This window comes from Barbatula barbatula (assembly GCF_947034865.1).
Source record: "Barbatula barbatula genome assembly, chromosome: 25".
Lineage (NCBI taxonomy): Eukaryota > Metazoa > Chordata > Actinopteri > Cypriniformes > Nemacheilidae > Barbatula > Barbatula barbatula.
In genome coordinates this window covers 16,574,373-16,646,461 of record NC_136788.1, presented here as the reverse complement: position 1 = coordinate 16,646,461, position 72,089 = coordinate 16,574,373, and the positions used below count along the sequence as shown (strand labels likewise).

The 72,089-nt window shown below is 39.0% G+C and overlaps 4 protein-coding genes across 7 annotated transcripts; 2 read left to right on the top strand and 2 right to left on the bottom strand.

Annotated features, from left to right (window-relative positions):
• Positions 1-8,752: 8,752 nt before the first annotated feature.
• LOC306890932 (sperm axonemal maintenance protein CFAP97D1) lies at positions 8,753-10,794 on the top strand (the record flags this gene model as incomplete). Its single annotated transcript, XM_079450952.1, has 5 exons — positions 8,753-8,845; positions 9,106-9,186; positions 9,563-9,681; positions 10,315-10,498; positions 10,696-10,794. 5 exons carry the CDS (start codon positions 8,753-8,755, stop codon positions 10,792-10,794), a joined length of 576 nt encoding a protein of 191 aa, XP_079307078.1.
• A 1,685-nt stretch (positions 10,795-12,479) lies between these two features.
• Positions 12,480-24,878, bottom strand: LOC306890193 (neuronal acetylcholine receptor subunit alpha-7; the record flags this gene model as incomplete). Its single annotated transcript, XM_079449748.1, has 10 exons — positions 12,480-13,037; positions 13,644-13,753; positions 14,821-14,907; positions 17,649-17,843; positions 18,137-18,304; positions 19,735-19,814; positions 20,990-21,099; positions 23,366-23,410; positions 23,561-23,700; positions 24,824-24,878. The coding sequence occupies 10 exons, from the start codon at positions 24,876-24,878 to the stop codon at positions 12,480-12,482; spliced, it is 1,548 nt and encodes a 515-aa protein (XP_079305874.1).
• A 421-nt stretch (positions 24,879-25,299) lies between these two features.
• Positions 25,300-43,663, bottom strand: spg11 (SPG11 vesicle trafficking associated, spatacsin). Its single transcript, XM_079450463.1, has 41 exons — positions 43,230-43,663; positions 42,484-42,659; positions 42,177-42,404; positions 41,862-42,057; positions 41,457-41,594; positions 41,011-41,378; positions 40,789-40,934; positions 40,581-40,713; positions 40,102-40,257; positions 39,851-40,029; positions 39,135-39,311; positions 38,990-39,061; positions 38,478-38,605; positions 38,217-38,392; positions 37,889-38,099; positions 37,591-37,800; positions 37,393-37,499; positions 37,123-37,268; positions 36,868-37,032; positions 36,232-36,298; positions 35,932-36,097; positions 35,650-35,858; positions 35,432-35,540; positions 34,237-34,396; positions 33,908-34,165; positions 33,637-33,837; positions 33,456-33,563; positions 31,734-31,902; positions 31,441-31,655; positions 31,140-31,289; positions 30,458-31,004; positions 29,843-29,988; positions 29,306-29,510; positions 29,089-29,226; positions 28,875-29,008; positions 28,285-28,392; positions 28,035-28,203; positions 27,849-27,925; positions 27,448-27,603; positions 26,644-26,795; positions 25,300-26,514 (listed from the first exon to the last, which is right to left on the bottom strand). The coding sequence occupies exons 1-41, from the start codon at positions 43,436-43,438 to the stop codon at positions 26,334-26,336; spliced, it is 7,146 nt and encodes a 2,381-aa protein (XP_079306589.1). The 5' UTR covers positions 43,439-43,663; the 3' UTR covers positions 25,300-26,333.
• Positions 43,649-49,987, top strand: ciao2a (cytosolic iron-sulfur assembly component 2A). 4 transcript variants are annotated; one of them, XR_013786287.1, is made up of 6 exons: positions 43,649-44,012; positions 47,213-47,377; positions 48,520-48,569; positions 48,843-48,888; positions 49,326-49,694; positions 49,735-49,987. XR_013786287.1 is itself a non-coding variant. In XM_079450464.1 (5 exons), exons 1-5 carry the CDS (start codon positions 43,919-43,921, stop codon positions 49,424-49,426), a joined length of 456 nt encoding a protein of 151 aa, XP_079306590.1. In that variant the 5' UTR covers positions 43,716-43,918; the 3' UTR covers positions 49,427-49,987. The 4 variants fall into 4 exon arrangements, 2 of the variants coding, with proteins under 2 accessions (XP_079306590.1, XP_079306591.1); XR_013786288.1 differs by having other exon boundaries at positions 43,871-44,012; positions 49,304-49,694; XM_079450464.1 differs by having other exon boundaries at positions 43,716-44,012; positions 49,326-49,987.
• The last annotated feature ends 22,102 nt before the right edge of the window (positions 49,988-72,089 follow it).

Here is a 72,089-nt window from a genome sequence, read left to right as displayed (position 1 = left end):
CCAGTATAAAACCAGTGAAGAACCAGTGATCTATAAAACCAATATAAAACCAGTGAAGAACCAGTGAAGAACCAGTGATCTATAAAACCAGTATAAAACCAGTGAAGAACCAGTGATCTATAAAACCAGTGAAGAACCAGTGATCTATAAAACCAGTGAAGAACCAGTGATTCATAAAACCTTCCAAATACAGTGATCTACAAAACCAGTATAAAAACAGTGAAAAACCAGTGATCTATAAAACCAGTATAAAACCAGTGAAGAACCAGTGATTCATAAAACCTTCCAAATACAGTGATCTACAAAACCAGTATAAAAACAGTGAAGAACCAGTGATCTATAAAACCAGTATAAAACCAGTGAAGAACCAGTGATCTATAAAACCAGTGAAGAACCAGTGATCTATAAAACCAGTGAAGAACCAGTGATTCATTAAACCTTCCAAATACAGTGATCTAGAAAACCAGTATAAAACCAGTGAAGAACCAGTGATTCATAAAACCTTTCAAATTCAGTGATTTACAAAACCAGTATAAAAACAGTGAAGAACCAGTGATCTATAAAACCAGCGAAGAACCAGTGATCTATAAAACCAGTGAAGAACCAGTGATCTATAAAACCAGTGAAGAACCAGTGATTCATAAAACCTTCCAAATACAGTGATCTACAAAACCAGTATAAAAACAGTGAAAAACCAGTGATCTATAAAACCAGAGAAGAATATCAGTGATCTATAAAACCAGTTATATACAAAACCAGTGAAGAATACCAGTGATCTATAAAACCAGTTATATACAAAACCAGTGAAGAATACCAGTGATCTATAAAACCAGTTATATACAAAACCAGTGAAGAATACCAGTGATCTATAAAACCAGTGAAGAATATCAGTGATCTATAAAACCAGTTATATACAAAACCAGTGAAGAATACCAGTGATCTATAAAACCAGTGAAGAATACCAGTGATCTATAAAACCAGTTATATACAAAACCAGTGAAGAATACCAGTGATCTATAAAACCAGTTATATACAAAACCAGTGAAGAATACCAGTGATCTATAAAACCAGTTATATACAAAACCAGTGAAGAATACCAGTGATCTATAAAACTAGTGAAGAATATCAGTGATCTATAAAACCAGTTATATACAAAACCAGTGAAGAATACCAGTGATCTATAAAACCAGTGAAGAATATCAGTGATCTATAAAACCAGTTATATACAAAACCAGTGAAGAATACCAGTGATCTATAAAACCAGTTATATACAAAACCAGTGAAGAATACCAGTGATCTATAAAACCAGTTATATACAAAACCAGTGAAGAATACCAGTGATCTATAAAACCAGTTATATACAAAACCAGTGAAGAATACCAGTGATCTATAAAACCAGTGAAGAATATCAGTGATCTATAAAACCAGTTATATACAAAACCAGTGAAGAATACCAGTGATCTATAAAACCAGTGAAGAATATCAGTGATCTATAAAACCAGTGAAGAATATCAGTGATCTATAAAACCAGTTATATACAAAAACAGTGAAGAATACCAGTGATCTATAAAACCAGTTATATACAAAACCAGTGAAGAATACCAGTGATCTATAAAACCAGTGAAGAATATCAGTGATCTATAAAACCAGTTATATACAAAACCAGTGAAGAATACCAGTGATCTATAAAACCAGTTATATACAAAACCAGTGAAGAATACCAGTGATCTATAAAACCAGTGAAGAATATCAGTGATCTATAAAACCAGTTATATACAAAACCAGTGAAGAATACCAGTGATCTATAAAACCAGTGAAGAATATCAGTGATCTATAAAACCAGTGAAGAATATCAGTGATCTATAAAACCAGTTATATACAAAACCAGTGAAGAATACCAGTGATCTATAAAACCAGTGAAGAATATCAGTGATCTATAAAACCAGTTATATACAAAACCAGTGAAGAATACCAGTGATCTATAAAACCAGTTATATACAAAACCAGTGAAGAATACCAGTGATCTATAAAACCAGTTATATACAAAACCAGTGAAGAATACCAGTGATCTATAAAACCAGTTATATACAAAACCAGTGAAGAATACCAGTGATCTATAAAACCAGTGAAGAATATCAGTGATCTATAAAACCAGTTATATACAAAAACAGTGAAGAATACCAGTGATCTATAAAACCAGTTATATACAAAACCAGTGAAGAATACCAGTGATCTATAAAACCAGTTATATACAAAACCAGTGAAGAATATCAGTGATCTATAAAACCAGTGAAGAATATCAGTGATCTATAAAACCAGTTATATACAAAAACAGTGAAGAATACCAGTGATCTATAAAACCAGTTATATACAAAACCAGTGAAGAATACCAGTGATCTATAAAACCAGTGAAGAATATCAGTGATCTATAAAACCAGTTATATACAAAACCAGTGAAGAATACCAGTGATCTATAAAACCAGTTATATACAAAACCAGTGAAGAATACCAGTGATCTATAAAACCAGTGAAGAATATCAGTGATCTATAAAACCAGTTATATACAAAACCAGTGAAGAATACCAGTGATCTATAAAACCAGTGAAGAATATCAGTGATCTATAAAACCAGTGAAGAATATCAGTGATCTATAAAACCAGTTATATACAAAACCAGTGAAGAATACCAGTGATCTATAAAACCAGTGAAGAATATCAGTGATCTATAAAACCAGTTATATACAAAACCAGTGAAGAATACCAGTGATCTATAAAACCAGTTATATACAAAACCAGTGAAGAATACCAGTGATCTATAAAACCAGTGAAGAATATCAGTGATCTATAAAACCAGTGAAGAATATCAGTGATCTATAAAACCAGTTATATACAAAACCAGTGAAGAATACCAGTGATCTATAAAACCAGTGAAGAATATCAGTGATCTATAAAACCAGTTATATACAAAACCAGTGAAGAATACCAGTGATCTATAAAACCAGTTATATACAAAACCAGTGAAGAATACCAGTGATCTATAAAACCAGTTATATACAAAACCAGTGAAGAATACCAGTGATCTATAAAACCAGTTATATACAAAACCAGTGAAGAATACCAGTGATCTATAAAACCAGTGAAGAATATCAGTGATCTATAAAACCAGTTATATACAAAACCAGTGAAGAATACCAGTGATCTATAAAACCAGTGAAGAATATCAGTGATCTATAAAACCAGTTATATACAAAACCAGTGAAGAATACCAGTGATCTATAAAACCAGTTATATACAAAACCAGTGAAGAATACCAGTGATCTATAAAACCAGTTATATACAAAACCAGTGAAGAATACCAGTGATCTATAAAACCAGTGAAGAATATCAGTGATCTATAAAACCAGTTATATACAAAACCAGTGAAGAATACCAGTGATCTATAAAACCAGTTATATACAAAACCAGTGAAGAATACCAGTGATCTATAAAACCAGTGAAGAATATCAGTGATCTATAAAACCAGTTATATACAAAACCAGTGAAGAATACCAGTGATCTATAAAACCAGTGAAGAATATCAGTGATCTATAAAACCAGTGAAGAATATCAGTGATCTATAAAACCAGTTATATACAAAACCAGTGAAGAATACCAGTGATCTATAAAACCAGTGAAGAATATCAGTGATCTATAAAACCAGTTATATATAAAACCAGTGAAGAATATCAGTGATCTATAAAACCAGTTATATACAAAACCAGTGAAGAATAGCAGAAGTACCAGACAGAAAAATAAAACCTATCAAACCAGTTATCTATAAAACCAGTGATCTACACATATCTTCCATAATTTCTATCTCAACAAGAGAAAAGTATAAAGGAACACAAACAGAAGTTTGTTCACTGTATGACAACATGTGAAGATCTGAGTCACTGCAGAAAACAAACTTCATTCCCCTCGAGAGCTTTCAGGCGATTAAACACGAGACAAATCCCTGTTAATATGATTAGCTGTGATTGAGTCATTGGCCGGGACAGATAAAGCTCTCTGAACCTCCAGTCCTGTTACCATCAGACACAAGTGACCTGCTGTCAGGAGCACAAAAAGTAAAGCTGAGATGCACGGAGATGACGGGCTAACGATCTACATAACATACAAAGAAAAATCAATCGATACAATACCAACATTGGGAAAGAGAGAGAGAGAGAGAGAAAGACAACAAAGTAAAATGCAAAGTTATTTGTCCTAAAGAGAGAACACAGTATGGCAGACTATCTGTATACAGTGACAGATCCAAAACCAAGAGCCACGTTGACAAGATACAGACTCACAGACTCAGAGACGGGCAGACACAGACAAACATGGCTGCCACTAGGTTTTGTCCACATTGTGATGTCAACAAAATTGAGACAGAACTCCACTTCCAAACAAAATGCATTAAATACACAGATATACGGACAGTGTTCTATGGAAAAATCAAGTACCAGACGCCTGAAAGTCTGTCAAGCGATGAGAAACTGCCGCGTCTGTTAGGAGAACACAAGGACTGATGTGTGTTAGTCTGCCCATCACAACAATAGAGAAAACAATCAATCTGCCCTGGGACCCGTTTCAGAAAGCAGGGTAAGTGCAAACTCAGTGTAAGTTAACCCCAGAAAACGGGATACTCTGGGTTTTCAGTTTCAGAACGCGAGGTATATCAAACCCGTGACCGCGGGGTAAGTCAAGCCCGTTTCAGAAATCAAGGTATCTTATACTTAGAGTGAGTAACCATAGTAACCTACTCTGTGAACCTAACCTGGTCGGGAGCAGGTTTTATTCCACTAACCCGAGGTTTGTTTCAATCTCCGCCCCTTTTAGAAGCGCGAGTGGTGTTGAAATTGCCTTCGCCGTTTGTTTTTTCATTCGTTTTCCTTAATCGCGCACAAGTTCGTAACACAGACATTAAATGTCCGTTTATTCAGGAACCCGTAGACGAGGAAGCTGCATTCATTCAGAGAGAGTTACATTTACGTCGGGAGAGAATATATGGTGAAGCCACGTTTGGATGTTTTATCATATCCGGAGGATTCTTTATTTGAGCGGCACAGTTTTTCTTTACAGTCCATTAAATATATTCATAATCTGCTTCATCCTTACATCACAAACCTCACTCGTCGTGGCTGCACTCTTACATCTGAGCAGATTCTCTGTATGGCTTTACGTTTCTTTACTAATGGAAGCTTTCTATATAACACCGGGGATGCAGAACACGTTAGCAAGGCAACTGTATGCAGAGTAAGAAAAGTGTGCATCACTCTCAAGCACTTTATATACATTTGTGTTAAGTTTCCTGTGAGAACCATCAAAGAGGAGTTTCATAAGATTGCAGGTGAATGGTGAACGTCTTTCTGAATAAGCTGATCAAATAAATGTGCTCTTGCTGCCAACTCTAATAATTCAAATACCCTTTAGGATTTCCCAATGTGATTGGGTGCACATTTAAAAGGTCTCACTCGCCCCGTTCTGTTCTGTTCTGGCTTCGAACTGCCGTCGGTCAGAACGAGAGACGGGCGCTCTAACCACGAGCCTAACGACCGCAGTCCCTATTGCATCTGTCGCTAGAGCATCTCTAGCTGGCCTCCATTAGACATAGCTGGAGCAGGGGCAAGCATGGCCAGTTTTTTGTCTTCTACAGCCACAGTGCTCGGTTCTCATATACTCAAAACTTTCAAGGCCAGTTTATTAAATATATCAAACATTTCCCAGTCAGGCATCCTACTACCAAGAGCATTTAAACTCATCGGACTGAATGATGTTTTTATATTTTATTCTCAGCTGCTGCCATGTTCTTTTAATTGCAGAAGGATTGCACCTACATGACAAAAAATCGTAGGTATATATGTTTATATATACATATATATATATATAGTGCCTCCAATTCGACTGGCGAGAAATAAACGGAGCGCTTTTTGTCACGTGGCGTTGCCATGGTGAATCATGTTATCTTCGCTCAATTGATGATGGCTTTTTAAAGCCGCGGTGAACACGAGTAACCTTGAGTGAACTTACTCAGAGTGGATTGAACTGATTGAAACCAGCTGTTCTGAAACAGAAAACTCAGAGTAGCGGTTATCTGAGTAAATCAACTCAGAGTTCATATTTTAACTCGGTGTTGCTTGAACCTCCTTATTGAAACGGGTCCCTGACGTGATGTTTACAATATATCTAAATAACATTAGATTATGACATCCATTTATTCTGCTACTTAAATGTGTCTAAACTATACTCTACTTCTGTTTTCATATATTTACATATATCATATTATAAACCACTTTAAGTGCACTACATCACACTTTTGTTTTTTATTTTATAACTATATAATATTTCTTTTCGTTTGTTTACATATTGCACTATTTGTAAGCTGCCCAGCTGCAAATGCTTTGGCAATGCCTATAAAGCACACTTATATTGAAAATGAATTGAGAGAGAGAGAGAGACAGAGGTGATCATTTTCAACATAAACCACAAGAGACATTTAGCAGACGGGCTTCATGTTCCTGAAGCTGAATCAGTGTCAAACTTTCTCTATCAACACCAGTGGACATTTTTCTGAAATGCATCATTTGAGTTTTGCTGGAGGAACAATGCGAGTCTATTTATACACATAGAAACCTACTAATGTTTTTTCCTCCAGTACAGATTTCTAGTATCAGATCACTATTAAACTTTAATTTCCCAATCATTTCAGAAACCATTCGCTTCAAAAACCCTCCTGCGCCGACTCATTTACCATCAATTATGTGAAGTGTTTCTGAATGACAAGGACGAAGAGTGTCTACATGGCAGGATCCTGGAAGGGGCGGGGCTAAAAAAGGATTGATGACATCAGGCAAGAAGCAAATTCTTTTAAACGCTATTTAACAATAAACATTTCTTTCTGTGTATAATATGTACAAATTTAGAAATAAAATGAAGACAAAGAGTGGCGTCTGAGTGCTGTATATAAATAATGCTTTACAGTATTGCAGGTGCGTGCAGAGATATCTGACCTCAGATCAGAGCCGAGGATGAAGAAAGCCTGGTGTCTCTCCAGAGATCTCCTCCGGGCAGATGGTGAATTAATGTTTTGTGTCTCTTACCGTCCACATCCCTCTGACCCGGACAAATTGCCCCGAGGACGGCTGCGATTGTTTTTCAATATCTCTGCTAACCTCTGACCTCCGGCTCAAGGGGCGGGGCAACGGTGTTAGGGGTCAGCCATAGGACATTGATTAAACACGAGGAATCAGCTGTCAGTCATTAGCTTTAACCAATCGATGCAGACCTGCTTTCAGACTCATTGTGTGATGGGCTGGAGATCAACGCAATAATATCAGCATCTGGAAAATCCTCATTGTGGGCTGGAAAAAAACAAAAAAATACGAACTCCAATACAACAGATACAAATGGATTCCATTACAAACCATCAGCTGTTCACACTTAAACCAGGAAAAAAGTTCAATTCCAGTACGATTTAATGCTTTAATCGGTTCCCATCAACCAGATAACAATCCCACCAATAAAACCCAACACAAGACCCACAGAGACCATTATAGCTGCCATCAAAACCAGTACAACTCCCATTCTAACCCTTGAATCCATAAGCATTTCTCTCTGGCTTCTGTTTTATTTCACTTTAGGAAAACGAAAGATTCTTGTACTACGAGATTACAGGAGGTCTAGTGAGTATTAAGCTTTATCGGTTTCATAGAAACAACGTGGCAGAAATCGCCTCGATTGTGTTTGTTAGACGCTGTGGTGTAATGCTGTCTGTCGAGCAGATGTTTATCCTGTTGCTAAATGGCACATTTCTATGGAAAGAGCTTCAGTAATGAAGAAAGCCTGCTGCTTTTGGTCTGGTGTGGAATTTCTGCTTTATGGAATTGAAATAAAACATGGCTGCCTCATTATTATCCTCAGAGATAAGGAACAAGCGTCACCTGGTGGACTTGAGAGGAACAGCACGGCAATAATAACATCACCTGTAGTGTTTATTTAAGCAGGTGTCTGATCTGCCTGTGAAGTTTCAGGCTTTTCAAATCAGATTTACTCAGACCTGCTCCACTGCTTTCTCGAGCATTTAAACAGGATAAAAGCAGATCACCCCGATCAATGTCTTAGATCTTATGGTATGTGTGCACGCACAAGGGTGACGGGGCTAGTTGTCACACCTGGTGCTTCAGAGAATATTTCTTGAAGTATGTTTAAATATGAAACATGAACTGAATTAACACCTACAACAATGACCATGCTTTCACTATTGTTGGCCGAATCCTTTTTTGTAGAAAAAATCATAGTTACCATAATATTTACCCTTTGTCACTATAGAAATGTACGTTTTTTAAACAGGATGTTTGGAGAAAAACTATGAAAATACAACTGGTTCAATCTGCCAAAAAATCATGTAATTTAAAATGGTTTTAGTGTATTTTATTTTTTAGTTGTTTAAAAACAACAAACAGTCTGATGATTTGTCTTGTGCAATAATGTAGAGAACATAGAATAGTTCATAAAGAATTCATAATTCATGTTTGACAACTTGCCCCGCTAGTATGACAGTCATCATGGACACCTGATCTCTTCTGCTGAAACACTGTGGGCAGGTACAGGTGACATGGGGTACCATGGTAACAACCCCCCTGTGCCGTCTGCTGTGACATCGGACCAACATTCCCTTCTGCACACTATAAAAAACATCAGAAACATAATAAAGACCGACTACAGAGTTAAACATGCATAAATCCTTCCAGCCATTAAAACCAACAACTAACAAATACCTGCAGAAGAAATGGGACCAGACGCGCTACGAGGATCATCGGAATAAGGTTTGAGTGTGTGTGTGTGTGTGAATGCATTTGAACACTGAAAACTGACGTGAGCAGCTTAGAGAACACATAACTCATAATACTACGGTCATACCACGGTATTCTGAAATATGATTGTGATATCCTTTAGTGCCGTGATATTTCCTTCTGATACAATGGTACCAACACAGTGTTTTGGGGACATCGGTGTATTTTGATCTGAAGTCTCTTCTATGTGAATGTTATGTGAAACATGTGGGTTTTTTCTCTGTGAATTTAAGGTGCGAGCCGCCAAACCTGTGGTGAACACCAGAGGAATCCAAACACCAGCTCATGTTCAACTCAAACTAAAGAAACTCCAGGTGAGTCATCAATGTCATTTTCATATGAATATATTTATATTCCAAATTATTTATATAACGAAGCCACGTTGTAGATATGCATTTCTGCGACTACCGGTACAACGTTTTCATTTATAAATGTATAAAGAGATTTTATCACTCAAACATAGGTAAACATTCTAAACACAAATAACTGTATTGTGTAATTCTTATTGTATTGTATTAGTCTTTTTTATCATGATTTTGTTGAAATAAAAATGACTGTGATGTTTCCATCCTTTGAAGGACCCTTCAGATCAAATATACAGGATTATGTTACATGTTGTGATCCATTCAACAGCTTTATGCATTTATAACAGTCGTGTAATGTAGAATAATAATGTTGTGATGTTTTCAGGTTCAGGAAGAGAGATCGGCCGTGATAGAGAGAGATAACCAGCTGCTGGCCAGCAGACTGACCGCTATCGACCGCTCTAAAGGACTGGTGGACCACTGGAACCATTACCCGGGATACAGGTCATGATCTAATATTCTATTAAAGGCCTGATGTCATGGAAACTGCTGCTGCGATACAATGTCATTTTCAGAGCAATAATCCACCTCCAAATAAATAAACGTTAAATAACTCAAGTATACATATAGAAGCCGTAAAAGGTAATATTGTCATGAATCCATTATTTATAAACCTTATTTAAATGGTTATGTCGTAGAGGTGTCCAAACATGGTGATGAGGTTTATCTGATGTTTATGTGTGATGGGTTTCAGTCTCTTTATCAACCGACGTGTCTAATGTCGTTTATGGATCTGCTCTGTGACTCAAACTGACTGAATGTGAATCATTAATGCACGCTCAGCCGTTGACAAAGCCTTTATCAATTATTTAGAGACATATAACCCACCCGTCCATCAAACCCTGAGTTATTCTAGTCGTGTACCTGAGCTGATGGGTTGCCAGGTTGTGGCTTAAATTTTGACATGCGCCGGGTCATAGCGGCAGGGTTGTCGGGTCCATTGGGTTGCCCAAAAGGGGACTTACTCTTTTTTATTGATACCATAGCAACCACATTGCATCACTTGAAGAGTCCACAATGTATAGATTTAGCTTGAGAAAATAAAGTCAGTGTGATCAACGATCACATCTTGTTCAGTCTGAACGCTGAGAGACGGAGGGCGGAGCTACTGCAGGTGACACAAGAAAACCAGGCGATCTACCAGCGAATCACAGGGCGGAAATCTGAATACAGAAAAGAACTCTGGGAAGAGAACTGGGAGAAAGTAGAGAGAAGGAGAGATGACATCGCACGCTATCCGCGAGGAGTGACCAATACACAGGTATGAGACTGTGGAGTAAAGGCCTAGAGAATCATTTATGACTTGTTTACATGATTATATAACCAAACAGAAAGCCGACACTTGTTCTGCAAAGACAAACAATCTGTTATTCATACATACAGAAACAGTGACTAGATGTCGAGATGGACCAGAAAGGCTTTTGCTTATCATGTCCTTCCTTGTTTTCTCCGTCACAGAAACCAAACAAGTGTGTGAAGTTCTCAGCGGGACAGACAGGACAGAGTCAGAGGTCCTCCAGCGGTGTTGAAGATGACAGAGATGTCACTGAAGATTAAACACAACAGCAGAACACAGATCATCAGCGGTTGCTGTTTGTCAAGACATCAAAATGTGTGCGAACCAAACAATCCCAGGTATTCAGATTAATTCTGCAAAAGAACATTTATAGTAGTAAACCCAACAATTTATTTTGTTTCATTCTTCCGAACTGACTTTAAGAAACATTAACAAATTGAATTGAGGAATTTGATACATAAAAGTGATAGTTACATCATTTGATCCAAGATTATATTAATTGGCTTTGTGTGCTCTCCAAAATTCCCGGAAATAATTTATGCTCTTTTAATGTTATGATACTTGTTATGTTTTAATTCAACTAAATCATTAATGTTTTAATGTGTTGAAGTGGGATTTATAGAAATTCCGAGAGCAGGTGAAGGCGGCATTGGTGCAGAATATCCTCCAGCCACTAGAGGGCAGCACAGTATGAGTGTTAAAGGACAGTGAAGACTTAAATAGAGCTAAAAGACATCAAGTCAAAGGATAAATTGTGTTATTTGTCCACAATGGAGACATAAGAATGAAAGCACGGAGGTGTAAATGATCTGGATTTGAGTCAATGTGATGAGAATGTTTGAGTTCATATTGAGATCTTCAATAAAATTGACTTTTGATCGCAGACGAGTCAAATCTGAGCTCAGTTGTGAGGAACATGAACTAAACTAAACCAGGTTAAATAAACTAACCGATACGTTCTATAAAAGAAGGAAATTCATACAGGTTTAGGATGAAATGCAGGTGAATTTGACCTTTCTGGAACAGACACACAGACTTATTTGACACATCGCAAACACAAACATAGCTCACGATTAAAGCGTTTGAAACCCTTCTCCTTCTCCAAAAAATGCTTTGAGATGAGAAAACTGAATCTTTTAATAGAAAAATACATCTGGACATGATTCACGAAGCACAGAGGACCAGCACGAAGAACCAGACGAACACCAGATATTTCATATTTGAGATTAAAGCATATACATCAGCACATTTGTGAGTTTCCTACAAATCAAAATCTCATTTTTACTCTGAATAAATGTAAATAACCCAACATCTGAATGATCTGAAACACAAGATTCTCAGACAACACTAACAGACAGATCTTTTTGTATCACTGAAACCTGGAAACAAGAAGAAATTTGTCTGAATTATTAAAAACAATAAAACAAATTCTTCATACAATTAGAAAGAATTCTAAGCTATTTAAACTTTTTAAGCTATTTCAAAAGGATGAATATATGAGACACCACACACACACACAGACACACACACTCCATGATTTTTTGTTAACACTCGACAATGATCAAAAAGCAGAGAACAAAGGGTACACAGATTTGACAATTTATGAATACTGTATATTGCTCTTAATAATTCATCTCTGTGCTGTACTGTGAACTGAAACATGACTTCGGTCGTTTTCAGGTCATCGAGACATCTGTGAACTTGAGATGTGATGACATGATGGCCGTTTCAACTGATTCATGAAAATAATGTGAACTTCTTTACTCTGACACTGTTTAGAAAACCAAATGAATGCTTAAGGTAACTTAATAGCCACATAAAGTGTAAGAATTACAAAGCATTACAATAAGCGTGAACCAATTATGAATATTCAACATATTTTCTTACATAAGCACCCATAACAGGTGCATTCTGTTCTTTGCATTTAAAAAAATCTTAAGTCACTTCAGGTGAAGAAATCTTTGGAGATGGCTTCCACAAAGTTAGGTGCTGACATCAGTATCCCTATAGTGCAGAGGATTGTAAAAACGGAGAAGGCCATCAGACACAATCTATCGATCACTGCCGCCGCGAACTTCCATTCGTTACACAAACTCTCGTTTTCATCCTGACTGCGAAACCTGCTGGCGATGTACCGCACTTCTTCTAAAATCTTTGCCAGCTCAGGTTCCAAAGCACCGCCCACCACCCTGCCCCCAGACCCGCCCCCTAGCGATGATACCGTCGCCCCCGGTAACAACACATCCTCGCTGGAACCCATGAGATGGCTGCAGAGCACACCCGAGTTGTGTGAGGAGGCGTAGTGGACGCCCTCCATACCTCTGAAGCCGATGTAAAACATGTTACCGCTGGTGGGCTGCAGCGCCCCTTGGCTGACGGAGAGCTCCAAGCTGGACACGCTCCCATGCCGAGGCCTGTTGTGACAGGCGAGACGGATCCGTTCCTCACCGGGACGCCTCATGCGGAGAAACCACGCGCACCAGTTTAGAAGAAGAACTCGGGTCTGTGGAACACAAAAGTACAACAATGTGAGCTAAAGCAAATTCAGCTTCCCAAGCAGTTCATGATTTTTTGCGTAATGCCTTGAAATATTCAGTTCATTGATTCTGAAAATATTTGTCTTATTAATGTCGGTGTCTCATTAGGTGACTTTATTTCCATATTACTTTGGGGTTTTCTGTAAGGATTGCAAAAAATATATATAGTATGTGTGAAGGTCTTCACTGGTGCACTTGGAAATGAAAACCCGAGGTCCAACTCTAGAGAAGAGCATGGTTTAACACATTGGGTTTGAAAAGAAATGTGCATTTACAGAATAGACCCAAAACCAACTTCAAGAACTACAAACTTCAATTTTAGGGGGGCAATCAAAAAATAGCAGTCGGGTTGGACTCGGGTGTAATTTTATCGAGTCTGTCATGATGAATCTGTTTTTTCGTATTCATTGCTGCACATTGCGATGGGTAAGTAGTTTGTTTTGATTCTGGGCGGGTTAACATTTTCAGATCATGAAAATGTATCCATGATCACTTTACCATTGCTTTGTCAATGCAACTCGACTTGATGAGACAAAATAAGGATTAAAGGCGAATGAAGATGTTTTTCTTACCCATCTTGGCATCTTTCGTCCATCCGGGTCATGATGATGGTACTGTAACACCAGAACCGTGGCGATAACTGACAGTCCCACGATCACCATAGTGGTCGCGAAATATTGTGCTGAAACACACACACACTTTCAATTTAAAGTCCCTGTGAACCGGAAGTTGTGATCGTTTCTACTTCTGTATTTTGACGCATTTAAGAGTGAAATTGAATTTCTAAAGAGAAAAATGGTGGGCGTGGCTTTCATCTTTCTCTACGATTTGATTGGATGTATTAAAACAGCCATTGCAGTTTGACTTGGAACTAGCAGGAGGAGTTAACAGATGCTCCGCCCAAGCCGTCTAACATACGTCATCTAAGACGGATAGTCACTACTGGGAGGAAGCGATTTTTAACTGATGAGGGCACACAAAGTTTAAAAAGAGAATGACCCACATTGATAAAAAATATTTACAAAAAATGCTGAAATATTTCATGATAAAATAGGCACTGTAATTTTTCCTTTCACAGGGACTTTAAATGGTGGAGATAAAGCATTCATGAGATCTTCGGCCATGTGTGTCCCATCAGTGAGAAGATGGAATGAACCGATAACGCTACCAACCAATCTCCAGGCTTCAGTGAATCTAATCAGTCTGAATCAAACACGTTGGATACAGAACTCTCAGAATCACTTAACCACAAAAACATCGAAATAAACATTTTAACGTCTTGTTGCGTTAATTCAATGTTTGATTATGCTTATCTACAGATATATAGTTTCGGCTTGTATCTAAATGATATTACATTTATACAAGGAGATTTACACTAATGCCTTTTTATCAAAACAAGTGTTCCTCAGCTATAAAATCTTCACGACCATGAAATCAAACCAAGGTCGTTCTCTGTTTGACGTTTCTCCATGGTGAGCTGTGAAACAGATGAAGGCACCGGGGGAGCACTTTAGCAGAAGGGATAAGGCTTTACCGCGGTGTTTCACAGTGAATGATTGACTTCAGTCATTTGCGCACTATACATAACCACGAATGTGACAAATGAACTTTGCGGCGTCTTGACTTCCAGGGTCCGTGAAGAATCGCTCTTCATTTCTCACCGTTTGTGTAACTGGAATCCATCAACCTGATCTGACAAACCAGCATAATGCATGCGGACGAATCACAGTGATGGACAGCCTCACTTACCAATCAGCGGTACAGAATCAGATGTGGCGGGCATGATCTCTGCCACCAGCAGCATGAAAACAGTGAGCGACAGCAACACAGTGATTCCTGTAAGAAAAACAGAACTTTTCAGTGTGAAATCCTCTATAGATCAACACAGAACTCTGATCATCAGGTCAAAGATCTGTGTCTGATGGAGCGTCGGTCTGTGGACTGTAACTGAATAAAAACATCCACAGTATGTGTCTTCAAGGCTCTTTATATTGTTTCTGGATTCAATGAGTCAGACTACTGTGGTTTGTGTTTTTGCCTGGTAAGTTTGACTTTAGTTTGAGCATACTCCGAGTTTTCAGGCTCAAGAAGGTTGATTGGTTTTGAGCGGGTCTCGTTGCCATTGTAACGCAAACTATTTCCTTTGACTGCTAATTCATTTTCTATTTATTTTTATTGATTTCAAAGATTTTAATGTACAAAGTACAAATATAAATATATCACATAGAGGTTAATAAACAAGTACAACAGCCAAGGGAGACAATGAAGGGAATAAAAACTAAGATCAAATAAACAGAGGGATATAAAGGTAATTTTTTTTTAAAGATAACAAAAGAAAACTGCAAGTAAACTATATTTGTAAAATAAAATGCAAATAAAAACAGGACTAAAGCTAATGGACACAGCGAGATAAAGTTTGGCCCTGGTGAATGAAATAAAGCATATGCAGTTTACTCACTACTGTATTGCCAAATCAGCTTCATCCGTTTATCATAAAACACATATTCAGGTGTTTCACAAGGTGACAGACACACACACGCATGCACCCGCACGCACGTGCACACGCACGCACACGCACACACACACACACCCCCACAAACACTCAGACACACACGCATGCACCCGCACGCACGTGCACACACACACACACACACGCACACACACACACACACGCACACCCACATGCACGCACGCACGCACACACCCACACGTACATCCACACCCACACCCACACCCACACGCACACCCACACCCACACCCACACCCACACGCACGCACACAACCACACGCACGCACACACCCACGGACACACACACAAACATGCACGCTCACGCATGCACACACACACACACACACACACGAGAGAGAGAAACATCAATCTGACTATGGAGCGATTTTAGTCTCATTAATTATTCATGCGTAAAACAAGATACACACATGCGTAAACAGTTTCGCATGCATAAAACCTAATTTACGTGCACATAGTATATATTTACATTTACGAAAAGCAATTCACGTGCGTAAAACAAAACTATATTCTCACAAATTACGTTTCGCAAACATACAGCTGCGCAGATAACTTTCGAAAAATGTTAAAATGTACGGGTTTGTCTTGTTTTACGAATGTGCAAATCGTTACACACACGTGTGAATCGCCTTGGACGTGTGTGTGTTTTTTGAGACTCTCCTGGCGACGCAACCCCTTCCACTTGGGTTGTCGTACTCTTTAGCCAATCAGATTCAAGCTTACCATTCAACCAATTACACGACTCAAGGAAAACGGCTCTGCGCAGCTTTGGTGCAGGCGGCACATATTTTGTTTTGTAGGCTTGTCTGTTTTTATGTTTTTAAATGTTGGTTGCCAATCCAAAATAATAGAGTTGTTACATGAACATAGATGATTTAGGTTACATGTGGAATAAAGTTTTTTAATCCACTGCAAATCTTCAGTTTCCTCCCATTTTGCGATTCATTGCTGTATGGCATGTCTATTTACCTTACCGTGTTTCTATCTGCGGTCAGTAGTATTGTCAAAGACGGTTTGTGTCGTTTTTTAAAATTAAAATCTGATAATACTAGTTAACTTTAAATGTAGTCATTTATTAGTATGGGTCTATACAGGCTAATATATCTATCCATTAGTAAAATAATCCCTTCAATGGCGTTTACAGAAGCCAATAAGGAACATAACACGTATGTCTAACTAGACTATATTAATTTACATGAAGAAATAACTACAAAGTCAGGGGAAACATTACAGTATTTCAAACTGACTTGACAGAACGCATAGTGAAATGAGACCAGGTGGACAGCAGCGAAGTAAATTGAGTATTGTATTGTATTTAACAGTAAAAAATATAATAAATTGTACCCACAAAGCTGCGCAAGCGTGGAAAAGATCGTAATGTGATTAACGTGCGGTGAGGGTGATGCATCATTTCCGTTCTATTTGAGCCAAACTGCACTAAAGTTGCGCAGAGCCGTTTTCCTTGAGTCCGGCGCCCTCAGCGGGTTGTGATTGGTTGAATGGTAAGCTTGAATCTGATTGGCTAACGAGTACGACAACCCAAGTGGAAGGGGTTGCGTCGCCAGGAGAGTCTCAAAAAACACACACACGTCCAAGGCGATTCACATGTGTGTGACGATTTGCACATTCGTAAAACAAGACAAACACGTACATTTTAACTTTTCCGAAAGTTATGTGCGCAGCTGTATGTTTGCGAAACGTAATTTGTGAGAAAATAGTTTTGTTTAACGCACGTGAATTGCTTTTCGTAAATGTAAATATATACTATGTGCACGTAAATTAGGTTTTATGCATGCGAAACTGTTTACGCATGTGTGTATCTTGTTTTACGCATGAATAATTAATGAGACTAAAATCGCTCCATATCTGACGTCTAAACATTGTGTGTGTGTGTGTTTTGTTTGTGATGTATGTGTCTAAATGTGTCATCTGCTTGATGTGTGTGTCTGGGACGCATGTGTTTGTGTGATGTACATGGGTGTGTGTTTGTGTATGTTTGATGTGTGTGCGTTTGAATGCGTTCTGTTTGTATGTGGTATGTGTGTCTCACCCAGCGAGATCTTCTCTCCAGAGTCAGCAGGCAGCAGGAACACGAGCAGGGCGAGAGTCGAGATGAGAACACATGGAATGAGAAGATTGAGGCCGTAATACAGCGTTCTCCTCCTCATGACCAGAGTGAAGGTGACATCAGGGTACGGCTCTTTACAGCAGTCATAGAACCTCTCGTTCCTTCTGCCCGGAACCTCTACAACACACACACACACACTTATCCATCGGGTAGAAGGCTAAATGTATTACTTTCAATTACATGGACAGCACAGACCATCAGTCAGCGCACCATCCAATCAGAATCCTCCAACAGATCATCCCTGATCTTCACTGCATGACCTCATCTCCATACAACACCCATGCATTATTAAATACACAAGCCAGTCTATGAACAGTTTTAGCATTTAGTTGTTGTTGTTTTGTTCATTTGTACTTTGTTTGTGTGCTGACTTTAGGAGAAACACTGAAGTGAGGTTTGGGGAGACTCACCAACCAGATCCCATTCTCCATTAGCGATATATCCAGTGATATCTGCCTCCATCATCTGCAGGTCCAGGGACCATCCACCATACGTCCACGAGCCAAACTTCAGATCACACCGCTGAACGTCAAACGGGAACCAGCGTACGTCGATGTAACATGTGCTCTTGAAGATTCCTTAACGACAGATGCATTGTGGGAAATGTGCTGTCAGTTTGTCTTTACTGTGGATATTTATTATAATGAGATGCAGATTAATATTCAAACTAATCCCTTAGAATAATCATGGTTTTATCGTAGGAAATGTGTAGTAAGCATGTTTTTTGGCGGATTGATTATCAGATGTTTTGCAGATATCCCGGTTAAATATGGTTACTTTAGTGAGACGACGGTAAATTTGTAGTTAGTCAGACTTTAGTTTTATTGGTCACATATACAACCATACACAGCAAGATATGTTATAAAACACATAAGAATCATACCTATAAAAGATATATAATAATATTTACCATTATACAAGACGTAAACAACACCGATCTAGAAGCACTCACAGCTTTAGTCTTTTCTATTTCACATTAAAATATATTTTTAAACATTTTGTTTACATTTTTTTATATTAAGTCCTAAATTTTCTATTGGTTTTATTTTGTTCAAACATTTGTGCAGTGTTTCAAAAAACAAACAGAACATGTTTCTATTTTGTATTATTTTATTTTAACTTTAAGATTTATTTATGGTTACCTTATTTAACCCATGGTTCATTTTTTCATAAGGGTACCCCGACGTTGTCATGCATATTTAAACCAGCGATTCCTTCTCAAGTGATCTCTTCTTTTATGTCTTGTTTTACCCGATTAATATTCATCATTATTTTACTCCAAATAAAAAGTGAACTAAAGTTAAACTGTGGTATTAGTAGAAAAACTGTGTTATAATCTATATGCCAAAAAACATGGTTACTAAATTTTTACTATAATAAAACCGTGGTTAATATTTGTCAGGGTCAAGAAATAATGAGAAAAGAAGGAGATGATAGAAATCACAGCTGACTTCATTCATCACCCTGGAGATACAGCTGAAGGTCAAGTTATGTGTGCATTGTGTTGTGGGATACAGTAGTGTTCTGGTTGTATAACACATGGTAGCAGGTCAGTTTTAAAGCACGATTTTCCAGGTGTTGGAGAAGAGAACGGTGCCCTTTCAGCGCAAACGTCTTTGAATCTCATTTATTTCTCATCATCATGTCAATCTGAAATCCTTCCACCCACTTTCCTCCTGTTACATCCTATTACTGTCTCTCCAAATGACCCCCCGGGAACACAGTGACCGCTCGCTGTCTTTACCGATTTACATATCCCATCATGCCTCTCTTTCAGAGAATGTTCCCTAAATGCAGGTGATTTCTGCTCGTACGGTTGTATTGATTTCTGTCAGTGCACAAATGCTTGTGTCGTCACTGTAATTGAAATACAAAACAAGAATTTACTTTGAACGGTGTGTGTTTTCTACTGGCGACAGGTGAGCTCAGGTCACCCTGAGAATAAACGCCCCGAGAAAAATGCACATTTCCCGGGAAGCATAACAAAAACAATATTTGTGTATTTTACCTGGCGGCAGGTACTGGCAGTACCCGGATGAGTTCACCAGCACGTTGGTGTGGAAGGTGGCATCAAACCTCTCATCGGCGCTGTCGAAGAACCAAAACACTTGCAGTTAGAGGTCTTGAAGTGCACGACCTTGCAACTTCCAACTCCTCGGAACAAACAAGACCATAAAGCATGCGAAGGTGCAACTGTGCAGTCAGTCAAGTAAATCACAGTTATTTAAGACGCCACAAAACTGCCAAAGATGACAAAGTCACTGATGCGGTTACGTAAGAACTGGAGACTGGAACGAGCCATAGAGTCGCTCTCTCATCTCCACTCGTGTTTGCAGACACACACAGATGGCAAGAACGCGTTTCAGAGAAGACGAGCGTCTCACTGCGGTCACAGCTGTTCGAGAGGCATGCTGGGAAATCCCTTGAGAATCATCTTATGAACCCAAATATCATACTGAGCAGAAGAGAGACGTGGACACGCACAGCTTCATCCCGGCAGAGGAAAGAATTACCTGGGAATCAATTTATATGCTTAAAACTAAAGCTGATTGAAAATGTTCGTAGCCGTGCCGTAGAAGAACCATTTACCAAAAAGAGATTACAAACTCTAATATCGAACGCTTCTGTCGATGTTAAAGGGTCTTGATGGAGCCATACATCCCCGACCAAGACCCTTTAAGGAACCTTTATTTGAAGAATGCACTGTCAAATCAAACTGTACAAAATAAATAGAAGACCGTGGAACAATCTTCCTTTATGTGTGAGATCTGCATCCTCTGTCCGTGAATTATTAAAGTCTCATTTGTTTATCCGTGCTTTTAATTCATTATAACTTTAGATTGCTGTCATTTATTCACTATTTTGTCATTATTTTTAGGTATGTGTTTAGGTAAAATTATCATTTTTGTTGGATTCTGTGAACAACTAACAACAATTCTCTCATATTTGAAATAAAAATGTATTTGGAGAAAATGAAAACTGAAGAGACGGGTGAAAACCACAGAAAAGATGCTCAGACCTCCCATTCTGCACACTAAACAAGTTCAGATTCACTTTTAAGCAATACAACAGTCACATTTCTACATGTGTTTAGGAAAAGTTAAAATCATGCTGACAGTCTTTCACATCTGTGTCGGATGACTTTATGTCACTGAGGTTTGATTTTGTTGAACACAACAGACACGGGACTGGAATGACCACAATGCATCTAGAAATGATGATTAAATGAATCATCGTGTAAGTTACACAATATAAACACTTGCCTGTTGTACAGAAGGATGTCTGGCCTCCAGATGAGAGAGTCTGGGAATCTCACCGTGGTGACTCCTGGGTAATCGCTCGTGTTCCACTGCAGATAATAATCTTTCCAATACTACAAAAGGACACGAGACAAATTACATTTATATTTAATCAATTACATTCATATCTCATTTTGGGATTGTGTAAGCAAGGTAAAAGTCATGGGTTTGATTCCCAAGGGACACACACACACTGATATAAAAATGCATTTCTACATTCGTTTTGGATAAAAGCGTCTGCCAAATGTATAAATATAACTAAACAAAGCCCTTAGGATATAATAAACATAACATAACCTAATAACCCGAACACACAAAAACGTCATCCTGATGTCATCATCTGTGTGTCTGGGTTTAGCCATCTCACAGGCCTCTTCTCTCTCCGATAATAAATGTGATTTCTTCGGAAGCAGCGCAGCTTGTATCTGTATTATATCAGATTTCATGACGTCATCACACTCTAAGCACGTTTGCTGTTTATCTCATTGGTCTAATGGTTTTGTCTTTTGCATGCTGGGAAGACACGTTTACGTTAGGGTAGATGAAAGAAAGCAAACAGCAGGTTTGATCTCTCTGGAGCTGAAGGGGCGTTTAATCCTGTTTACTTTTAAGTTCACGGTTACGCTAAGCTCAAGACCGTATCCATCCTCCTACACGACACAGCAGTAAGAGAAACGCTGCAAAACCTCTCATAAAAAGATATAAAATATGTTTGAAAGATACAAGAGGTGTGAAGAAACACTGAGAAGTCAGTCCACTTACATCCCGTACTATTCGCCTAATGAGATTTATAAATGATGTGAGTTTGGACAGCGGGGAAGAGCAAATGATGAGAAAAGAGTATTTCTGAAATTTAAAAGCGTGAGGTATCCCTCAGGGTGTGAAATAACCTTCATGGCATGAATGGAAAGTGAGAAGGTGGCAGAGACTCTGCTGTGTTAGCTTCTTTATAATCTTTATGGAAACGAGAGGCTTTCTGTTGGTTTCATTGAGCTCTGATAACTCACTCGTGTGTGTGTGTGTGTGTGTGTTAAGAGGAAAACAGCTGACACCTCAGGTACCCTGTAAACATCTTTTCAAGGTCCTCTGCTGAATGTCAACAGTTTATAAAAGCAGAGCCATCATAAATGATATTACTCAAAAATCATTAAAATGATTTTAAAAAGCTCTCAAAATATCTAAATAAACAAATTAGATTAAAATAATTTCATAAAAATTAAATTTTATTCAAATGTTAAATTGGTTTACATTTACATTTATTTATTTAGCCTGAGAGAGCGTAGTGAAATTAATAAATGCGTTTAAGTAAAATTGTTCAGTAGTAAAACAGTTATTTAATAAAACACATTCAATTGAAGTTAAACATGAATATAAGTCATTGTTTAAAAAAAACATAACTAATACATTTAATAATACATCACAAAAATTGTAACAATTAAAAACATTTTTTTTTATATATTCATGCAATTAATTGTTCATTTTTCACATATAACAGATTTTCACGCGAGGATGATACTTTCCATGGCAAAACTGAAAACCCCTGAGACGAACATTTTCCGTGGTCACCGTTTCCATCATGTTCAACCCTTCGGCTTTAATCTCATCCGTAATGACCTCAAATAGTGGACTTTAATTTTCCTAATGCAGCCACTTAAAGCAGAACAGAGCCAAAGAGATGCACCATAGACGGGCTGATCTGGGATCTGTGTCTACTGTAATCTTATATTGTGTCCTGTAATGATGAAAAAAGTATAAAATGGCGTACGGCCAGCTAATTAATGTCAGCTGACAGCGGCACGTACAGCCCGTCTGAGATGTGACCCAGCACAGTTAGTGTTTTATGACTGTAATGGGTCAGATCTGGAATCAATGATAACACAATCATCTCGGCAGACAAACGGACGCCGCATTAATAATACTGTATTCACTTTTGTAAAATACTACAGTTACCAAATTTTTTAAACCCACTTTTACTTCAGTAAATATCAAAGTATACTACAGTATTTACTACAGTTCATAAGCTTATAATTAATAACTAATATTTTCATTAGCAAAGTGTAGTAACTGCTATAATATACTACACAATAGCACTCTTGCTCCATCCGCCTGGAGTTGAAACTTAGAGAGCTGGTCTCATCATCAAGATGTTAGAATAGATGCTGAAACATGTTTGTAGATGCTTTGGTTTTGTGTGCATGTATGGATGAATGTTACTTGTAAGCCCACGTGACTTATGTTGTAGAATCTTGGCCAGGAGGCTCTCGTAAAAGAGATTTTCACAGATTTTTTATTAAACAAAATCCCAGAATGACCCGCTGGGAAAACTGCAGTGAATCTTACCAGCTGAAGCCAGATGTTAGTGGTCAGAACCTGATTCTTCTCATCCTGAAAATAAAACACAACAGTCAGGATCACATAAGCTCAATTGCGTTTCATAGCTCACAGCCTCACTTTTCTCATACAAAAAAGAATTAAATTTATAGCAAAATGTACCTTTTGTGAAGTAGAAAGATAGTCTTACGGAGATGTACTCACCACATCCATGATCTGCATCAGACTGAAGCTGAAGCGAACGGTCAGCGAGTGAGAGTCATTATAAACCGGACGCTCCAGAGGATTGTAGTTTCTCATCAGATCTTTGTAAAGTCTTCTCTGATGTTCTCCCTGTAGAGAGACTAACAAACACACACACGTCCATTCAATGGACAGCATTGATGAGAAAAGTCAAATCGGCTCTATGTGTTAAAGGTCAATGTGGTTCATTGTGTGTGATGATGTTTGGTCTTCAGGGTCACCGGTTGCTCACTGGCATCATTGCCAAAGCTGAGAATTGACCCCACACCTAAAACTGAGACTGAAAAAAAGCACATTATTAAAAAGAATCATGAATCAACCCCAAACAACCGAATCATCACCAAATTTCCAGTTTCAAGTTTTCACATGCTTGTGAACAATTCGACTCAAGACTGTGTATATCCCACAATCCCTCGTTCTCCGGGTTAATCGTGTTTACAAATGCTGAGCGTTTGAAACTCTTTTGCGAAATGTTCTGTGAATTGATCCGTGCCGGGCGGCCTCGTGTTAAACGCAGAAGCTTTAATTGACTTGGAGTTCAGGAGAAGGTTTAATTACGCTCAAAGCCCCCCGAGGACTCCATCTGCCCTCTCACTAACATATGAGGAGCTCAACCAAGATTCATCATGCGAGATCAATCATTTCATCCACACTGAATGTGCAGCAATATCCCATCAGCCAAGAGTTCTCCAATGAATGTCATCAGAAACAGTGCGATCCAGGACAAGTTTAGAAACAACACCAAACATAAAAACATCATCACATTATTAAAAACATGAAGCTCCGTGCTGGAGTATACACTTTATATTCATCAAGTGCGAGAAATGAAATATCAAAGGATAATAATATCAAAGAGCAAAGACAACATTTATACTGAACCATGTTACACACGTACATTACTACACGGAATAATACCATCTACACAAATAAATACACAAAATTACTTTCTCAATGTAAACATTTATGCAACTGTTGTTGTTAAATCACAACAAACTCTACAATGCTTTGTCAGAATACAACAGATCAGAAAAGAGAAAAGAAACAGAAAACAGAACACAATACAATAAAACAGAAGAGACACAACAAAATACAAGAGATGAAGTGAACATAAAATAAAACAATATCAAATATAAACACATTTAACAGAATATTCCCGACGTAATATACACAAACAATAGCGGATTTTTCCTTCATATAAATGATATGAAATGTTTATCGTCGTACCGTGAATGAAGAGAGCCGTGCCGAACAGAGACAGAGTCCAGAACCGAGACCTCATGACTGATACACCGGACGAGAGGAGCCGAATGAACCCGAATCCCATCACTCAACGGGACGCGCTTTTACGCGCAGACTGTGACGCGCTCCGGAGCCTCGTGGACACGCGAGCGCGTTATTATCCCGAGAACAAAACACCGATCCGGACACATCACATCCTATGAGCCTGAAGCCGATCCACGATCAGCCCTGACGCACGGCACACACCCACTTTATACTGCAATGAAACCAATGACACATGCATCCGTCGGATTGATTTCAAACAAACTTGCCACATAGTTGTTGAACGTTTGCATGTGTGTTTGTGTGCTATCTCTGTTTCTTTTATCCACTTTTATTTGTTTTATTAAGCTCAAGCATCCTCTAACCAAGAACAATGACTTGTGTATGTAAACACACCTGACAATACAACCACATTCTTTCAATCATTCATTTATTCATAAAGCATTTACAAAGGCTAAAATTACAATTGTCAAATATCAAATCAAGTGGCTTGTGTTTAAGCAAGATCTACAATGAACACTCTCAACAAGTTATATTATATCCACACAACCGTTCTGTTACACAAAAGACTCTACGATGTTTTCTATACATCATACATAACTATGATTTGATATGTTACAGCACTCATTTGTACGAATAAAATGGCATTCAGACTTTTAAGAGTAAATGGCTGTGTGTAAACATACATCCACCCGACCTGAGACGAATGCAAGATGAGAAAAAACACTGCACCACAGGCACTATCAAAGACCATTAAACATAATACATCTAAGATTTCTCCTGCTTTACTGTAGATCTTTGGGAATAATTGAATTGCTTACTATACTGGAGTTTTATAGTGCCTCCAACATCTGTTAAGAGTCCATTAGGAGAGCACATTAGTTTTATTAGACCAAACAGCCATTGTGTCCAGAGGTTAAATGATCAGATCATTAGTCTTCAGAGTCGATTCAATTCTTGCCTTATATTCTAACTAAATGTCTCATATATTACAGAACTAGCAAAAGCAAACATTTATAAAACAGCATCAGCTGCTTTCACGCAGGATTTACCGGACTGCCAAGAGAACTGGAAAAAATCTTTTCAACAGAAGCTCTAGTGACAGAAATAGTCAAATTTGGGGATGATTTCAGCATCATTGTGAGGCGTGTGGAGCATCTAGAGGTGATGTTCAGTCATTGCATCCTATCCACAAGCAAAAATGATCTCAATCAAACACACCAAGGTCACACGGCCCACAAACAACGGCTGTAAATCCGTCATGATGACCTCAGAAACCACTCATTGTTTTATGACAGAATGCATCTCCTCTGAACGTTTGATACACGTTTACAGTCACTATGAGATCAATCTGAGTGCAAAATATAGTTTTTACATCCATTTTTTAGGTTTAGTAAAGGCTTAACTAAATCAGATTCAGTCATGGGTTTAGTAAAGTTGAGAAACTCTTGTTTTAAGTGCCGAGTCTGTCGTTCAGGAAGCCGTTGGTTTTGGAGTCTTGAAGCAGCATGTTTGCCACATCGAGAAACTTGTGCTCGTACGCAAGTTTATAATGCGTGTAAACGTCCTCACAGTGAGACAAAAGCCTCTTCAGATTTTGGCTGGAACTCGCCGGCGGCTTGTGATGCAACATTCTGCAAAACAAAAAGCCAAAAATATCAGCGGTGCACGCGTTCACATTCTACACGCAAAGAGTACATTTACAAATCTGTTACACAAATATGAAATGTGCACATCTGACCGCATTTGTAAACTCGGCTTACTTTTTCGAGATCTCCTCGAACAGGCTGGTGGGCAGTGATCTGTGCCGTTTAAACTCCTCCAGGTAGCTGAATTCACCGTTCAGAATGATCTTTTGAAACAAAACCTCCGACCAGTCCGGGCTGTTGTCGTACGCTTCGGCCAACACGAACGCCTGCCGAAAGAAAAACAGCCAACAAACTTCACAGGTCACTGAATGAGGTGATAATGTTGCTGTGGGCCTTTATAACCACGTTTTTATTCTTAAATGTCAACATCCATTTTAATAAGATAGAGGCTGAGGGCATAAAAATGAGTATTAAAACACCCCCATGTTATTTTAAATCTGTATTTGGTGCTCCTGTAGCACAACTGGTAGAACTGGTGGGTTAATAGTAAATTGTGGGTTTGAGACGACACACACACACACACATACACACACTGATAACATGTATACCTTGAATGCGCTGCAAGTCATTCTGGATAAAAGTGTAAATCAATCAAATTTGAGGGATTATATACAGAGATTTATAATAAATTATACTATTAAATGATGTACCGTGAATTAAAACTTCATATGCATATATATACATTTACATTTATGCATTTGGCAGACGCTTTTATCTTAGTGACTTACATTGCATTATCCTATACATTTATACACAGGTATCTGCAATCCATTGGGATCCAACACACAACCATGAGTTGTTAACACAATGCTCTTACCACTGAGATACAGGAAAGCTTATATCAATGCTATTTAATATTTTAATATACTACATTACAATTGTAAGACACAGAGAGAGCGTGTGTTCTTGAGGTAATACCTGGTAACAGCGCGGTAGAGAAACAATGGCGCTCTGGAGTTCAGACGGTCTCAGATTGATGACACGCAGCTCCTGTCCGTGATTCAAGAAATGCAACTGAAGAGTGACCAGTTTGGCCATTTTAACACATTTAACAGCCTGACGCACACACGAGTCCTGTGACACACAAATTTACACACTTCAGAGATCAAAGAGATATATTAAAATAAAATATTAAATAAAATAAAAATAAAGTAAAGTGAAATATATAATAGTGTTGCTAAAAAAGTTGGAGTAAAATAAAATGTAACCGTTGAATAACCTAGAAAGACAACAAACTACACATAATCTTGAGAATTTCTCTGATTAACACCCGTGTTGAATAATTGGGTATATAAAGAGAGTTTAATATAAAGAAAAACCTTTGAGTAGCTCTCAGCCGCATCTTTCAGTAAAGTCAGAACCTTCACTAAAGCGTTCTTCAGATCTCCAGTGATCGCTGCTCTCCACAAAACACGAGACATCAAATTCAATTAGAAAAAACACAACCAAAACATTTAAATGGTGAATTACTGTTTTTCTTCATGTCCTAAATGAAGTTCTCTCACCCCACGGCTGGGATTCGATGATCTTCAGCTGTGTTCTCGCAGCGGCCTCGTGGTTTTCTCCGATCTCACGGCACATGCTGAAACACAGAGCGACCATGTTGTGCTTCTCGCTGTCACCCGGCAGACAACGCTTGATGTAATCCAACAGAGCCGTCTTCAGTCTGACGTTCTGCACGCACACACAATGTTACTCAGGATGTGACATCACACGTCATTTACTTTCTCATTATCACAGTTATTTAAATCTCACCGATTCGACTTTCTTCCTCAGCAGCATCTCAAACCGATGGTTCTGATGCAGCAGGTCAAAGATATACGTCATGTCATTGTACCTGCCGATACCTGTGAGCAGACGCACCTGTGGAGACAGATGAAACATCCACATAAACCCTAAAGATAAGCAAGGTTATTTAAACTATTAAAACATTTCTGGTTATTGAAATCAAATCAACTATAAGCCTAAATAGTATTGAGTTAAATTAACAAATATGACAAAAGCACAAAACAAAATTGCTTAAATTTAAATACAATGAACATGACGACTAAAAAAGTAAATAAAACTAAAGTAAACCTGAAACAAAGAATTTTTGCAAATAAACAAATAAATGAAATGACACAATACAATCTCTGAAGCACATTACAAATTTCTCAAAATAAATAAATAAAATGAACATGAAAACTAAAATAAAGCCAATTTAAGATATCAATTAATCTAAACTATATTAACTAACTATGAAAATAAGGCACACTATTTCTCAAGAAAGCCAGCTTTACCCTATGTGCGAGGTTATTAGTTTGCCGTAAGTATGATGTAATGATTTGAGATGTGATCTTACTGACCAGCAGTCCGTATCCTTCGCCGTGAGCCAGGTGTGTGTGACTCAGGTGTCTGGCCGCCTGCAGGACCCTCACGATACCCTCCATGTTACAGGTGAGACTGAAGCAATCGTGAGCTAAAATCAAGATCTCCACAGCTGCAGAGACGCATGATAACGTTAAGGGACGGTCAACGAACACACTAGAGGATTATGGGTAACCGTGTGTGTGCACTCACTGCAGCTGAGCTCCGACAGAGGAACGGTGGAGATGATCTCCAGCAGTTTGGTTCCCACCAGGTTTGGATCTCCACACAGTTTGGCGAGTTGAACGAACTCCTCTCTGCTGTCCACCGGCCCGTACATGAGACGCTCTCCTAAAGACCTTTTCATTTTAATAACACCTCATGATACATTACATAATGGTGATACACCTTCAGGTAATAAACTGATCACCTGTTTGTCCCTCTTGAGATGAGCTGAGCAGACCGTCCACCACAGCTGAAGATATGAGCTGAGCCACGGCGTCGGACCGCAGACCCTGAACACTGATGAACGCTTGAGCTTTCTTACAGCGATCCGACTGCTGAGACAGAAGAACCTTCCGCAGAACCGCCTCGGGTTCTTCAGACGACATCTCTGCGTATGTGCACTGCAGCTCCTGACCGAAAGAGACGTTTTGTTACTTGCTTCTCAAAAGTGGGATATTATCGCTCTTTCATGGATCAGGGGATTTGAGTTTTTTATTTTTATGTTTCTCCAAAAAATGGTTCGCATGTTCACATTGAGATCGTCAATAATATTGAGTTTTGATTGCAGATGAGACAAATCCGAGCTCAGTTTGACACACTGTTGACGTCTCTTCTCAAACTCACAGAGACATTTGGGACCTTTCTGACTCGTTTTTTCAGGAGAACGCAAATACATTTCCATTCGCTCTCATCGATAAAACAATTGAGATATAATGGAGATGTCAGCTGTGATGACGTGTACCTTTGAAAGCTCATAGAGGCTGAGAACCTGTTTGCAGTAACTCTTGCCGTGACAGCACTGATCCACCAGCTGTTTGAGTTGAACCAAGACCGAATCTTCAGGAGATGAAACCACCACAAATGACGACAGACTGCTCATACTGGGAGCTTAAAACAGAAAATAGACTTCAGAAAATAAGCAAAAATAGTTCGAGCTTAAATGGCAGAAGATATAAAAAACCTACATTAATAATATAACAAATCCCAACATCAAATTCTGGAAATACGTTTTGTATTAAGAGATACATTAAGATTAACAGATGTGACGATTCACTCGCAATGCGATTCAAGACACGATTTATTTTTCTTGTATAATACAAAAGTCTCTTAACTGTGAACAGCACATACAAAGTCTTGGTTGGTTCATATTAAAGAAATATAAGCGTATCCACGTTTGCAGTAAACACAGCGCCCCTGCTGTTCAAAACATGTATTGCGATTCGAATAACATAACCGGCTTGAATCGTCACATATAAAACTTATTTTCAGCCGGCTCGCAGTAAATCGTTACATCCCGAATTAAGACACCACTTTTTATTTAAAAAATTAAGACAGAAAGCAGACTCTGGTCTCTCACATGATGGCAAACTGTGTCTCGATTCTCCATCCGGACTGCGAAGCTCCGGCAGTCCCGGCTGCAGCTCTCCACACGCCAACCCACGACACCTCAGAACCAGACACACGTCTCTGTGAAACAAGCCGAAGTATCGACACACCCGACTCGCTTCGTTCACGCTCCCTTCGTTCAGCAGCTGGCCAATGAGAGCGCTCAGAGCTTTACGGTCCTGTTCGGACAGCGCGCAGTCGTCTTCGCTCGCCGGAAGACCCTCCAGACACAGATGCGTCTGGTCGTTTACGACGGCCATTTTGGAAAAAGAAAACTCTTTAAGAAGGTTTTCGAAGGAATCGTCCGAGAGCGCGGAGGGAGCAAACAAACTCTCTTGTTCCAGAGCCGTGCGGCGAACCAGCCATCGGATGCGATATTCCCACTGTCGTTTTTCCAGCTGTGCCAGACGCAGGACGGGCAGAGGAGACTCACAGCAGGACAGCCAATGCCCTGCCAGACCCAACAGAAGACAGCGTTCTTGAAGCTGAATGACCTCTGAATCCGACTGCAAGGGCTCCTAATGAGAAATTACGAGGTTAGATTACAAAAATTGGTTTGGTGACACTATTTATGAGTAAAAGAATGTTAATCTTTCGGTGACCCATCCCTTTTATCATTTACCAAAAGAAGACATTATAACATGAATCTTCACCTCAGCCTGAGACAGAAAGAACTGGCAGGCCGTCTCAGGATGGACAGAATCCGTCTTCAGCTGATGATGACACTTCCTCCAGAACCCCAGACGGGTTTCCTGTCTGTCCCACTGACGCTTGGCTTTGAGAGCGGACAGATCTCGCAAGAGCTTTGACACAGAGACACAAAACATCTCAATTGGGCTTCGTTTTCTCTTGGTTCCCTAGAATTAAACTGCTGGATCTTTTCAACTTTCGGCTGATTTTGAAACTTTACCTTTAAGACTTTCATATGATCTATGTTATGATTAACTGACAAACCTCATTAATGATCAGGCAGTCGACGGGCAGCTCCGCCAACTGCGCAACTTTCCTGGCCTGTGTGAAGAGTCCCATCTCCTGCAGCTGTTCCAGCATCTTCCTGCACTCGCCCTGCAGAGCGGAGGTGGAATAATCCTCCAGGAGACACGGAGACAGCGGGACGGGCGTATCCGAGAGCACCTGACTCAACTGACTGAGCTTCTTAAAGTCTGGACCTGAACAAACAAGACCAGAGGAAATGAAGTAAAACAGTTCATGAAGGGAAAGTGTTTTTATCGGGACGTGTCGGTCACCGTTAGATTTGAGAAGACGCTCCATGTCCACCAGCAGCTGAAGGAGACGTCGGAGCTCATATTGAGTTCTGCTCTGCTTCAGGAGAACCAACAGAAGAACCGACGCCTGAGACTCCACCCACTGGACCGGCAGAACGTCACAGCTCAACACGACACTGCTGCTCCGCAACTGAGAGACACAATTTGATCTTACAACATATATAGAGAAAATTATATTCATCTTTATTATCTTATTTCTGTGCTTATATATTTACATATATTAATAATCCACTTTAAATTTGCAGTACATACATCAGAAAAATAATTATATTACTATATTAAATATATTTTACTTTTAGTTTGATTTGCTTTATTTGATATTCAATTCAATTCAATTCATCAATCTACTGTATTTTATTTTATATTTATTTTAACAAATATAAATTATTATTACATTTGAATGACATATTATCTTAATTATATTACTATCTTCAATTTAATTATTAACTTTTGATTTGATTTGCTTTAAATTATTCAATTCATCAATCTACTGTATTTTATTTATATTTATTTTAACAAATATACATTTGTATTACATTTTAATGACATATTATCTTAATTATATTACTATCTTCAATTTAATTATTAACTTTTGATTTGATTTGCTTTAAATTATTCAATTCATCAATCTACTGTATTTTATTTATATTTATTTTAACAAATATATATTTGTATTACATTTTAATGACATATTATCTTAATTATATTACTATCTTCAATTTAATTATTAACTTTTGATTTGATTTGCTTTAAATTATTCAATTCATCAATCTACTGTATTTTATTTATATTTATTTTAACAAATATACATTTGTATTACATTTTAATGACATATTATCTTAATTATATTACTATCTTCAATTTAATTATTAACTTTTGATTTGATTTGCTTTAAATTATTCAATTCATCAATCTACTGTATTTTATTTATATTTATTTTAACAAATATACATTTGTATTACATTTTAATGACATATTATCTTAATTATATTACTATCTTCAATTTAATTATTAACTTTTGATTTGATTTGCTTTAAATTATTCAATTCATCAATCTACTGTATTTTATTTATATTTATTTTAACAAATATACATTTGTATTACATTTTAATGACATATTATCTTAATTATATTACTATCTTCAATTTAATTATTAACTTTTGATTTGATTTGCTTTAAATTATTCAATTCATCAATCTACTGTATTTTATTTATATTTATTTTAACAAATATACATTTGTATTACATTTTAATGACATATTATCTTAATTATATTACTATCTTCAATTTAATTATTAACTTTTGATTTGATTTGCTTTAAATTATTCAATTCATCAATCTACTGTATTTTATTTATATTTATTTGAACAAATATTCATTTTTTATTACATTTTAATGACATATTATCTTAATAATGATATTACAATCTTCAATTTAATTAGCATATTTTAGTGAAAATGTAAATATGTATATATATATATATTTGTACATATTTGCTTCTATTTGTATGCAGCCTGGCTGTAAATGCTTTGGGAATACGAATGTGATTATTTTGTGATTTAATTAGAAAATTCACCTCAAAGCTTTTCAGTCTCTACAGTTAATGAACAGGGTCACGGTTCTCATTTTTCAGCTTGTATTGCAATCATTTATTTTGTAAGAGTAAGAAAATGTCAATCTTACGTTCAGCAGACATTTCTGGAAATGCAGGAGTTTGTCTTTGGCTCTCTGATAATCTTTGTAGTCGTAACAGAGTTCATACATGTTTAACATGTAAATCAGTGGAGACTCCTGTCACAATAAAAACATTTCATATACAGAATATCAAACAGGGACAATTATCATTGATACGGTCTCGTCCTACCCTCTGAAACAGCTGGAATCCACGAATCAGAGGCCTGATCTTGCTCCTGTGGAGGAGGGTCTTCCATAAGATGGAGAGGTCGTGGAGGTTCCACACGTGATGACTGGGGTTCTCGTCGATGTGAGCGGTGGCCTCATCTGAGATCTCGTCCTCTACGGACGTCAGTATCCAAACGCAGAGACACTGAAGCAGTTCTGCGCCCTGTCCAAATACACAAAACTTAATAAACCGGCCCGATATTTGAATTTCTTCTTCCGCGAACGCCACAAACCTGATGGCAGGCGGCCAGCACGGAGAGCGCAGGACTGTGATGACGGACAGATTCAGACAACAGATATCTCCAGGGACTGGCTTTCTCTTGACTCTTCAGCAGAACCTGAAATAATTCTCCAGAAGCATCCGAGTTGTCGTCTCCGACCGTCCCCTGCTCCTCCAAACCGGTATTAGAGTTTATGGCCGGAAGGTCTTGAAACGCCAAAGAGATGTGAGCCTGAAGAGCCGGACTGAAACCGGCAGCCAAAGATCTCACCTGCGCAAAACAAGGAGTTTAATGCAATGCATAAACAACCCATCGGAAGAATAATCTGTAAGTGCACGCACCTGTTGCGGAGGATAACTGTGTAACTGTACAAACAACAGAAAGTTGGTCCAGTGTCCATCACAGGCGCAGTCCTGCGGGTAGACGGAGCTCAGAGGCAGGGCGTGGAGATGACAGAACTTCACAGGAAGAGCCCAATCCTGTGCCGCCTCGTATGATGACCTGACATGCACAAACAAATAAAAAAAAAATAACCTTGTATGTAGAGCTGGACGATATATCGCATATTAGAAATGTAAAATAACATTATATAATATTGTGAATATCAAATATTGTTGAAAATGAAAATTAATGTGGCAAAGATGACACAAATGGGCGATTTCGCTGTGTTTTTGTCTCACAAGTAACACAAAGGTAACGCAACATTATCAAATTGAAGAAAAAGAGGTGTGGGTATAAAAAAGGGTGTCTAAATCTGAAAAATCTACAAAATAGTGAATGAGACCCACTGTTTTTCATCATTCTACATTTACATTTAGTCATTTAGCAGATGCTTTTATCCAAAGTGACTTACAAAGAGTTCGGGGAGCGATAAGCGATATGTCACAAAAGAGCAATAGTACGATAGGTGCTAATACAAAGTTACTAGTTTCAACAAAAGCCAGAACAATACCTGTTGAGAGAAGAGGGTTATAGTGTGCTTTTTTTTTCATTTGTCTACATCAAACTTAAAAAGAAGCAGATATAGCGTATTATCAAAATCTCCCTGTAAACGTCAAGTTGCGTTTGTTTGTACTTCCGTATTTTAACGCATTTCCGAGTGAAATGGAAGTTCGAATGAGAAAAATAGTGGCGTGGCTTTTGTCTTTCTCTCCGATATGATTGGATGTCTAAAAAGACCCATTGCGTATTAAATGGAACTGGCAGTAGACTGACAGCTAAAGGGGAGGAGTTTACGGATGTCTAACATACGTCATCTAGGATGGACAGTCATTACAGGACGGAAGTGCATTTTCAATTTTTAGCTGAAGATGTTGAGGGCACGCGAATTTGAAAAGAGAATGACCCAGACTGATAAACTTTTTACAATAAACACTGCAATATTTCATGAAAAGATAAGCATTGACATTTTTTATTTCACTGGGACTTTAAGCACAGTATATCACTCAGCCCTACTTGTATATTCAACAACAACCTCTAAAAGTTTTTCAAATAGTTTATACACAACAGATTTCAAATTAAAGGTCAAACACTGACCGACTGACGCCTTTCTTCTCCAGAGCATCTCTGACTGCCTCCTCCAGGTGGACCAAGAGCTCCTGAGCCGTGTGTTTCTCATCGGAAACCAGCTTACCTGCCTTTTCAACTAAAGAGGAAAAAACAGACCGATGAAATGGATGACAAGAACTGTTCCTGTGAAATGAATCCTATTATAAAACGGTCAGTTCTGGTCCTTGTAAGATGTTATCTCTTACCGAGCGTCCGTCTGAACGTGGCTCCGGCTCTATCCTCACAGTTCCGGCTCCAGAGTTTGAGGATGAGGTTGAGCGCTTTCAAATCCACCCTCAGTTTGAGACTACACACACCCAGCAGCTCGCAGAAACACACACACGCCGCGGTCACGGAGGCGGAGCTGAAGTTTGACAGAGCTAAAGAGAAGACCTGCTCCACGGCCTGAGACAACCTGAGGAGATCAGATTAGATTTTAAAACTGGATTTATAATGTTTATGTCTGTGCGTGTGAGAGTTTTACTCACTGTGACTTAACATCACTGCAGTTCACCAGATGCTGTGTGAGAAAAACCCCGTAGGCGAATGCCGGGCGCCTGTGGCTCAAGTAATACAGATAGTCCAGGTTCTCAATGAGGGCGTATCTACTGACCAGATGAGGGCTGGAGAAATGAGGCGGCTCCGAGGATGTCTCTGGAAAATAATAGCCCAACCACAAATGGGTCCACAATCGATGTCAACTGATGATAAACTAGCACGACTCAAGGTCGATTCGACACAATTCAAGGTCGATTCGCCACAAAATGTCGTGATGTGCAAATGCTCACCTGTGCCGCCCGCGACGTTCCCCGCCTGCCAACTGAAGAGTCTGGAAGGGTCCAATGGCTGCAAAGACTGAACACAAACACACAGAGCTCAAATTAAATTCTGTATCTCAGATGGTGGGTGGTCAGTCGTTTTCTATTTCCCAGAAAACCCCACACAGTCCAGCAATTTCTTTGGACTTTCTTTAGGTAAACATTTCTTTCTCGTGGGATTGTGATTGTGAGGTTCTGCTACGGTTGGGTTTTATCAAAATGAACCGCTCTTCACTCCTATTCAACGAACATTCAAAACTCTGACATCATTCAACTTCTGTTTAACTAATAACATTTTTATTACAAACTAATAAAAGTAGTTTTAATTTAATTGAATAAAAAAACAATAATATTTTGATATTACTATAAACATCAAATTTACTTTTATATTATAAGCAAACACAGACACGTGATGAATCTAGCTATAACTGGTAATGAACGCTCAGTGTTTCTGTAGGAGTCTCATTTTTTAAACAGGAAAGTTTGGGGATTCGCTGAGTTCACCCAATGTGTTTTTATTAAATTGAGCGTCCAGGATTAAAAGAATTAAAATATAATTTCAGTGCGCAACACATGATGAAATAAAAGTTAGAGAAAGAGAAATACCTGCATGAGGTGATAGAGGGATATATCACAGTAGGAGGCCCCGCGGGGACCAATCTGAGGGAAAAGAGCCGTTTTGAGTTTGGGATATGCACTCAGAGCCATTCTCAACAGCTGAGGGTCCACACGACTCAAAGGGTCCTGACCTCTCTCTCCCTCTCGCATCGCCTGCAGGCCACATAATCTTATTTTTAATTTCAAACAAAATGCACCAAAAAATCAATGTTTGAAACTGAAATCGAAGGTTTGGATTCTGACCTGGTCAATGCCGCCCGGTCTGAACATGATCGTAGAGAGGGCGAGCAGACTGTGACCCTCCAGAAACATGCTGCTAATGCTCGCCTGGCTGCCGGGTAACAGAACCTGTGCTCCCGTCAGACTCGCCCGGAACACCCGCTCCGGATCTGAACACAAACATCATTGAAGCCATCAAACTGACCCCGAAACCTTCAAATGTACAGACCCACGGATCCGTCGTAATATATTGTTAAAAAAAACAACTTTGGTGATTTTGGCGATGTTTCTCACCTTCGAGGTCTCTGGGTATTCCCTGTAGCTTCAGCATCATTTCGAACCAGGGGAAACTTTCAAACAAGTTCCTGTCGTCCAAAACCGGACAATCCCCGGGAGACAACCTGACGAGAAGAGAGAGACTCACTCGTGAATGTCCGAGGACGATATTTGTGTGCATGAACGTTTTTATTCTTTTGATAATGCGTGTCACACCTGTAGTGCTCCAGGTACGTGTAGAGCAGATACTGCAGACTGTTCTCCAGACAGTGCAGAACGAAGCGCTGGTGAAACTCTTGCCCCTGTGAAGAGAGGAATTGCGGGACGGGTGGGCCGCTCCCATCGCGCATCACTCCTCCAGCTTGACCCAGTCGCCATAGCAACTGCTCAAAATCATCCATCTCCGACAGGACAAACAGCCCCTGCCTAAAACCAAATGGGAAGAAAACTTATATCAGTCAATTTGATTGTGTGAGGCATTTGAGAAGCGATGGAACAGTTGAATGTTTCTCACGGAGCGAGCAGGTCCAGGATTTGATTTCGCATGTATTCTCCGCAGCGGCTGTAGCTGTTGATGATGTGTGGTGTCAGCGCAGGCCAGCGGGGGGCAGCGGTGGTCTCTGTATCTCTCGCAGTCATGCTACAGACCCATGCGGTGACTCGACCCGAATCGTGAAGGGAGGTGAGATACGACCAGAGCGTGACGGCATCACATGAACCAAGAGCTAAAATTAAAACAAGAGCACAGATTAAAGCAAAATCTCCAAATGAAGGATAAAGGAGAAACCCATTCAGGTCACGGAATACAAAGAATAGATATTCTGATATAAAGTCACACTGACTGGAGTCCTGCAGTCTGGACAGAAGAACTGAACTCTGTGCGTCTGTGTCCCAGTATCTGATCCAGTCCAGACGCACACAATCCAGTAAAGACCTGGAGGAGGACCGCGCTGGATCTTGAATGATCTCCTCCAGAAGTCTTCTGCTCTCTGGATCCGACCGGGTCATATGCAAAACTCTGGACAGAAAACACAACAAATGTTTGGTTGATGTCAACCTGTGATTTATAATTAAATTAGTAAAAGATCGTTTTGTGACATCACCTGCCGGAGTCCAAAGGGTTCGAGCATCTTGTCACGGGCGTCGAGCACAAAGTCTCGATGGTTTTGATGAACTCAACCTGCTTCACCTCCAAAGGTGAAAGGTAACTCTGCCTCTGAAGCTCTTCAACCTGAGATAAACAGCCAAAACAGCTGTTACTGTAACTACTATATGTATTGCACGTCATCATATTTATTATATTTTGAAGAATGCAGGAAAACAAACTGTTCTGGTGCGTCTTAGTCTAATAATACCACAAACTGATTTGTGGGGGTGTGCCTACACAAAGCGTTTCAGGCAGGTCTGGGTGAGCATTTGATTTAAGATATAATGCATCTTTTGTTACGACACTTACATTTTCGCAATTTTACGTGTCTAATACATGCATGGGCAACTTATAACACACCAAAAGAAACCACATATATGTGCCATAGGACCCCTTTAAAATCTTAATCAGGTTTCAGAAAGTCTGTCACCCGTCTTTAAGTGGCTTAACTCCCCAGGACCGACTCACCATGAATGCCCTTAGATCCCGATCAGCAGTGTGAACACAGATACTGTGAAGCTGCTCTTTCACATTAAAGCCCTGAAACAGACAGACAGTCAATTCTGCTATATTTTACACAACGTATATAAAAACGTTTGCGGTTTGCATGTACCATGTTAGCGAGCAGCGTCTCGGCCGTCTGCAGGTCTCTGCGAGTGAGACAGGTGAAGACGCATCGCAGTCCTGTCTTTCTGACACCCTCCAGACTGCATTCAACAGAACGGCGTCTGCGCAGGAAAGCCTGCGCGTGTGGAATACGTCTGCTCAGTACAGCACGCTGAACCACTTCCTGAAACAAACACAAACATATGTAAAATGGATCTCCGCTTTTTTTTTGTGAAAAGACACTTATATACAAATGAACAGTGTTTCGAACATTTCTGAATAGTTAAAGCTACAATCCGTATCTTTTTGAGTTATAAATACAGTAAACAACAATTTATTACGCATTAAAATAACGATTTATAAAGGATGTGTTCTTTTAAGCATTAACGCTTGAGCACTGGAAATGTTTTATTATGTCAGTATATTGTACATGGTTAATGTTATTTACCCATTTTTTATGTTTATGTGTGTTTTTCTAACCTATTCATTCATATACTTTTCTACTGATTGTCTTTTTGGTAATGCAATGTATACATATATAAATGGTAAAGTCAATGACAGCATTTAAAACAAGAAGTAACAAATTATAAGATGAGCCTTCGGGTCAAACTGTGCAGGAGATGTCAGTTTGATATAATTTGACTATAACACATATACCCATAAGTAAGTAAATAACCTCCAATCTCATGTTTCAAACAAAGATGGCAATAGAGATCGACTGACCTCATCAGACATCGTCTGCCACTCTCGCTCTGTAACTGCATCAGATGTCAGGGTGTGAGGACACGCAGGCGTTTCAGTGGCGCCCCCGCATGGCCATGGAAATTTCTTCATGTAACCCCGCAGGTCTGAAATGTAGCCGTCTAAAATGCGCACGCATTCCTGCAGGTGGACGTCCAGCTCTATAGAACAAGGGACGTGAATACAGTGGATACACGTGTGATCTGAATACACAGAGAAACCGTTTGTGTTACCGTGTGTTCCGGTGAGGAGGACTCGGGTCTGTGTGTTGAGGAAGGTCAGCGTGATGCTCAGTAGCTGTTCACAGAACTGTCGACTCTGAGCTTCCGTGTGCGTGTCTTGAATCGCTGAGCGTAGCAGATCCAGCGCCGGACACAGAGCGTGAATATCTGAAACATACACACACGTCTAAATACAAATAGAAATCTGAATCTTAAATACCTAAACGTTCAACATCTCTACAAGTTACAAAAGAAAAAAAGTGGAGCCTATTTTTAAACCAATTACGAGTGAAAGGTGTGTGAGCCAACGGTATCGATTACGCTTTGACCTTCATGACAAACTCTGGCTTCAAATTTACCCTCTGGTAATGACCGAGAAGATCTAACAGGAAACTTCTGAAGAACATTTAACGGTCAAGCTAATGAAAAAGACTAATTGAGCCGAGAACGGAGGAGGTTATCTGAAGACCTCATTAAAGCGGACGTCTTACTCCTCAGCTGGGATTGACTGGAGATCGCAGACGCTTGTTCGGGCAGAACGAACCCAGACGTCGGACTCAAGATGTTCTCTTTACTCTTCAGGAAAAAATCGACCGTGTCCAGCTGGTGGTTCTTCAGTCCGGCCTTAAAGGGACATTGCACGAAAATGATTGTTTATACATTATACAGTACAGTATATACATTACAAAATAAGAGTACCTGCAGAGCATGTATTGGGATTGAACAGCGTCCCCAGGCGTTCAGATGGCACAGCGAGTCGACCGTACCAGCAGTGCCAAAAACCATCAGCCTGTTTAAAAGTTCCTCTTGGGTCACACAGAACAAAACGGCAGACAGAGCAGACCCTAAAACACACGTTGACTTTATACCAGATGACATTCCATATATATAATGTCGTCCAGGTGTGTAAAACCGCCTCACCCTTCAGTAACAGACACAGGTGTTCCTCATCCAAGCGCTGGACAGGTACAGCAGGGGTATCTGTGCGATGGTATGTGACACTTTCTCCCTCCAGGTCCCAGTACGCCACAGTTGTGTTCCCCGGGGAGACGAACGTGACCACTGCAGAGAACTCGGAGACGGTCAGCATCGCTGCTGCAGCTCCCTCCGGCACGTCGAAACACATCACAGCGCCCCCTGACTTCACGGAGGGCTGGGAGAGTTTGGCAGTGGCCGATGCCCGACGGCACTCCACGTGGGGGAAAGCTTTGTACCAGGGTAACCCGTGAGCCGGACGGGCCGGGGCTTTAGAACGGATGTACAGTGAAGACAGACGAGACTCCCACGACCTGCGAACAGTCACAGTGATATTATTTTTATCTTTCGAGGCGGAGATGCCAACGGAAAGCTTAGAAGCAAAGTTGTACCGGTCTGTTTGGAACGGCGTGTCCAGGACTGACAAGCTGTGGGCAGAGCTTAAAAGGCTGTCATGGTCCCATGATTCCAAAGGCTTGATGACCGGACGATTGGGGGTCGCACGACAACAAAGGTGATCTGGAAACACCCTGAGATGGGACAAGCAGAGAAACAGTAAAATCAATGATGAATAATGTGGGCGGGACTTGATTCCAGCAACTGGGATCTGATTGGACGATGGGTGTTTAATAGCAGAATGGAGTTAGAAATAAATGTGCATTGCATTGTGGAGAATTGACTCCTACTGAAACACCAGCACATATCCAAAAATGGAAAATTCTTTCATGATTGATTCACCCTGATGTCACTGCAAACCTGTATGACTTTCTTCTCAAGAACACAAAGCAACACCGTACCGGAAGTAGTCATTCAGGTCAACAGCAAGCGCTTGGTTGTGGCAGGTGACCGTCACGGCGGCGTTGAGATCATGCGAGATCTGGAAAAGACAGAAGGTTACAGGTGGAGAGAAGTCTGCGTCCGATGGTCCCACGCTGCAGTACGATGGAAAATCCACAGTCGCCATGAGTTTCCCATCAGTGCTGTCGAACACATCTGACACTTAAGTAAAAGAAACTATGACAGTAGTATAATGTAAATCATTTGCATTGTAATAACTGATATCTCATCATTCTTTTAAAGCTCATGCCACAGGCTAACATGTGAAAGGATACATGTGACTCCAGAACCGAACAGAACGAACAGAATTCCGCGGCAGAGATGATAATCGACACACTCGTCCTGCGTCTGAGGAGGTAAACCGAGCCGACAGCTGGACAGCGGCTCCAGGTGTGAGGAGTCTTCTGTCCACCGGATCTGCAGCACAACACTAGAGTTCACCAGCAGCACACAACGGCCATCCCTGAACGACAGCAGTCTCACAGTCCTCAGCTCTGACACATCTGTGTGGGATTGAGAATGTTTGGAGAAATTAACATGTTGTAATACAGTGCTTAATGATGCATGTGGTTTTATTCTCACCTGAATGGTTGTCTTTGACGGACTCCAGAAAAGTATCTGAAGGGCTCTCACACAGGAGCAGCACTTGACCATGTGGATCTATCCCATAAAGTCTCAGACTGCACCGAGAGTCCACGGTCAGCAGCTTTGGGTTGACATCTTGTCTGTCATGCTCCGACAGATCTTCCCAACAAAAACTACAAAACAGAGATTAATGACTACATTCTCCACAAATCTATGAATCCACAAATACCCATGAATGTTTGATTTAAAAATGCTGTCGAATGATAAATCGTGATTAATCGCATCCAGAATAAAAGTTTGTGTTTACATAATACATGTGCATCATTTTGTTTGTATACACAAAAACGTACACATACTTAGGAATGTGTTTATTTATATGTACCAATTAAATTATTGCATACGTTTTTTACAAATAGATATTTATGACTTTTTATGCGTTTCTTAAATATAGCATGTATGTGTATGTGTTTATAAATTCAAAATGAATATGCTCAGCATACAGACATTACATAAACACAAACTTTTATTCTGGATAAGATTCATTGTTTAAACATTTGAATAAAATCAATTTATATTTCGTACACATACACATATATACACATTTCTCTTATACTGTATATTTAATTTGTAATATTACTTTGTGTGTGATTAGTAAAACTTCAAACTGCATCGTTATATATACTGTAAACATGCATATTATTAAATAACACATTATAATTGATGAGAGAGACAGTTTGACTCACTCGGTGTAAGACTCGTGCAGTCTGTGCACTGATCCACTGCTGTCAGTGATGTCTTTAATCCGCAGTTTACTCTCAGTGTCCAAACAACACATGACCGATCGGCCTTTAGCCAGTCTGATCTGAACACTGTCACACAGATCATGATCAGACAGCAGTAAATCCACCTCCAGTGCTCCCTCAACATCAGACCTGCTTAACACCTTTAACATGCTGAACAAACCCCAACAACATCAGACACGGAAGTGACACGAACCCTTTAACAGTCCGTTTCCAACATGTGTGTACGAACGATTCATTTTAAACGCATTAAACTATCAACGAATGATGAATGAATAATAATAATAATGAAGAAATGAAACACATTTGAGTTCAAAATAAGACCAGCATGAGCTCAACAATCGTCCAGCTGACTGTCACGTGATCATCATGTGACGGAGGAGAAATCGAGCGACCAATCAAAAACAGAACTCATCGAATCACTAATTCGCCACAAGGAAAGATCTCCGTGTTTAAAATATACGTGAAATCCATTTTTGTTTCTTAAAAGGATTTTTGGCAAAGAAATAAAACAAACACTGCATTCCTCGATATGTCTCTGTTCGACAGTCGATTGCTCTCGTCCTCTCCGGGTCCGTGCTGGCGGAAGCGCAGCCGCGCATGCGCAGGTCAATGATGGACCGGACAGGGTCATGGATGTACTGTCCTTACTGTTGAACCGAGTTTGGCCCTTGACAAATGATAACAGGAGCAAAAAGATGGAGGAGAAAGCGCTGGAAGTGTACGGTATGAGGGACATTTACTTATGAAACGTATCTTTTATCTTATATAACTGCCACGCTACCGGATTGTACAGTGAGGTAAATAATAATGAGCTTTTACCGCAATAAACCGATGTAAAACCGCGACTGTGGCGTGTCATTCCGTGATACACCGATGTAAAATCATTTGACAGGCGAGGTAGAATCATGGTAAAGCAGGTTAATATAATGCCACACTGAGGTTAAATCATGGAACAGTGAGGTAGAATCATGGTAAAGCAAGGTAATATAATGCCACACTGAGGTTAAATCATGGAACAGTGAGGTATAATCATGGTAAAGCAGGTTAATATAATGCCACAATGAGGTATAATCATGGAACAGTGAGGTAGAATCATGGTAAAGCGAAGTAATATAATGCCACACTGAGGTTAAATCATGGAACAGTGAGGTAGAATCATGGTAAAGCAGGTTAATATAATGCCACAATGAGGTATAATCATGGAACAGTGAGGTAGAATCATGGCAAAGCGAAGTAATATAATGCCACACTGAGGTTAAATCATGGAACAGTGAGGTTGAATCATGGTAAAGCAGGTTAATATAATGCCACAATGAGGTATAATCATGGAACAGTGAGGTAGAATCATGGTAAAGCGAAGTAATATAATGCCACACTGAGGTTAAATCATGGAACAGTGAGGTTGAATCATGGTAAAGCAAGGTAATATAATGCCACACTGAGGTTAAATCATGGAACAGTGAGGTATAATCATGGTAAAGCAGGTTAATATAATGCCACAATGAGGTATAATCATGGAACAGTGAGGTAGAATCATGGTAAAGCGAAGTAATATAATGCCACACTGAGGTTAAATCATGGAACAGTGAGGTTGAATCATGGTAAAGCAAGGTAATATAATGCCACACTGAGGTTAAATCATGGAACAGTGAGGTATAATCATGGAAAAGCAAGGTAATATAATGCCACACTGAGGTTAAATCATGGAACAGTGAGGTATAATCATGGAAAAGCAAGGTAATATAATGCCACTCTGAGGTTAAATCATGGAACAGTGAGGTAGAATCATGGTAAAGCGAAGTAATATAATGCCACACTGAGGTTAAATCATGGAACAGTGAGGTATAATCATGGTAAAGCAAGGTAATATAATGCCACACTGAGGTTAAATCATGGAACAGTGAGGTATAATCATGGTAAAGCGAAGTAATATAATGCCACACTGAGGTATAATCATGGAACAGTGAGGTAGAATCATGGTAAAGCAGGGTAATATAATGCCACATTGAGGTATAATCATGGAACATTGAGGTAGAATCATGGTAAAGCGAAGTAATATAATGCCACACTGAGGTTAAATCATGGAACAGTGAGGTATAATCATGGTAAAGCAGGGTAATATAATGCCACATTGAGGTAAAATCATGGAACAGTGAGGTATAATCATGGTAAAGCGAAGTAATATAATGCCACACTGAGGTTAAATCATGGAACAGTGAGGTATAATCATGGTAAAGCAAGGTAATATAATGCCACACTGAGGTTAAATCATGGAGCAGTGAGGTATAATCATGGTAAAGCGAAGTAATATAATGCCACCCTGAGGTATAATCATGGAACAGTGAGGTAGAATCATGGTAAAGCAGGGTAATATAATGCCACATTGAGGTATAATCATGGAACATTGAGGTAGAATCATGGTAAAGCGAAGTAATATAATGCCACACTGAGGTTAAATCATGGAACAGTGAGGTATAATCATGGTAAAGCAAGGTAATATAATGCCACACTGAGGTTAAATCATGGAACAGTGAGGTAGGATCATGGTAAAGCAAGGTAATATAATGCCACACTGAGGTTAAATCATGGAACAGTGAGGTATAATCATGGTAAAGCAAGGTAATATAATGCCACATTGAGGTATAATCATGGAACATTGAGGTAGAATCATGGTAAAGCGAAGTAATATAATGCCACACTGAGGTTAAATCATGGAACAGTGAGGTATAATCATGGAAAAGCAAGGTAATATAATGCCACTCTGAGGTTAAATCATGGAACAGTGAGGTATAATCATGGTAAAGCAAAGTAATATAATGCCACACTGAGGTAAAATCATGGAACAGTGAGGTAGGATCATGGATAAGCAAGGTAATATAATGCAATATAATGCCACACTGAGGTAAAATCATGGAACAGTTAGGTAGAATCATGGTAAAGCAAAGTAATATAATGCCACATTGAGGTATAATCATGGAACATTGAGGTAGAATCATGGTAAAGCAGGGTAATATAAAGCCACACTGAGGTTAAATCATGGAACAGTGAGGTATAATCATGGTAATATAATGGCACTCTGAGGTAAAATCATGGAACAGTGAGGTAGGATCATGGTAAAGCAAGGTAATATAATGGCACTCTGAGGTAAAATCATGGAACAGTGAGGTAGGATCATGGTAAAGCAAGGTAATATAATGCCACAATTAGGTATAATCATGGAACAGTGAGGTAGAATCATGGTAAAGCAAAGTAATATAAGGCCACATTGAGGTATAATCATGGAACATTGAGGTAGAATCATGGTAAAGCAGGTTAATATAATGCCACACTGAGGTTAAATCATGGAACAGTGAGGTATAATCATGGTAAAGCAAGGTAATATAATGCCACACTGAGGTTAAATCATGGAACAGTGAGGTATAATCATGGAAAAGCAAGGTAATATAATGCCACACTGAGGTTAAATCATGGAACAGTGAGGTATAATCATGGTAAAGCAAGGTAATATAATGCCACTCTGAGGTAAAATCATGGAACAGTGAGGTAGGATCATGGTAAAGCAAGGTAATATAATGCCACTCTGAGGTAAAATCATGGAACAGTGAGGTACGATCATGGTAAAGCAAGGTAATATAATGCCACAATGAGGTAAAATCATGGTGAAGCAAGGTAATATAATACCAGCACTGCCATTAATTTAGAGAAATGAGCAGAGGATCATGGTTATATCGGGGTATTCATTGTATACCGTGTTATTATACCAAAGTTTACAAATAAGGTCATCTAACAATTTCACTGTTTATGTCAAAGTACTACACCTTTATCTCTGTATATACAGTACAGTATTATTTTCCTATGATTTACTATAGTAAAACTGTGGTATTTGGGCAGCGGTGTGACGTTGTTTGCATGTATTTTCACAGATGTAATTCGAACGATTCGTGATCCAGAGAAGCCCAACACACTTGAGGAACTCGACGTGGTGACAGAAAAGTGTGTGGAGGTCCAGGAGCTCGGGGATGATGAATATCTGATAATCATCAAGTTTTCTCCGACCGTACCACACTGCTCTCTGGCCACTCTGATAGGTGTGTGTGTGTGAGATAAGACAAACCAACAACTGACACACCAAACTGCATCTCTCAGATAGCAGAACACACAAAGCCCTTGCGTTAATAACTCATTTAAATAAGACACTTTGATATTTTATTAAATTATCATTGGACGTTCTTGTCATTCTTGCCATCTTCTGTTGTTGACTTCAACGCTTGTGCATTCATTTTTTAGTGTCATGGTAGAAACTCTCCAAATTAGGCAAATGTCAACAACACGGACAGGTTGCGTGACATCTTTAAAACCATTAGCAGCCCTATAATAAATTGCTCTTCTCTTCATGTTTAATGCATCTTGACAGCACGGAGGAATGCGTGTGTGCTGGGTTGAAGGAGCGATACCGTGGTATTTGCACTTCTCCCGCACATCAGCATAATGAAATGCTCCCGTGAGCTCTGATGGTGTCTGGAGCTCTTCATTATAAAGCTGTTTGGATCAGAGGTTGTGTAAATGGCAGAAGTTCAGCGTTGCCGTCTGCATGTTAATTCAGATCTTTAATAGCAAAGCTTGTAAATAAATAAATCTACTGTATCATTACGATTCACAGCACGTAGAAGTGAGCTCTTCTCACAGAGAAGTTTGGGATTCATTCCAGATATTGAGCTCTGAAAGCAATAGATGCGGCATAAATGGAAAGAAATGTATTTTAAGACGAATGTTTGAGACTTTATTTATTATAATCTTAATATGTTTTGGTTTCTTGAGATTTATCTCAAGTAATTGTAGTTGTTTCCAATCCGTTTACAGACGGTTTTTTACTGCCAATGGAAAACAACACTAGAAATGCTTTATCGTCTCTTTAAACGTTGATAAGTTTAGATCTTCTGTTAGCACAATTATATGCTTAACTGCATTTTTTGTTTGCATTTATTCTTTTTTCCTTTCCCGTCCGCAGGCTTATCAGATCAGACCCACGAGCACTGTATTACCTTAAATGTTTTTTATATATTAGATCAGATTTAAGGTCAATATGTGAAAGTTGAATTGTAAATACGCCCTCATTATGCAGTTCTCACGATCTCATGAGACGGGTCCTATCGCCGGGAGCTTTGAAGAGTTTAACCGTCTGAACGGTTCATCACAGGAGAAACGTCTAACATGTTGTGTGTTTCTGCAGGTCTTTGCTTACAAGTGAAACTGCAGCGCTGCTTGCCGTTCAAACACAAGGTTAGTTTACATTTTTAAAAGCAAAAACCCTGTTATTATTTATGGTTAAGCTTGTGGAGATGCGCAAGATCCTTTTGATTAGTTTAGATGTTTGGTGGATTTTGTGGTGGTCTTGTTAAATTGGAAAGATATAAAAGAGTAACGAGTAATGAGGTGTCATGTTGATTAAAGGATGTTAAATGAAAGGGACAGTGCTGTTGTCTCTTCTCTCTGTGTTCTGTTCTCTGTTGTTTCGCCTCTGATCATATTTTCTCTCTTGCTTTCTTCTTCCAGCTTGAGATTTACATAACGGAGGGAATGCATTCGACCGAGGAAGACAGTGAGTGGTCATTAAAACATTTCTGTCTTTTTATCGGGCTGTACTGAGCGTTTAAAAGCCGACACTTTTCAGGCATGTTGTGAAACTTGAAAATGAAGTTTTTTTCTTTTGTTCACCAATGCTAAGTGAAAGTAGGCTCAGAAAATGTTGACGGTCTACATTGAGTATACATTCACCAGAAAACAATGTGATTGTGCAAAATGACTGAGCAATGCGCCCATATATGTTTATTTACTGCATAAGCAACAAAAACGCACAAATGTGTCCTGTAGATGAAACACTGCTTGTGTTAAGTCTCAAAATATCGGACGATTCATCAGGCAAGATGACCCAAACGCACACAGTTTGTATTGTTGGCATTGTCTAGCAGGGACGTTGTGTCTGTGTAAGATGTTGTTGTTTTATCTCTTAACAGCTTTCCTGTTCTCCTCTCGCAGTTAACAAGCAGATCAATGATAAGGAGCGCGTGGCGGCCGCAATGGAGAACCCCAACCTTCGTGAGATGGTGGAACAGTGTGTAACCGAACCAGATGATTGAGCATCTCTCTCTTAAACACACACACAGACAGCTGTGAGCAAACCTGCTGAGAATTGATATTTGGCATTGTGGTGTTATTTATGACAACTAAGCGCATTCACATTTTCAGAACCTCTTGTAATCTGAACACAATCTGATATATTTGTGAAGCATTCATGCAGCATGTTTTACTGGAATGGTTATCGTATAGGAACAATTCTGAATGAAAATAATGTCAAGACAACTAAGCAAAGCGTCATTCCCTGGGTTATGGGGTGAAATGTGATCCGTGTGGGATTGACTCGTGTGTCATATTATCAGACGGTCAGTTGCTCTGCAGGAGATCCGGCTGAAGTGATTCTCTCTTGTTCAGCATCTCTGCTCGTTTCTTCTCTGACGTCAAGCTTCCTGTAAAATGTAATCCTGATGTATTATGATTGTGAAGAATAATGTGCAAAAACAAGATTTTAATGATTTTTGTATGCCTACATACGGGTGGGTTTGTAAATAATTAGATTTTGTAAGTGAAAAGTATATATTTGTAGAACTTGGGATCTTACAAATAAAAACCTCAAAGGACGGATGAAATTGTCTGTGTATTTATGGTCCCCAAATTCATCCAAAACCTGAACTGATTTATTCTGAGTGCATTTTGATCGCTTTTCATGGTTCATAATTTCTTCTCATTCAGACTCTGTAGTGTCACTAACCAACAAATGGTGGCGCTCAACATCCTTTAACTTCATCTGCTCCCAACAGGCAGAAACTGAACCGTGTTCAGCAGACAAACTCACTGAGACATGATGTACCAGTTTGATTCCCTAAATCCAAGAATTTTACTGGTAAATTGTTTTTGTTTTATTATCTATTGACAGAAATTCAGAGGTGCATAAAGACCTTACACAATGAAGCGTTATGTTTTTATTACCTCCGAATGAGTTATTCCTATACATACACCGCGGGTCCCCTTACATGGAAGTCACCATGTTGTTTCTACAGTAGCCCCAAATGGACAAACTTCTCTGCAGAGTGCGTTTGTAAATACGTGATCTCCTTCGGGCAAAGAAGTGAAAACATGACATCTTATTGGGTGAGTGGGGGACTAAGCCATTGCTTGCAACTCATAAACCCGACCGCTAGATGCTGCTAAATCTCATACGCTGGGCCTTTAAACCTTTCTGAATAATCATACAATATAGTAATTACATTTCCAGGTAACTGACTGACCCCTAACAAGCCGAGTGATCTTCACAGAACGGTCTTTAATGGTTAAATCGGTTCATAGACTCAACCACTTAATAATGAGGACTGGCAGACATTTGGCATCCACAGGTAGACACGAAACACTTTCATTTGAGAAGCCTCTCTAAAGCATTAATTGGTTTAACCAGATCCGCTCCTTGAGTACGTCTGCAATCTGAATACTAATTGATCCTTGGACTGCCGCCTGCGAATAGATTCTCATTTAAAAAACCCTGACGGTTCAGCAATAATCCTGAAGCGCAGTGTGTGTGCTATATATCATACGAGAATGCAATTAGTGTTACATATTAAAATTTACAGTGTTTGGGTATTACATAGTTTTGCTCATTTAATGTGTTGAGTATTCTCAGTAAACATTTAATACATTTTTCTGTGATTCTTTGCAGATTTAGCTTTTAGCTAACTGATCTACTGTACTACTGTACTCCTAAACGTTAAAGGGATGGTTCACTTAAATATGACAATTCTGTCAGACATTTCTGCTAAACACAAAGGAGGATATTTGGAAGAATGTCAGTAACCAAACAGACCATAGTAGGGAATATAAATACTATGGGAGTCAACGGAGAATTAGATCTGTTTGGTTACTGACATTCTTCCAAATATCGTCCCCTGTGTTAAGCAGAACACAGACATTTACTAGTTCAGAACAACCTTACAACAGACTTTTCATTTTTGCTTGAACTATCCATCTAAGCCAGACGAACAAAACCCGATACACAGTTGTAATACAAACACAGATTCACATGATCACACAAGACACAAAGAATGAATTTTAAAGAGCTGACAAACCTGTGCACAAATCAACTCCATCACAATCTCATGACAATCCGGGATTTTCGAAACAAATGCTTTTATACGTCTCGTACATTTACAACATCAAATTTGAGTCATCTGGATTTTAGCTGTTAAATCATTTTGGTTAAAGTTAGGGTTTATTTTGATATCTGGCTGAAAGCGTTCGCTATTTTTAATGAATTCCACAGCCAATCGATTCTGTATGAGGGACTAAAAATCAATGTTTGGCTCATGTTTGACAGGCACACTGTTGTTTGTGCCACTCAAGTGCTTGTGTCTATGAATATGTAATGTGCATACTCAGTGTTTCCCACAGGTTGGCTTTATTAACCGTGACCGTACACAGAAAATATTCCTGTTCCTGACAGTAAATTCTCAAAATCAGAGTCTGATATTGTTTTTGAAATGAGGTGGTGTTTGGTTTTGTATATGCACGATGTCGAGGGAAATAAGGTGCCGTTTCTCTCTCTCTCCATCATTGATGACTGAGGTGCAACTGTGGACAACAGAAATAATGCACGGAGCAAACCTTCAGCTTTCAGCATGAAAATAGGGTTCGGTTAAGAAAAAAACATTCTGTGGATCTCTGAAGAAAGAGATTGTGTGTGATGATGATGGTGGTTCATTATCTTGTGCTTTTAAGCCAAATTGCATATAATTACACAACAACAAAGTTACAGCAATGAAACGTACATTAGTACAATCTGTGTCTCAAAACTTACGACCAAAAATATCTGCATGTGCTATTTCCACATCAGAGGCGTGTGCTTTGAGTTCTCATTTGATGTATAATGCAGTGATTTTCTGTCGTCTTTAATGACACACATGCACGTCTGCGCAGAGCTGCAGCGCCACACGTTTTCTGTGTGTGTCATGAACTAAACAAGTGCTCAGTCTGTCACATTAAGGTTCATCCACATGTGTTAAACTCCTCCCAACATAACAAACATCACAACAGCCTCAATGAAACTTCTGGCATTTACCCCAAATAATCCTCCAAAACCTCCACAAATGTCATTGGAAATGCCAGCCGTGAAATGAAGCGGTCACAGTGTAAAACACTTCATAAGAAACAAACACACACACATCCGATGTGTTTTAAGCTCATCAGGGAATGCGTTTATCCCTGCACATTTACTCATTTTATTAACGCAGCTGTTTAATCTTACAGTATACAAAACCTAAAATAAAGATGAAAACGTCTCTTCTGAAATACGATTCTTTGTGTTTGTGTGTTTCAGGATGTTCAGGTGCTGTATTTATTTGATATGTTTGTCTGGTACAACAAAGCCACTTCCGGAAAAAACTCAGCGCCACTGCCTTCACCTGTAATCCACAAGACGTGTTTTCATTAATGCTCTTGGCAGATATTTATAACTGAACTGAAATAACCTGCGTCTTGATGAATAATTTTTCACTTTAAATTAAAGCCAAAAGTTAAGTGAAAATATTGAATTTGAGGACACATTGGGTACAGAGGACAATTACAGAGACCATTAAAATCTATATTCACAGTTGTTTCATTAACTTTAATAATAATTACAAATATTTGAATATCACTCGGCGGCTGTGACTCGCGGCATCACAAAACCTGAAACGTTCTTCTTAAAATTCATCCGACAGAGTTGGATCTCCAGAAAAACAGACAGAAAGCAAGAGATAACACCACGGCATCTGATATTTCTAAGAGAACAAGCTTTTGGTTTGAGACAGGTGTCTGTTAAACATCATTTAACTCTCACATCACGTCTCCGTTTCTCCACGAGTCACACCTCCGTCAACAATCCACCAAAGATCTCTAAAATGCAGAGATGGAAATGACACAAATCTTCGTGACGGTTACCAAGACGTGACGGTTAAATGGGCCGTAAAAGTTTGAGCACGATGACAGAAAATAACACACTTAATGCTGATGCTTCTGTTTGATGCTGCGTTTGTTTATTGACCTCGACCCTTAAGAAAGCATTCGTATCTCAATTATTTCTCCTAAACGTAAGTTAGAGCAAGTGCTTAGGTCTCGTCTGCGTCTCAGATATTTCCCCTGAGAAAAAGAGTCTCATAGAGTTTCAGAAGAGATCACAATACTGATCTCGTCTGCAATATTATCGAAGATCTCAATATGAACCGTAGTAATCTCAGGAATAATGCAGTCCTGAAGAGAGCCGCTCTCCTTTCATTGGTATGGAAGTCTCGTGGTGATGCTTGAAGGTGAATAAAGATGTGTTGGCCTTGGGGTTGTTCAGGTGCGGAGGATCAGACTCATTCACACTACAAAAGCGCAGTTTTGAAACAGCGTGTCAGAGAAAAGCTCTTTGTTGCATGTGTCCTGTTGCAAAATGAAAGAGAAAGGGGCTGTTTTGATGTCTGTGGCCACAGGTTATTAACAAGTAACATTTCGTTTCATTTGAGATGTGTCAAACATAATTCATGTTTACAAAAGAGAGCTTACTGTCGTTTTGGACTTATTTAAAAATGCAAGAAAGCAGGGAAATGCTTTTTATAATTATTCCTTTTTTGCACGTGAAGCATAGAAGTAAACCTATCGTTTGCTTGTGTCCTCCAGGTCTGTAAAACTAAAAGCATCCCTCGACTATCTTCTGGTCCTCATTTGGAATTCTGATCTGAGGTCAGACTGACGGAAACATCAGGTCATGCAAATAGATTTTGCTCCTTTAATTCCAGCACTGAGGTCAGCCTCTTAATTTTATGTGTTGCCATGGTGATACCTCAGTGACAGTCCATCAGCTTGGCAACAAGGGAGGCTGAGCTGCATCATTTTAAATAAACATAACGCTATATATTTAAAAGAACAGCTGACAATAATTCATTTATTTATCATCATGGCGTTTAAAACTGTATATGACAAGAACTTCGGCTGAACACAAAAGAAGAGATTTGGAGATGTTTTAGTGTTTCGTGTTCATATAATGGAAGTCAATTTCAAAATATCTTCTTTTGTTTTCTGCAGAAGAAAGAAACTCCTACTGGTTTGACATGACTTGAGGTTGAATAAATGATGACAGAATTGTTATTTTTGGGTGTTCAGCAGTCTATCTTATAAATGGACAAGCAACCTCTGCACCTTAATAAGGTGCAGAGGCTGGATCAGGGCTGGAGACCAGACTAACACTAATGGACCGCTAACCGGGGAAACAAGGGGGCGGGACTAAAGGATGTGACACCGGAGAGAGAGCATGGCTTCTCAAACCAAAACAATGCTCTTTCTCCACACAAAAGGGGGAGGGCTGGCTGAGACCCCGGCTGGAAGGCCGGCTGAGGAGATGGACTAGGTGCCGGATGTGACGGGACCACCGGACTTGACGGGACCACCGGACTTATCGGGACCACCGGACTTATCGGGACCACCGGACTTGACGCCTGGGCAGGGCTGGATACCGGCTGCTGGGCAGGACAGGATGGTGCCACTCTCCTCTGCTTCTTCCTCTTTGACCGGCTCACAGGACGTGTGGCCGGCTGCAGAGTAGCGGTGGGGGACCCCACTATCTCCGTGCTGGAAGAGTCGGACGGGGAATCCCACAACTCCTTCCGTCCACGCCTACCACGGAGGCTAGCTGGTGGTGGAGCAGAGGTTGAGGGCGCGGCGGTTGTCAACACCCCGAAGTCAACACCTCCCTCGAGTCAAACAACTCGAAGTCCAGCGGTCTCAGCCTCCTCGTCTCCGCTGGCGATAGGGGAACCCTGAGGCCGTGGATGAATGCTGCGGTCACCTCCTCCTCTCCGAGGACCTCCTCTCCTGCAGCTTCCAGAAACCTATCAAGGTAGTCCGCCAGGTCGGAGTTATCCTGGCGAATGCTGCAGAGGGGACGAGGCTGGCGGGACCTTGCAGCAAACACTGCTGCCTGCTGGGTTCTTCTTGGTCGGTTCATTCTGTTATGGATGTGGACAGAACCCAAGCGCAGGCAGACATGTGTCGAACAACAAGACTTTATTCCAAAGCAAAAACCCTCGATGGGGAAAACAAGAACAAAACAAGACTAAGGTGCAAAGGAAAAACCTCCCACAAGGGGGACAAAACAACAAAGTCCTTAAAATAACAAATAAACTATAATCCTCAAACTCACAAACTCACAAACAGGAACACTGGTAATCCAAACGATGCAGGACGGACTATGGCATGAACATATAAACAATGAACCAACCAGGGAACAGAGGGAAACTGGGGCTTGATAAAAGGAAACACTAACAAGGACTGATGACATAGGGAGAGTGGCCGCAGGTGACATGGATGAAATACTAAGGGAAAGCTAACAGGAGGATTGTACGAGACAGGTGAGGGGACTGAAACACTAAGGGAAAGATGGACCAGGGGTGGAGACCAGACTAACACTAATGGACCGCTAACCGGGGAAACAAGGGGGCGGGACTACGGAGAGAGAGTATGGCTTCTCAAACCAAAACAATGCTCTTTCTCCACACAAAACACATGGGACTGACATGATCCTGCCACAAGACTCGAAAACCAAGACAAGGAGAGGCAGGATCATGACAGGTTCGGACTGCTGAAAGGATTATTGGTACTCCCCTGCCCACCCTTTAAGAACAAATACCAGGACAGTCAGGCACAAGAACAGTTTCTTCCCCCAGGCAATCTACCTCATGAACAGTTAAATGTTCCCCACTTATGCAATAAAAATGTGCAATATCATTATATTTATTTGTTACCCCTCCATCCTAGTACATCCCTGCATCTACTTAATCCTATCGCATTATAATTTCTAGCACAATTGTTTATACACTTATTTATTAGCCTATTTTTTGTCTGTGTGTTGTTGTCTCTGTGTACTGGAAGGTTATGTCAAAAAACAAATTCCTTGTATGTGCAAGCATACTTGGCAATAGAGCTCTTTCTGATTCTGATTCTGATTATGTTTTCATTATAATTCAATCTAAAATGCAAATGTTTGAAGTAGTTAAGGACAGAAGTTTGAAGAAACCTAAAGAAACAGAGTGTCTGAAATGAATAACTAAGCATCTCTTTTGAGACTTGATGCTGTGTGGATTTCCCCCACTGAGTCGTTCCAACATTCAAAAGTCTTGTAATGGATTTCTGTCAACTAATTCGTTCAGAAACTTGTTTATGTAAAGCCTGTTACAGAATCATTCTCTTTGAAGCAGGAAAGCTGTGTGGAGCACTTATCTGACTGCCTGAAATAAATCTATAAAACACGCTGTGGGTCAGGTGGGCAATTATTGAAGTGTCATGTTGGGATGTAGACGTGTGGTTTGAGAGCTGAGAAGCAGAAGTCAAGAGAGACTCGAGACTCACTGTGGGTAGATGAGGGTCAAAAATTACAAAGGTTTGAGGGTCCAGTACTTTACTTTTAGTACTATATATTTAGTCACACTAAAATATAGTTACTGTATGTATAATATTATATCACATTTCTGTCAAAAGATCCTCCTTGATCTCACACATTTCACCTTTAAGTATACATAATAAAATACTACTTTGTGTGTGTGTGTGTGTGTGTGTGTAAGAGAGCAGTGTGGTTAAAAACCCCGTCCTTTAAGTTAATATAAATCACAGCAGGAAATAAGAAGCAAGAAATCAGTCAGCGAGTGTTGAACAGGTTACATTCAAGCACAGTCGCTTCAGTCACACTTCCAGCCTTTAGTCTGCCGGAGCTCTTTTTGTATTTACGGTAAATGTGTTTTTTGCATCGGGAGCAGAAGAGTGAATAATGAGACACATTTGTTTTTCATATCAGTTCAACAGAAAGTAATTTGTATGCAGATCAGACCAACAAAACTGAACTTTTGTTGGCATTATTGTTTAACGTCACGGCCGACGAAACAAATACAATCTGTGTAAACGCCATTTGCAGGTGCTGGGTTTAGGCGATTCATCCCCAAACTCAAAGCGTGACCACAAAGTGAAGTCATTTACAGCCTGTTCCTGAGAATAATGACATGAGAGGATTCTCCTCAAACTGCAGAAATACAAATCCATGAAGAGTCTGGAGGTGTAAAATGAATGTAGATTGTAGAGGGAAAATAATCTGGACTTTGGCTCATATTAACATCTTCAATAATATTGACTTTTGATTGCGGAGTTGACAAATCTGAGCTCATTTTGACGTGACATTTTGTAGTTGAGTTTTCTTTTTTAATTTGGTTAACTTCCCATTTAATCAATTTGGCGTCTAAGAAAAACAATTATACAAGTTTTCAAATTCACTAATAGTCATTGAGCAAACGCTTTTATCCAAAGCAATTTACAAATGAGGTAAACGAAGGAAGGAATTAGAACAACACAGCGACAGCAATGCATAAGTGCAATAAAACTGCTCTCAGTATCACAATTGCCGTATACGAAGCTAAATACCACATAAATTGTGCATCATCCGCATAGCAGTGGTCACGTACATTATAGAGAAAAGAGCAGGAGTCCATGCACTGAGCCCTGAGGAACACCGGTTATAGGATGTTGGGACTCAGAGACCTCACTTCTCCAGGATACTCTAAATAACCTAGAGGTAAGACTCGAACCCGTCTAGTGTCATTCCAGAGACACCCATAGCCCCGAGGGTCGCTAGAATCTGTAATCTGTGTTTAATGTCTGTGTCCAGCGATCATGTCATTTACACAAATTAAGATCTTTACTGTCTGCAGTTTTATTTTGATGGATTTTTCTCTCCCATTCAATTCACTACAAACTGAAAAAAAAACTGAAGACAAGAGATATTGCTCTGAAATGATGTTATTAAAATCGTTGTGATTGCAGCATCCGTGATTACGGTCGCCATGGTAACACGTTTTTTACATATACATTCATTCATATGACTGCTTTAGGGAAATATTCTAGTGCAAATAAACTATGAGAATAAGAAGTTCATACTTGATTTAGAAAAGGTTAAAACCACCAGCTGTGTTTTCCCAGAAGTACTCTCAAGGCAGAATTCAGTCTCTCATGTTCCCAGAATGTCCTTTCTGACAATGCTTTAAGATCTCACCCCACGTTTTGGATTCAGAGGAGGCGTTTGACAGAACGTGATCAGTGAAACGCAACAACCATTCACAATTCTATTAAGCCCCAAAAAAAGGGGACCAAAAAAGGGGAAGCGACTGGGCTCATTCGTGTCTTTTTAGGCCTCATTACAGAAACCCTTCTAACTGCATTGTGTAAAGAAAATAAGTAACGCCCTGTTCAGACAGCCAGCGACACCCAACGACAAAGCGATGCCATTCTTTTCAATGGTAGCCTAGCAACATCCAGCCCATTCGAGCGACAGGGACCATTGGTGACAGGAGGTGGGCGTGTCTAGCGAGTCGACAAAGTTGAGATTTGGTCAACTTTATGCAAATGATGAGCGACTTTCAGGAGCGACTACCAATAGGAGTAAAGCAGCTGAGCTCACGTCATCCGTCTCTCGGCTGTTACTGCAGGGTTTGTTTCTAAATGTTTCTAGGACAATCAAAGCTACGAACGCCTTCTAACGACCTAGTGGCGATAGACTGGCGACACAGTCGCTGGCGGTCTGCCATCTCTGCCATCTCGCCTTAAATTTCTGTGCTGGTGATGGGTCAAACGGGTATCTGTGATATTCTGCTCTCCATGACTCACATTCATCCTTCTGCGTTAGAGTGGGGGCTTTTGTGTCCGTTTCATCATCCACCAGGTGAAATTGCAGACACGCTGCAGGATTTCAGGATCATTCACGCTGGAGCTCCAGCACAAAAGAAAGTGAAAGACATCAGTGCCGTGTTTAAAAATGAAATTATTTTTGCATGATACCAGCAACATTTGTGATCTAAAAATGCTTTCGCTCTCTCTTTTCATGCATTTGGTTACGTTATGTAAAGTTGCAGCAGAACATCCACACAATACCTTGGGAAGTTTTGGAATGATTTGTTCAGAAATCATCAATCAGTTTTTGCACAAGCATTTAAAGAACCAGGAAAACATTTTGCTTCTCTCAGTGATTCACACTTTATTCTTGTTCCGCACATAACTGCTAATGTCAGATGGATGGCGTTTCTCCATCTGTACGCCCTCAGTCTCCTGCTGATCTCTTATCCGGCGCTGTTCGTGTGTTTCATCTCGCTCGGCTCTTACCCTGTAATTTAACAAGCGTCTGATTCTGAGTGCTCATCCGGAGGAGACACATTCTGTCCATTCTTTTCTTAACCCTCATGTCATTACAAACCTTTATGACTTCTGCAGAACACAAAAGACATTTTAAATAATCTTGTTAACCAAACAACGCTGAACTCCACTGACTTCCATTGCATGAACATTTCTCAAAATATCTCCTTTTGTGTTCCACTGAAGAAAGACTCACATACAGATTTACAAACACGAGGTGGAAGAAATGAGTACAGATGAACATTTTTCAGTCAACTACCCCTTTAAGAATGTTTATATAAGAACCAGGTTATATGATCTGATAAAGCTTATAAATCTGATTTGATCCTTGAACAACAAACCCCATCATCAGATGGGTGGGGAATCCGGAAGTGAGGTAAGCCGTTGTAATGTTCTCATTGTTTAAAACTACAGTAATTGTTCATACATGTTGTCAATTACGAAATAATGTTCAATTTATTTAATTTAAAGCAAAAATATTCCTTATTGATTATATCCAATATGAGGAAAAGTGAGTGTATCGAAGAAATAAATTTGCACTTTAAACAAATGAACAAATGAATTAAAAGCTCCATTTCAATCTGTTACATCACACAAACCCCCTCAGACAATTTCTCTCAATTTTCACCGGTGATAAACCATCAAGACAAATTTGTGAGTGATTTTCCCTTCAATGAACTTCTGTAATAACAGACTGTGACAGAACCGATCGATGTCTTCAGCGCAACATTCACTTCTTCCTCTCATCGAAGCGTATATGAAATCAGAAACTAAACTGTGTGATCAAAGGAAAGACTCAGAATGAAAGCCTTGAGTTCATGTAAGGGCGTGTACTGTAGAAAAAGCACATCACTGTTCTCTTCTGCTGAATAAAAGAAGGCGAGGGAGATTTTAATGTGCCCTGAGGTGTCAACCCCGCTCGCTGGACGCTTTGCATCTTTAACAGACCGAGAGATGAAGACTAGAATATATACAACAAAATCTTAATATCCCATGCAGTTTTGCTTCTTCATTGAAAAAGTATGTTGTTATATGGCTGTTTTACTGGAAAACATAAGATGTTGGTCCTATTACTGAATTATATTTTATATAATATATAAAAAAAAATTCAAGACACAGTGTCGAAAGGATTCAGTTCATAGAAAATAAATCTGGTGTTGGTTCTTATGAAGACGCCAAACACCTTTGAACATGTTGAAGTGATTGAAAAAGTAGATGTCTGGATGCTTGTGTCTCGTGTTTTAAATGTTTTATCCCCTGAAGAAAGCTGTTCACTCTTTGAAATATCGTTGTTTTACTGAAGGTAAACGATGATCCACACAACAACTCTCAACCATAAAAACTGTACAGGCCATCAATTTAAACTGTTTTTAGAATAATAGATTTAAACATTCGTACTGTGACATTTAATCCTTACAACGTAAGCGAAAACGATATAAAATCATTTCGTACATAACAAAAACAAACTGCTGGATTTTAGTTATTAATGTTTTTAGTCATTGAGCAGGAACACAAAAGAATCGCTAAGCTTATAATAATCAAATGTATAAGCTGAGAAGCTGGGTATGATGAAATAAATACAATAATGATGAAAACGTTGACTGCAACTCTACATTTCAAACAGAGATGGCAAAATAGATGCCAATGTTCTTCGTCTTTAAAAAAACATTTGAAGATGTCAAGAGTTTAAAAACATGAATGTGAAGCGAACCGTAGCAGGAAACATCACAGACCATCGGCGGCTCTAATGGCTTTTAAAACGTCACTTTGATGATGCAGAAATGTCACAGTGTTGTCTTCATGACACTGTCACTGATGCTGAGCAAAGACAAATTTCAACATCAGCAGGTGCTAAATAAAACAATACGTGGAGTGGACATATTGCCTGTGTTTAATTCATGATGTACAGAAACAACATTCAACTTCTTTGAATGCTTTAGACAGAGATCTAATGCCTTGACACCATCAAATCTGTTCAAATGAAACTGTATGAAGAAAATGTGTGCATGATGGTGGACCGTGATGGAAGGTTGCCAGGGCATTGCAGTGTGGTTGCTAGGGTGTTTTCAGTGGTTGCTCTGCTTACTTTTCCAACTTACATATCCCCTGGTCTGGAAGTCATTTGAAGGACATTTCTCTCAGGGCGGTGAAGGACACAGCGAGACCTTACAGAGATACAACGGCTTTTACAAGATAGCCCACACTTCATTATATTACACATTATACACAAGTAAAAATATAATAATACATAGTATACAGCGAAGTGCATAATTGTTTTTTTCTTTTTCAATGGTTATTACCTTGTTATAAAAAAATAATGCCTTTATTTTGTAGTGTTTACAATTTTGCAAAATCAAAGCACACTTTGTCAAAACAATGTGCATCCTTTTGCTAAATAAATATTTTTATAATTGTTTATTGCATCATTTCTTAAGTATGTTTATCATTTTACAGAATAAAAGCACATTTTTGTAAGCATGTTTATCCTTTTAAATGACATTTAGCGAACATCTGGAGCACCTGTGACATTTCTTGGACTTTTTCATCTCCCCTAATTCACATCTTTACAACTTTTTATCAGTCTCTAAATGAAAACTTAAACTGAATGCTTGGCCACTCCGTTTTTCAGTCCGTATTTCAGTCAAATCTGGAAAATGCCTCTTTTTCAAACATTTGATTACGCTGAACCTAGGTCGCACACTCAAAAGAAAAATCATAAAAGAAGAGAAAGTGGATATTCTGCATTCATCACGACTTGAAATTAAATGACATTGAAGAACTCATCTGTACAAGGTGAGGACAGACAGTCGGACCCCTGAAGACCCTCCAGATTTGTGTATAAGACTTATAGTTATAGTTAAAAGAACAGACCAAATCATCACAGAAAATCTGCATGAGTGGTAGAATTTATATTATAAATATTGAATATTATATAATATTATATAAACAACTATTTAAAACACATCCAGCATTTCTCACAGATTTTTGTATATTTCATATCATGCATTGAGCTTTAATGCAGCGTCCATCCATCCATCCATATTAAACAAACTCCTGCTGAGTTTCAAATGTTTAAAGCTCAACTCTTCTCAGCTCCGCTGAAAAATCCATTTCATTTAAATTCATGTTATACAACTAAAAGACGGCTGACATTAGTGAGGTCACGGCATACACGTTTTTTCTCCAAAGCCCTGTTGATTTTCATTATTTCTCATTATTTCCTGTGTACCTCTGTTTAGAATCCGGTGAACTGGAATCAAGTTTTAATAACATGCACAGAAAGCCAATTGGATTGGATCGGATGTGGGACCGAAGCGTTGTCTTTATCATTGAAGCTCACCGCATGCAAAGAGAACAAACCACAGCAGAGATCAGCAAGAGACATGATCTCAAATACAGCAAGTTCTCAAAGAAACTCAAGTCATTGAAAGGAGAATGTTTGACTTTGCTTTGTTGGAAAAGCTATAAACTTTTTCTAGAAGTCTTATTTAAGCAATAAGGCCCTTATATTCGCTGTTTAAGCCAAACACGATTAACATCATCAAAACAACACACAACCTTTGTTTCCAGATGCTGTGATAGTGCAGCTTGTCTCCAAAGGAAAATGGAAAACAGTGGAGTATTGAATTAGTTCATGAAATATAAGTGAAGGTCAACAAACTTACGGGACACATTGAAGGACACGTCCTTCATCGACAACATCATTCCGACCTCGTGTAAAATCCAAACCCTCATGACTCTCTCTCCTCTGCTGAACTCAAAAGCAAAACTTCTCAACATGTGACGGAAGAATGAGTAGCACCACCAAGTTCTGTGTGCGAGAAACAATATTTTGCATGTAATGTTTACTCTATACTTACATTTATAAATGTACCGACGCATCTTTGATTTAATTTCATTAATGCAGTGCAGCGTCACCTAGCTCTGCTCCGTTAAGTGTCCATGGATTCACGCGTCGAGACCATCCGGATACTTTGAGAATACTCATTTCAGCATAACATGATTTGGGACATACTAGTTCTATTTTCAAATACTATTTGGGACGCAGCAAGAGTTAATACCGAAATAATCTCATCCTTCATTTGCATATTAAACTTCTTTTATTCGTCACCATGGAGACCAGCAGCAAACGCAATATATACCGTTTCATCAGACGTGTGTGCCGGGACTGCAGGTAACTTCCAGTTTGTGCGTGGGTAGTGTCTGATAATACCGTATTTCAATTAATTGATGTTAACATAATTTCTTAGTATATTATTATTTGAATTAAACAAACAGTTTGTTGAACTTTGTTGTATGTTGATTTTATTTAATAAATAATTTGAGAGAGATAGAGAGAGAGAGAGAGAGAGAGAGAGAGAGAGAGAGCAGATAGATAATATGATGGTAATATATATTATTCTGGAGAAGCAACAATCACTCCAAACACAAAAACACTTTTGTTTAACACAATTAGTCTCTCTCTCTCTCTCTCTCTCTCTCTCTCTTATACACACACACACACACACATGCACATCAATTCCACCCTCTTTAAAGCCTTCATATAAATAAATACCTCTGATTGTTCAAACATGTACTATATTACTATTCATCTTTATGTTTATTGCATAAGGAGACAGAATATAATAAACCTGTAGATAGAGAAAACCCCAGAAACTGACACGTAAGGAGACCAAGCGACCTAGTTTTTAAGAAAGCCTTCAAAACATCATTGTGTCCAATTACAGTCTGTGCGGCTGTTTGAGAGCTGAAATCACACACGGACGACACCTGCGGGTGTTTACTCTTGAATAAAAACCACCTGTTATAAGACACACGACTGTAACCGCAGAGTAAATTCATGTAGAAGTTCACAAGTCATTTCCCAGGACAGTTTTAAAGGATCAGATCTGGTGGATAATACCACATGAAAAACAGCGAGTCACTTCCATTCAATTCGACTCCACTGTTTTCTCCTCAAGTTTTTTAGTTTTTATAGGAGACATATATAAAAAACCTTTGATAATAGAAGAGAAAACAGAGGAGTATTGAAGTAACATGCTCAACCTATCTAACACACACACACACAGGCTGTTCTGGACCCAGCATTAGATTGGCACACACACGGGCATCACAGACAGATGGCATCAGTCATCTGAGAGCGTCTCCAAACACATTCAGCACCTGCCTCTCTGATGGAGGACTCACAGGTTTCTCTCTGATGGACCGATGATGTCCGGGGAGAACACACACAGTCCAAGTCAAACACTTTCAACTGTTTAAAATTCAAGAACAGTCAGAGAAAGACCAGTGGATTTATCTCACTTACTCGAGGATCAGGGGTTGCTTAGATTACATCTGTGTGTGTGTTAGTGTCATGATTCCGCCATCATGTCATGTTTATTCTTGGTCTTGCAGCGGAGTCATGGCATAGCCTTAGGTTTTGTGTGAGAAAGACATGGCTTTGTTTTGATTCTGACTTGCCATGTGCTTTCTCGTGTCTCATCAGTGTTTCCCGCCCTTCTGTCTCGTTAACCTTCCCTGAGTGTTTCAGTACCCACACCTGCCCAATGTCATCTCCTTTGTTAGTCTCCCTATAAAATGCCCTCTTGTCTATTGTACCTGTACCTAAGTCTTGTCTTGCCTGTTTACCTGTTTCCTAGTTCCCTGGTTCCTGTTGGATTGTTTGTATGTTTCCTAGTTCCTTGTTTTTATTCCTGGTTGTTTATTTTTGCCCCCTTGTGGGAAGTATTTGTTTTCAGTTTTGGTATTAAGTTTAGTTAGTGTTTCCCATCGTGGACGTTTGTTTTGCCGTGTTTTATATTAAAGTCTTTGTTAATCCCTTCATCCCTGTGTCTGCCTGCACTTGGGTTCTTCCACCACGTTCCCCTCATCCACGTTCACGACAGTGAGAGAGAGAGATAAGATGAACAGCTTTAGTCGATGTGTTAAATCTTTATAAAGCTTCAATATTTAAATCAGATTTCTCTGATGATAATAAATGTTTTTGTCTTTGTAAACTGTGTTAAAAACTAAACTGAGCAGCAATGTGCTTATTTACATTTATTTGTTTAGCAGTTGCTTTTAATGTGACTTTTATAGTGATAGTTCACACAAAAAGGAAAATGATGTCATTATTACCACGCCCATGGCATTTCTTCAACAGAACATATAATACCTCTGATGTTCTCCTAGTCCAAATGAGTCCTACAGCAGAAAACAAAAAGCCAAAATTCATCTTGCCGGTTATTCATTTAAATGACACCATTGCAAAAGAGCTCAGCATGAAACTCATAAATCACACACGCTCATTAAAACCAAACACCAAAGTCTTCACAGAATGACTGTAAAGCCAAATACAAGATAACACTAATGACATTATTTTCACTATGAAGAATAATCGATGAATTACTGTCATTGAGGTTTCAGACCAGTTTCACTTCAATGAAACACAAAATGAGATTTGCTAAACTTCTAAGCTGCTCATTTTGGACTCAAAATACAGTTCGTAAGACACAAACACTTTGTGGATTTCTTTGTAACGTTTGATTTGAAGTCTAACAGCTTGCGGTCATGACTATCTTTTATAAAACATTACCGCTGTAATGAAATATTCACAGAAAGAACAATGATATTCCTATAAAAGTGTCCAGAACAGTAGATGACAACATTATCGTTTGAAATGTATTTTCTTCCGTTTCTTCCGACCAAGTGCTGATGGTCTCGGAAAACTTTGTGAGCGGTGCTGAAAGTGTGCGAAGAATGGTGGGGCTCACCTTATCTTGGTGAAGTATAGCCGGGACACAAACACAGATGATGGATGTTCACCATGAGGCTCAATACATCTTGTAGGCGTGCGGTATGACCCATTGTACATCGAATCCATCCGGGAGGAACTATTTTTATGGATCTTTTTAAGAGACTATCATCATTCATGAGACACTCTCGTGTCTGATTCACTTCTTCAACGTTCCCTTTCAAATTTACATTTAAATTCAAGAAGGTTTAACCAGAACGATCCTGATCACACAAACGCTCAAAGCAGACACAACACATACAGTAAACAGAATTGACTGTTAGATAAAAAAGTCTTTATCATTCCATCTCATGTCATTTCAAACATTTTGAACTTTCTTCTCCAGAACACGAAAGACATTTTAAAGAATGTTGACTTAATTGAACCACTGTGATGGCTAAGGCCACACTTATCTAATAAACATCGCTACTCTATTGGTCGAAGTTTTCTACATATTTTATTTCTTTAGGAGAAATTGATTTGATTTTTTGTTTATACATTTTTAATTATTTTTGTTTTATTTACAATTTACCCAAAAGTATTGTGTTAGAGGTGCATGTTGTCTTTACGCGCGCATTAAAGATCTACTAGCGGGACAACATTGCATCGCACGCTAGTGTTTGAATAAACCACAACTAGACAAAGATACAGATCCCGCCTGGATCTGTGACTGCAGCATGAAACAAAGGCCGGCTATTAAAAGGGTGCGGCATTTCCTGATAACCTTTATATCCTTTGTTAGGAATTATGGGAAATGTAGTTTGGGGTACCCTGTGGGTTTGGATTGTTCGATTTTTCATTTAAATGTCTTGGTAAAGTCCATTCTTGTGTTTACCTTTATTAATTCAATTCAATTCAATTTTATTTATATAGCGCTTTTCACAATTTTCATTGTTCCAAAGCAGCTTTACAGGGGAAAAACGAAAAACCCAAGAAAGGGTAAAACACACTACATGGTGTTTTATATAATAAATCAAATTATTCTAGTAAATAATAAGATCTTTTGAAATCTTAGAGAGCGTGATGGGTTGTAGTGTGATAAAAGCTCTGTTAGGTAGGTAGGGGCTAAACCCTTTAAGGCTTTATAAGTGATTAAAAGAACTTTTATTGCTTTGTTGCATGTAATTTTATGTTTGTAGAGTTTTTTTATATATTATATATTCCTTGAAGGTTTGATTCATTGAGCATGGACCCCGTAATCAGTAAATGGTTTAGTGGATTGGTTGAAAAGGGTTGAATTTTCTATGGCCGTGTCAGTTCTGGTGAGGGCTACTTGGAGAAACATCTGAGACCCAGAACTCAGTGTGCGGATGGTTCATCTGTAATAGTTTGTCTTTTCACTTTTATTTTGTTATTTTTCCTGTTTTAGGATGCACCTGTGATTAGTGCATTAGTTGGCAGTCAATAAAGTGCCAATGTTGAAGTTTATATGAATGCTGAACCCTCACAACCACATGACTTTCATTGTGTGAACACAAAACCGCACCGAGACATTTCTCAAACTATCTTTTGTGTTCTACAGATGAAAGTCATTTCGCAAGTGTTTGAAGAGGCAAGAACAGCATGTACAGGCTCTCCTCCCTCCATATCTGTGTTGACTGTGAACATTACTGACAGCTTCTGCTTCTATTCAATAAAACACAAACTTCAAAATCAACCTGCTATGGATGCGTTTTAGCCTTCCGAGTACATCGGCACACCAAACAGAGCTGTTCTCAGTCCATTCTCAATGTCAACAATGCTAACAACAAATCAAGTCAAGACAAAAGCACACAGACAAGTACAGAAGAAAGTGTCTCTGACAATGTGTTGAACAAAACCTCCGAGGGTCAAATTAAATAATAAAATCAATTTACAGATACAGTTCAAAGTCATTCATTCATTCGGCGACTCAAAAAGTAAACGGCTCATTTTATCGCATAATCTGTCTGTTCCTCACACGAGGGAATTCTAATAAATGTGAATTCAAAATTCATCTGTCTGTTGAGATGCGAGACCCAGAAAACATTAAACACTTTATAAAACCTCAATGTATAAAATAGCAGTACAGCGATAGACGGGCACAACAACACAAGGCGTTTGGATGATAAATATATGTACATATAAATGTGTATATCAGCAACGTCGAGTCTCTGGAAGGCAGAAAAGTTATTGAAAGATAAGTTCCAGGTCTGAGAAGAGATGAGACGTGTGCGCATCAATATTTCCTGAAGGCGCAAATAAAAACTGGAATAAAAACAGAAAATGAGAAGCTTTCAGCAGAAATCCTGACTCGGGCGATTTATTTCTGTTTGCTGGGGGGTGTTCGGTCTTTACGAGAGTAACAAACTGTCAATATCAAACGCTGTTTCAGTTTTGGGCTTCCTAAGGAACAATTAAGCATTTTAAAGAATAGGCAGTTAACCTTCAGTAGTTCACAACAAAGCGGACAATATATTTATAAATGCATGACCGACGTCATATGCAATTCTCTGCTACATCAAAACTTCTTTAGCGTCACACATGCAATGCAAACTACTTTAGTGAGAGTTCTGAAAATTGTCGTAGAAGTAAAAGTCAAATGCGTGGTCACTTCAGCGAATGCTTTTCACATTTACATTTATGCATTTGGCAGACGCTTTTATCCAAAGCCACTTACATTGAATTGTCCTATACATTTATACACAGGGATCTGCAATCCCATGAGATCCAACACACAACCTTGAGTTGTTAACACAATGCTCTTACCACTGAGATAAAGTAAAGCTTTGTTGATAATCTTACATTTGTAGTAAAATTCTGCAAGTTCTTGCACAGATCTGAACAGGACTAATGTATCTGAAAATATATAACAAATCATTGTCTGTTTTTATCATCTGAGTTTTGCTCTATTTGAACCCTAAGAGAGCTTTTAAAATAATCTGAATTCCAGAAAACTGTGATTTATCTTCATTACTAAAAAAAACAGGAGTTTGATTCATGAGAGGGACTTATTTACAAAACAATAAATAACAAAAATACATAAAACTTTTAGCATAACAGATCAGTTAAAATTAAAAAGAAAATGTGATTTGAATTTTACCACTGTACATTTTCCCAATGTCTAACTGTGAAGTGTTTTGGTAATAAATAGACTTACAACAGAGACAGATCAGGTTTATTAGGTTGCTATCACTTTAAGAGCCAATGCTAATGCTGATGCACATCCACTGCTAACTTCACTTATACAATTAGACACAGTGTTTATGTGAACCGTGTGTTTTTGGCATAATCTTATGTGCATTCAAATCGCTTTCAACTTTGCAAAACAAAACTTTCGTGATGCACTTTCTGAGAAAATAGAAGGCTGTTCATGATCCAGGGTTTATGACGGTTTATGGGTTGTTTTGCGACAGAACGTCATGTCTATGCATGTTAAAGGTCGAACGCGCAGATTCTGCCAATCTCAAATTAATCTTGAGTACCGATGGAGTAGAATTGCAAAGGCCTATAATATACCCCTTTAAGTTTGGAGCTTTATCCAACAGTTTCTTCTACCGTTATTGATAAAGGTGTATCGTCCATCTATATCGTTATCGTTTTATCGCCCAGCCCTACAACATATTATCCTAAATATTTCCTGCTCGTTCAACATATTCATTATCTTTGAAAAGCAGTGTTTGAAGTGTCACTAAATTGTGATCGGAAGAGTTTCGGCTGAAGTTGAGAAACATTGAAATCATCTGCTTTCCAACACACACTTCGGCTGGATTCAAGGTTCAACAAAGTTCTCAAATGAGGCTCGCAGGGACAGTGAGAATACTTCATCTGACTCTGAAAATCTCCAGATAGTAACATTTTCATTCTTACACTGAAGAAAATCTGGAGAAGTAGGGCAACCGTGGCAGACTGTAAATGAACCGAAGCATAAACCAGCTAGCTTCAGTGTTTAAAATCAGATCTGATGCTATAACGAAAGATTCCTAAAAAGTAATGACACGCTTTAAAATCCCAAAACAGACAGAATAAAATGTGTTTAGCTATATTAAATGTGTTGATTACATTTTGTTTATCCCTCTCTTTCTCTCCATCTCTCTGTCTTTTCATCCATCCCTCTCTTTCTGTCCTCCCTCTCTCTCTCATGACACATCCCTCTGTCTGATCTTTATAAGCCCTGAACTGATCACACATACATACAAACGTTAAGCACATATCCAACTGCGGTTACTGTCTGATTATCTGACCTTCAGCAAATCACTTATGACTACTGAATGCTGCCATTTTCATTCATATTCATCAGGCTTATACACAAACACACACGTGCCAAAGCGCACACACACAACGAGAGCTGAAGGGTTAAGCATGTGTGTATAATCCTGCAGGATTCTGATGCTCTCGTTTCACAAATGAATAAATAACTGGTTTCTGCAGTTACGCCGAAGCATCGCTGTCGGCTTTTCTCTCCATTTATTTCACCAAACCTCACACGACATGATACAGTGCTGTACAGTGAACACACACACACAGTCTTTATCCACTGTCTTTTAAACTTTTTAATGTCTTTGTCCTTATGAAATTAATACTATAAGATTGGAATAGTCAAGTCAACTTTATTTATATAGCGCTTTTTACAATTTTCATTGATTCAAAGCAGCTGTACAAGAAACATATTGACTACAAGTAAAACATATAAGGTTATACAACTAAAAACTAAAAAAGGGGAAAACACAGAAAACAGACACAGACACACAGATTCAAACACACCCACAAACCAAACACTCCACCCAAAACTCTATTGGAGGAGAAAAATAAAGCCTCAGAGGGAAACCAGGCCTAACCAGGGGATTCCAGTTCTCCTCTGGCAAAAGCTGCATCCTCTGCACAAGCTCGACAGTGCTGCACAACAAGGCAAAATAAATGAATAAATTTGAATTTTACATGAATTAATTTCTTTGCATCTGATTATGACAACATATCACGTAGTTTAGATATATTTTTAAAATGTCAAAAGCAATTTTACAGGTGTTGGCGACATGGTTCTCAAATGACACTACTTTTGAATAAAACGTGAAAATTCTTCGCTGACGACGAGGGTTGTATGGAACATTCATCCATAGCTAAGCGGTATTCTCGGTCGTTATTTATGACGGTTTTCCGTCCAATAAGTAACACTTCTGTCCGAGTTCAGTAACAAGAAATTGTTACTCAACCAGTTTTTTATATCAACTATTCATTCCATTATTATAAAATAATAAATGTGATTTTGAGAGAAAATGGACACCTCCCATAACAATGAAATTGTTATATATTTAATATCTAAATATGAAAATATATTTAATAGTTAAATGTGCAATTAGTCTATTTTATTTAACTAAAACAAGAAAGTATTCTTTCATGTATATCTCAGAAAAAAATGACTAAGTTTACTACTTGAATGTATTCTTTTATAAACTAAAAAGGTATAGCTTTACAATAAGGTGCTATTAGTTAAAATGCTAGTAAACATTAGTAGTATTGAAACTGTACACTTCTACTAATAGTACCTACTCAATATACAGTAATGAAATAAAGTTAAAGTACTTATTTTTTAGTAAATAAATGTGTTTGGCTTTTGACTTGCTTTGGTTTTACAGTTGAAATACCCATTCTGTTCTATCCTTTATAAGTAGCTTTATATAGTTTCTGATGGAGCTCGAGCAGGGTGCCCGAGTCAAATCCCATAATAACCCCAGATGGCTGACGGCCGCAGCTGAATTAAATGGCCTGGCTATCTTGACTTTGAA

Excerpts from the sequence above, each read along its gene's own strand:
- spg11 (XM_079450463.1), bottom strand. The coding sequence starts at position 43,438 with ATGTTAAAGGTGTTAAGCAGGTCTGATGTTGAGGGAGCACTGGAGGTG. Across the intron at positions 42,405-42,483 it reads CGTCAAAGACAACCATTCAG|ATGTGTCAGAGCTGAGGACT; the intron begins GTGAGAATAAAA and ends AATCCCACACAG. Across the intron at positions 34,397-35,431 it reads GAGAAGAAAGGCGTCAGTCG|GTCATCATACGAGGCGGCAC; the intron begins GTCAGTGTTTGA and ends TGTGCATGTCAG.
- ciao2a (XM_079450464.1), top strand. The coding sequence starts at position 43,919 with ATGGATGTACTGTCCTTACTGTTGAACCGAGTTTGGCCCTTGACAAAT. Across the intron at positions 44,013-47,212 it reads GAAAGCGCTGGAAGTGTACG|ATGTAATTCGAACGATTCGT; the intron begins GTATGAGGGACA and ends GTATTTTCACAG. Across the intron at positions 48,570-48,842 it reads GCTTGCCGTTCAAACACAAG|CTTGAGATTTACATAACGGA; the intron begins GTTAGTTTACAT and ends TTCTTCTTCCAG.